This window comes from Azolla caroliniana, unplaced genomic scaffold, assembly GCF_043228905.1.
Source record: "Azolla caroliniana isolate FFs.n. ecotype wild unplaced genomic scaffold, voAzoCaro1.0.p SCAF_9, whole genome shotgun sequence".
Lineage (NCBI taxonomy): Eukaryota > Viridiplantae > Streptophyta > Polypodiopsida > Salviniales > Salviniaceae > Azolla > Azolla caroliniana.
In genome coordinates, this window is record NW_028230444.1 from 8855233 (window position 1) to 8927321 (window position 72089).

Below are 72089 nucleotides of genomic sequence, written 5' to 3' on the forward strand. Positions count from 1 at the left end.
TCCCACGAATAATTTTTGTATTGATTAATTCTTAATCCAAATAATCAACAACCCTTTACATATTTCTCTCCTCCTTATATAAGGAAGGAAGAGCTAAGCATGGCTTCTTGCTTTTTTTTTTTTACAAAAAGTGTTCATGTCCACTAAATGTGCATGTGATGCTTTTCTAATCCTTGCTTTTATTTGCCAAATATAGTGCTCATGCACGCTAGATGTGCATGAGTCACTTTTTAGTTGCTTGCGGTTTTCTATAAAATATTTACGCACTCTAAAAATACATGATTTACCTTTTAATAAAGGTATGCATAAATAAAGGTCTTATACATATTAAATCTACATTTAAAACACTTAAGATAATTTAATGTAATGGTAAGGTTGGGGTTTGTCAACGTGGAGGTGCAGAGTTCGAATCACGCCCTGCGCAGTAGTGAGTATTTCCTTTTTTTACATTTATGTCTCTATGCCGTTTTTCCTCCTTGCCGGTATGCCGTTTTCTTCCTTGCCGGTATGCCGTTTTCCTCCTTGCCGGTATGCCGTTTTCCTCCTTGCCGGTATGCCGTTTTCTTCCGGTTCTCACCGAGCACTCCATTCTCTATCCGGAGGGACAAAAATATAATTTCCACATAGTGTGTAACCTACACTACGACAACGTGAGGTACCACAACAAATCCATAGATTGAAAGGAAAGTTGATTTTGCAAGCTCTGCAATTATGTTATATGGGAACATTGTCCCAAGAAGAGGTAGATTTATGTCATCTAGTATTACAACACCTAAGAGGGTTTACCTTGCCATATCATTACTAATGAAGTTATTGAGATAACAAGGTTTTGTATTGACATCTCATTTTAATACAAATATAGATGTACACAAAAATAATAAACAAGGGAAAGTGGAAGTGGGTAGGATATCATAAAGTAATTGCTATAGTTAATATACAAAGGTATTTTCTGTTACACTTATGACAATAGTGAACTTTAGTATACATTCTCCAATGAATTGTGTGGTTGAGGTTTATATCTCAACAAGAATGTAGACAATCATGTGCTCACAAGAAATCGGAATGTAGTTCAGTTATCGTTATGAAGGCATTATGAACTAATTATCTGGTCAATTATCATTATTCAAATGTTCAAGTTAAGATTGGGCAAGAGAGTTTACAATTTGTTTCTGAGGGTTCCTATACTCTAAGTGTGTTTCTCCCACTTGCATGCCAATTTGTTATCCTAGGAAATTAAATGGTGTAAGAAGTTGTAAGTAGCACTAACACCTTATTATTTAAGGATGTAAGCAACTTATACATAAATAGAAGTGGTAGTTATATTGTTGATGTTAAGGATCACAAGAAGGTTAGTGATTTCTTCACACGTTGTAACTTACTTACTAGTTGTGTTGTATGAAATCTCTATCGTTTATACATTTTATTGTTGGCATCCATTGTGTTTTGTGTATGGTTGTGTTTTACATTAATAAGTGACGCAATTAAGTGTACAATCAAGTATATGACAACATAATGGTATGTGACCCATTTATTTCAGATATACACATGAAATATGCATCATGATGAGATTAGTTAAATGTTTTAAATATAAACAAGAGGAAGTTCTTATTTCACATCTAAAATCAGAGGAAACTACATTTATAATGTACATTTTTTATGAACAAAGAATTATGGACACATGCATTGTGATAAATGATCCAAACAAGTTTATCAAAAAAGGGCAAATGTTATGAAATAATTCTAAGCTTTTTCCTTTTCTCTCCTAATGCACTTGAGATTTTGTTATTTGTTTGGTTATTGTAACCTAAAAGAAACCAATGGCCACGTTATTGCTCAAATAGCACCTATAATTGAGATAAAGGAATGCCTCAACCATATAATTTCTTGAATGATGTATATAATTGCTCTTTCATGGATTCACCAAGAGCATATAAGGAAATAACAATCCTTACTATTTAATGTCTCTCACTTTCAAGCTCAAAATTTTAGTCTTCATTTAGGGTGTATGTGGGTTAAAATTGTATATGCATTAGTATTGGAGACTTGCACACCATGAGATTCTTTGATTCAAAAAACTACATGCACTCACGTGATAAGGTTATTAGTTATGGTGAATGCTCTAAATAAAGATGAAGTAGGTAAATTTTAGGTTATTGAGGAGAATTAGTAAGAAATATGAGTTATATTACAAATAACTCTTTTATGTTCATATTTCATAATTGTTTCCAAGAACATCATCTTCATGTTCCAAGTGTCAAGCATGGTTACATATACATACATATATGAACCCATGTGTGCCCAATTAAGACTCAAGTCCAATCCCAATTGAATCTTTTGCAGATTTCAAGAATTGCATTTAAAGCTTATAAAGGCAATGAATTTTTAATATAAGAAAAGTATGAAACCTTTTTGTGCAACAAGATCCAACCATATAGGTGATAGATCATAGGAGTATTGTTGCATGGAAATCCTTGTTTTTTGCAAATGCATAAGCATTAGAATTAATCAACAATTGCTATACATATTCATGATAATACTAAATAGTGAGAGTTTTGTTCTTAGAATCTATAACCATAAAGAACGTTGTCACATCTCAATTTTGAAATCCTTTTCTCCCAACAATAATCATAAATTCCATGACTACATCTTTGTAGGCATTAATAAAGTTATAGATGTCTAGAACCTGGAACATTATTGTGAGTGCCTCACATAGAAAAGCATGTATTCCCAATCCTAATCACAATTCCATGATTATGCCTTCATGGTTGTAGAGAGCTTTCAATGGTTTTGTATTTCACTAATGCAATGTATAACTCTAAAGTTGAGTTTACATGAATCACAATAATGGCAAAATATAACTTGGACTTACTAATTTGTATTCTTTCATAAGTAGAGACAAGGCTTTTTGTACTCATTATGAATTTTGTACAACAAGATTACCTTATTAATCTAAGTGCTACTATGTAGCATCTACATACAAGAGGATGCATGAGTAATATATAGAGATATTATAACTAACATCCATAGTAGATCGAATTCATCAACCCCATTTCAAGGAGCAACATCAAATATGGCATGGTTTCCTTGACCCCGAAGATGGCATTGTCGAAACAATGTTTTTACATTCTAGATGTTATTCCATCTATGGGAAGAGGATCCACTGCCCACCCATATATCTAGCTTGTGGCTCATATTGGCTTCCTACATTAAACTTGTACCCTAGGGATGAATGGATTGGGATGTGAACATATACATCCTTGCGTAGAACATACTTACCATGATACTATTTTGCATTGGATTGCTTAATAACATGAGTTATCAATATCTTTCTTAACTTCTTGTGAAAAGAAAGTTAAAACATTTTGAACAATCTACAAGAATCTAATTTGCATATTATGTTCATCATAAGATTCTTAGTAACTCTATCTCTATTGAGGATAAAGCTTCTTGTTAGAGACATCATAATAAACACAAAAACTCAATTTGTCCATCCCTCCATTGGCTAAGACTTATCTTTAAAGATAATCATAAGCGTAAATGTTCCTCATATTATCAATGTCTCTAACAAATGCAAATTCCATATTGCATAATGTAGATGCTCCAACATGTGACGATCATGACAAAAGTTGTGATTAACAACCCCAACTTTCCAATTTGATTGCAATCATGTATTCCTTTTCACGGGACCCATGACGATCATGAATGTATAGGGGTAGCTTTATGTAGGCCCTTGCTAGATGTTTTTTTCTCTCTTTATGAGGGCAATTGAGGGCCAATATTGTGAAATTCAAAGGGCGTCTCACCCGAGGCTTATTGGTCAGACATCTAGGAGCTAGCATAATTGTTGCTCTCTTTGCTCAAGCTTAATCTACATCCATACTTACATGCATCATACAAATATGTATTGACATGCATTTATACTATCAATGAGAACTAAGACATATTAAATACGTAAATGTTTAGATGTATATTGATTAATTGATTAATTGCCGGATGTGCTAATGTGCATCCACAAAGTATGTATACACATGTGATATCCCAACATATATTGAGAGGAAATTGATGGCTTGATAGATGGCTTAATGCACATCTACAAAACAACATGTACACCATGCAAACATACTGCATGCCTATATGTGTGTGGGTGTAGGGTGTCGAGGTTATCTACTTGACAACGAAGAAATTCTATGCCGATTGATTGATCTTGATAGGCAGGCAAGTAAAGTAGTGAGTGTCTTTGGTTGGAGCATGTATATGATGTCCATTGCATGGAGTTGCTTTTATGTATATGCAAGTGCCTAGCCTATGCATGGACACACTTAGTAGCAGTGGTAGTTAGCAGCAGTTGTTAGTAGCAGTGGTAGTGGTAGTGGTCTATTTCATGAAGAAGAAGAAGAAGAAGAGGAAAGAGGAGGAGAAAGTGAAAGGATCAAAGAAACAAGAGTAGAGAGCTTTACTTTATATTTATATTTATATTTATTTGTTTGCAATTGATTCATTTATTGCATCTATTTTTAAATTACTCTCCAAACCAAAGAGTTGCACACAAAACAACAACAACAAAAACAAATTTAAAATGACCAAAAAAACACATAAACTAAATATTCCTTCATCTTAATAATCTTGTGAAAAACAGCAAATTATCATTTATTATTATTATTCCAAAAAGAATCATCATTTATTATTATGATATTCATAGTAAAGTTTGTAAATTGCTTTTAAAAAATGAATAAAAATAAAAAGTTATTCCATGTAAATATATATTATAATATACTTTGTACTATGTGTATATATTTAAATAAACATATTATATATTGTTTTATATTTGAAGTATATAATTATAATTAATTCACCATTTGTGGGTCCCGCTCTCCATACACCCACTTCTTTTGTAGCCTATATAACTTACTAATCACAGTCTTATGATTCCCAAAATGGAAATATTTACCTCCCTGTAATCATCAATCTATCCATCCAAGCAAATCGAGTCCATTTGCATTTTATAATTAGCACTAGAATTAATCCTTCAACGCTCTTGAGAATTAAGAAGTGTTATAATTGGAGGGGAACCTGCAAGGTAGCTAAGAATCAATACCTGCAGGCTGCAAGCATTCAATCCGGATGGCTGGGAATGAGTGGATCAACGGGTACTTAGAGGCAATACTTGATGCTGGCTCAGGGATCAATGCGCGTGATTCCAAATCCCCTGTTCCTCAACAAGACCAGCATTTAAGCTCCAATAATTTCAACCCAACAAAATATTTTGTGGACGAAGTTGTCTCTGCATATGATGAAACCGATCTCCACAAAACATGGATGAAGGTATAAACAATCCCTAGAATTGTTAGAATGACTAATTTCCCATGTTGTAGTGTTTTTTCGAAAGGAAAAACATTGTGATTCAATTTAATGACAAATTTTGAGTTAAAATATGGTAGTTCTATGCTAATTATAAAGAGAGTTTCCGTCAGAATAACCTTAATTACAAACTACTAATTAACAGAAAAAAATATGTCTTGTTACTGTATAGGTAACTGCAATGAGGAATTCTCAGGAACGGAATACACGAATGGAGAACCTGTGTTGGAGAATTTGGCACTTGACCAGACGAAAGAAACAAGTGAAATTTTCTTCTCCTTCTCCTCCTCCTATTCCCTATGTGTTTTCCATCACTTTCTTTAAATTATATAGAAAACTTAACCTCCTTATTCAAATTATTAAATGTACAGTTGTTAAATATAATAACCCATGTTAAATATAGGTACAAAACACGTGTGGATCAAGAAATAGATTGTTATGGGTAGATAGTATCTGAAAATTTAATCTTTGATTATATCAATGTTCTCCTTTATATGTTATTTGTAGGGGGGATTGTGTTTCTAGTATTCCCAATGTATTTTTTTTCATTTTAACCACTATTTGGTAGTCCAACTACTTGATTTTGTTTATGTCCTACTTATACAATTATCGGTTTATATTAAAGTGGCAGCTACTTAAACATGATTCAAGGATTATATCAAGCTAAAGTGTGCGTTCTGATGAATTTTATAAACTACTGTGAAATCTCAGGATATATTCCTGTCAATAGTTCCTCAATCCTAAAGCTAGTGTATCCAGAAAGCTTAGATTATATTTGTTTTCTAGTTACAGAATTTGATTGATCATATTGACGTTCTCTAAATGCTAACAAGTCCATATTGCTGCTATATACATAAATTCAAGCCCTAAAGTATGTGCTCTAATAATCAAGAATGTTCTAAAGTTTGTGCGGCATGGCAAAGAATGGTAAAGAGTTTGTTGAATTGGTTTTAAGAATGTATAAGATTTATTTGCAGTTGGAAAGCGAAGATGCAAATCGAATGGTGTGTCGCCGCATGGAAAGAGAACAGGGACACAAAGATGCAACCGAAGAACTGGCAGAAGAGTTGTCTGATGGAGAAAAAGTTGAATCGTATACACAAAAATTAACAAGGAACTTCTCAGATCTAGATCAAGCACCAAGTGAGACACATCAGAAAAAGAAGTCATTATATTTGGTATTGATAAGGTAGACTCAAGAATGTTCTTTTTTCTTTCCTCACTGATACTGTAATTTTGTTCCATTGATATCGTAATTTTGTTCTCTTTGTCGGGAGAAAATTCTCCTACATGAATTTTGATGTCATTCATTGTCTTCACACATTTGCTTTGCATCCAGTGTCCACGGTCTTGTTCGAGGAGAGAATATGGAGCTCGGAAGGGATTCAGACACTGGCGGTCAGGTAATAGTTTATGAACATGTCTATGGTGAGCTACAGCATTGAACTCAATTCTTAAAATGTGCTGTATTAATAGAGGCTTTTGATGAGACTTACCAAGTTTATCAATCCATCACTATGTTTAAAATACGTCCTTGAAGATGCACCAAAGCTCCATTCTAACAGGAGTCTATATTGATGATGAAAATATGTAGGTCAAGTATGTTGTAGAGCTTGCTCGAGCATTAGCATCAATGCCCGAAGTTTATCGAGTAGACTTGCTGACACGACAAATAACATCTCCCGATGTTGATTGGAGCTATGGTGAACCAACAGAGATGTTAACACCTGATCATTCTTATATTTGCGATACAGATGGTGCTGCTGGAGAAAGCAGTGGTGCTTACATAGTTAGAATCCCATGTGGTCCTCGAGATAAATACCTCCGTAAAGAGCTCTTGTGGCCTCACATACAAGAGTTTGTTGATGGTTCTCTCATTCACATTCTTAACATGGCTAGGGTCCTCGGAGAGCAAATCAACAATGGTGAACGTTACGTGTGGCCTTATGTAATTCATGGTCACTATGCCGATGCTGGAGATATTGCTGCCTTATTGTCGGGTGCTTTAAATGTGCCCATGGTCATGACAGGGCACTCTCTGGGTAGGAACAAATTAGAACAGTTGCTTAAGCAAGGCCGTCAGTCGAAAGAAGACATCAACACAACTTATAAAATCATGCGACGGATTGAGGGTGAAGAACTTGCCCTCGATGCTGCTGAGCTCGTGGTTACAAGCACACGGCAAGAGATTGATGAACAATGGGGTTTATATGATGGATTTGATGTGATGCTGGAGAGGATTTTTAGGCTTCGTGCGAAGAGAGGCGTGAGCTGCCATGGACGATACATGCCACGCATGGTGGTAAGTCTTTTGTATTTAAAACAGTTTTTACAAGCTGATAACGTTTGTCATGCTGAGCTATATTTTTAAGCTTTCAATGGGTTCTTTTTTAAAGGTAATTCCACCTGGATTGGATTTTAGTAGTGTGATTGTGCCAGATGCTGGTGAAACTTTGGATGGAGAACACGATCTAACCATGGCTGATCCAGGGTCACCTTTGGCCGAGCCTCCAATCTGGTCAGAAGTAAGTGTTTTATAGATTTAAGTGTATTGTGAAAAATGTCCATGGTACGGTAGGTAAAGGGAGAAATTTCAACATGATTATGCTCTTGATTCCCAGATAAAGCGGTTTTTCAACAACCCACATAAGCCCATCATTCTTGCACTGTCGCGTCCAGATCCAAAGAAGAATATAACCACACTAGTGAAAGCATTTGGACAATGCAAACCTTTGAGGGATTTGGCTAATTTGGTTAGTATATATCCATGGACATTCAATCCACTTCAAAGGTATTTCAGAAACAAAGATTTCTGACGTTTGATGTAAAACATTTGTGGGAAAATGGTCTATCTTTCAGACTTTGATTATGGGTAACAGAGATGATATCGATGAAATGTCCGGAAGCAGTGGTACAGTTCTTACTACTGTACTGAAGCTTATTGATAGGTACGATCTATATGGACAAGTAGCATATCCAAAGCATCATAAGCAATTGGATGTTCCTGATGTCTACCGGCTTGTGGCAAGAACAAAGGTTTCTTTTGCAGAAATTTAAAATATCATTTATGTCATCCTCCCATTCAAATCATGTATATAGGTATGCCATGTTTTTAAAAAACATTATGATAACCGGTTTCCACTTTTTCTTGTAAGCAGGGTGTCTTCATAAATCCTGCATTGGTTGAACCATTTGGTCTAACACTCATAGAGGTAATCGGAGAAAATACATCCTATTCTGTTAGTTTCTCATAATTTATTTTGTTAAAATGACCTAATATATTGGTAGACAATAGATATACACAAGTTCCTAGAGAGAACATCTCGTCTTCTTTTATTAAGTGACAACTCGAACATGTTTTCACAGGCTGCTGCCCATGGTGTACCAATAGTTGCGACTAAAAATGGAGGCCCTGTTGACATCCACAAGGTAAATTGTTAAGAAAAAACAATTTTCATTTGATAGTTTTCCTTCCTTGAGTCTTAAGCCTGTGGCATGTTGGTTTAAAGGAAATGGAAGGATGAGAAGTTTTTCAAAAATTACTAGAATACTCTTTTTGTGCAAATTTTGACTCTGCTATAAGGAGATTTAGATTGTTTGCCCTTATGCATGCAGGCTCTTAACAATGGGTTATTGGTTGATCCACATGATGAGAAAAGTATATCAGATGCATTACTGAAGCTTGTATCCGACAGGAACTTATGGACGGAATGCCGACGAAATGGGCTAAAAAATATACACCTGTATTCATGGCCACAACATTGTTTGAACTACCTTGCAAGAATCGCACTCTGTAGGATGAGACATCCTCAATGGCAAGATGATACACACATAAATGGCCAGTTAGATCAGGAGTTAAGGTGTGATTCTTTGATCGATGCTTCTGACATTTCATTGCGCCTGTCATTGGATGACAAACTTGGAGTAAATGGATCATTGGAGTTGATTCATAAGGAAGAACAGAATGGAGATTCCCCAAGTGACTTTAAAAATCTTAGAGGTTCAGACTTCAAACACAAGCTTGAAAAAGTAAGGAGAGAAGCTATGCCAGAGGATAACAATTCTCACAAGTTTTTATCTGCCTCTAGCAATGGGGGCATGGTAACAAAAATGCCTCTTCTAAGAAGGAAGAATGCATTCGTGGTAATAGCAGTTGATGCATATGAGACATGTGGAAATCCTGGCGAAAAACTAGCAAAAATAATTCAAAAAACCATTAATGCCACAAGAACAGGTCTCTTTTCACATTCACCGGGCTACATCTTGTCAACTGCCCTATCACTGAGAGAAACTGTGGATGTGCTACGATTAAGTGAAGCTGAAAATGAGTTTGATGCATTAATATGCCACAGTGGAAGTGAACTCTATTACCGAGCACACATGTATACAGGTACATCGCAGTTGTTTCCAGATAATGATTATGCCACACATATTGAGTATAGGTGGGGCGGAGAAGGTCTGAAGAGAACTCTGGCGAGATTGCTCAACATTGAAGAATCCGGTGTGAGCGGAAACAAGCAAGATTGTAGCTTTATCGAGGATAGAGAGAACTCGAATTCATATTGCCTTGCTTATCAAGTCAAAGATTCAACCAAAGTAAATTATAATCCTAGTCTTTGTTATGCTAGTTTTACCTCAATTCATTGCATAAGGACTCATTCCAAGTATGTGTTGTGTTGTGAACAGGCTCCAACAGTTGAAGAGCTTCGCAAAAAACTGAGAATGCGAGGATTACGATGCCATGTGATGTACTGCCAGAAGAGATCAAAGCTCCATGTTCTGCCATTACTAGCATCAAGAGCACAAGCACTCAGGTAGGACATATATGTAAATAGATATGCATATGCCATAAAATTATAACCAGCATATTTGATTCACATCTCTTTTTGTAACACTATCCCTTAATGGTAAAACATCAAATCTCCATGTTCTGCAATGCATCAAAAGTTTGGGTACTCAGCGGACCATTTATGATTGTTGTAGCAAAAGAAATAGTGTGGCAAACACCGAATTAGAACATAAATATAATAAGAAACATGAGTTGCATACCAAATGTTCCCTCGCACATACAAATGCATAACTAGCTACCATCATTTACATACGTGACTACTTATACATATACATACAAATATGTTGTGATATATATACATATTCATAGATTGCAACATGCATGTAGATGCCATCTACATACATGTATATTTTGTAGATGTTGTAACATATCCTGTTCTACCTTCATTATTGAAAATTCTAGGTTAACATAGAGATGACAAATGGTTCTTATTTCTTCCTCCTTCCCTATTTGAAGGTATTTATTTGTGCGCTGGGGAGCTGATCTGAGCAACATGTACGTGTTTGTGGGGGAGACAGGGGATACAGATTATGAAGAGCTATTGTCAGGTGTGCATAAGACAGTTATATTGGAAGGTTCGGTTGAAGACGGTTGTGACAATCTATTGCGGGGTGGCTACACTTACCACCGAGAGGATGTGGTACCACTAGAGAGCCCACACATTGTCAGAACAAGTAGTGAAGTCTCATTAGAAGGTGCTCTTCAGCACTTGGTGGTGGTTACATGAGACACCCAATAAGAAGAGGAAGGTATATGTATATATGTATGTATGTATGTATGCATGTATACTTGCCATTCATGAATGTGTATATAATATATGTATGTATACATATACATATGTATGCGTGTATATATGTATATGTTTGTGTGTGTGCGCGTGCTCTTTTTTCATCAAAACCCAAATTAGAGGGAGGGTACCCTAATTCACAATTTCACAATTTTGATGGGAGGGGTGCATAATAGTCAACCCCATTCATAGTGAAACAATAAAGATTCTTTCAATTTAAATTATATGCATTTAGCTATATATAAATCTAAGGAGGATTTGAGCTACAAAGAGGATAGCATCAAGCCACATATAGGATTCTAGCATAATAGGTTTGAATCTGGCAAATTATGGTGATTTTGTGACACCTCGTCGGCAAGTTATGCATCTTTGCTTGGTGCTCGTCTCCTTTTGACAAACCCCATATACATTTTCCCTTCTAATCTCTTCTCTTTTAGAATGATAATGAAAACTCTTGATTTTTACATTTTCCCTTGGTTTCATTGTGGACGATACTTTTTAGTTTTGTAATTTTTGTATATTCACAATGGACTCAAGTGAAAGCTCAATCTACTCATTTTGTAATTTAGTCAATTCTCTCTTGATACATACACTAACTAAGCACATGATAGATGGTAAAGAGCTACCATAAGGATGATGATCGTATTCACGGAATAAATATGTGGATATTCAAGAGTTAGCATAAAGTTGATGGTGTGAGGATGAGTGGTTTGTGTTTAGGAGGTAGACTACATAGGGGTGATGTGATGAGTATGTAACCCTAAACCCTCAACAAAAGCAAAAAAACAATAATATAGATTTTTTGCTTTTGTTTTTTCTTTTCATTTAGGAAATGATGTTTTGAGTTTGTTGTATGAAATCCCAATGTTATTTAGCCTCCACTTTAATGAAGAAGTGATTCATGTTTTGATGCATTGACATTCGAGTTTCTAACCTAAGACCAAACTTATCTACGATTCTTTTAACCTGTTGAGGGTTCGAATCCCATTTTCTCTTCTCTGAATAACAAGAGTGACACAAGTTGCTGTCTGCTGCTCTTGCCAACCAACCCATTTCGTGAAATTCCCCTCTAGCTCAAGAAACAAGGTCATAGCCAAGCGGCACTCAAGCAGAATAACATAATACTTCAGGATGAAACTCTTTTTTGAATTTCATGTATTTGCACATCATATGATCAAGTCACAATAATAGCATCATCAATTCACAAGTAAAAAACAAATTTCACACTTTCCTTTCATCCATTCTCTCACCCTAGCATTGAGCTATTTTTTGCAAAGCTTGCCTCCACCAGATCCCCCACAATATCTGTAGTAGATTTTGTCGACAAAGGTCCGAGTCTGTCAAATTATGGTGATTTTGCAACACCTCCGCCAGATCCCCCACAATATCTGTAGTAGATTTTGCAAGTTTAGTCTGGGTCAGAGTGGTTGGAAGAGATACGTAAAGAGTTGTAACAGTACTCTAGTGAATGTAGAGATTTCAGGGTTCCCCTACTCCTGATGGTGCCTAAGGAGGCCAGCATGACCAGCCAGTAGCTCAAAAGATAAGGCCATGTCCTTGATTATTGCATAGTCTGAGCCTACTTTGTAACCAAAGCATCGATTCCCTTATTGAGAAAGGTAACCTTGAGCCTGAGAGGTTTCTGGTTTCATGAACCATGAAATTTGCAAATTGCTTCATGGCTCAAGCTTCATAGCTCAATATAGAATCACAATTGTTCATGCTATTCACAAAAATTACATAACAAGCTGGCACAGTTCGATGCTACTTTCAATCACAATTTTTTTTTAAATTTACAGTAGTCAACAAATAAAAATGGGATTGGCGTTCTCTAGAAAAATCCATCCATGTAAACTAACCTAAACTAACTGGCAAATTGTCAGATGTCAAAAGTCAAAGAGCTTATGTCATCACTTTACACAATTCGATATTTGTCCATTTTAAGCAAAGCAAGAAAAACACACTCAGGGAACTCTTGCACAAGAAATAATTCCGTAGTAATATTGTCCTCTCCCATATTATATAAACACATCAGGGAGGGTGCCAGAGCAAAATAAAATATTGACTGTGCCCGTTGCTTTCCAATATTTTTTTGGCTTTTAAAATCCCATCGGATTATTTTCTCATGTTGCCATGATGATCACCATCACATGCCATTGGAAACTCCAAACCTGAACCAGTATGCCCAACAAAATTTGGGCACATCCATGTAATAGGGTTGGGCCCTAAAATCTGCAAAAAACATGCAAAATGTTTAGAAGTATGAATATACCACTTTGAGATCAAAATGCAATGAGCTTTAAGGAAATATATAAATCCAAGGTGAAAGAAAAAATATAAGTTCAAAAAATGGTGTATAAACAATTCAATTCATAATTAGAGTCTTTAACATTAGTCCATTTATGATTTTGTCGTCTTCCAAGTGATAAATTGGTGAATTTATTTCTTTATTTCTTTCTTTATTTATTTATTTACACACACACAGATACAAATATATCCATGTAGGAAAAAGTTGTATTACCGCTATGAGATTTGAAAAATATCCAATATCGTAAGGATGCTCATAGTCCTGCCCTGTTTTTCCTGTGAGAGAATGGGTCCTCACACCCTCATGGTACTGCACTGCCCAGAAAAACAGAAGCAAAATTTAAGACTCCTTTAAAAATCCTTGCTTAGATTGTGAAAGAATGAACCCTGCAATTCTGAAATCTGGTATATATACACTCGCAGACAGACACAGTCACAGACATGCACAAAGATTCCACTAACTTCTTTCCAGTGAAATTTTACCATACATCTTGAAAGCCTAAAGCAGCTTTAAGAAAAGATAAATCAAAAACACATAAAATTTGAGAAATTGCCATGAACGCAATAAAGGAAATCTGGATGATCAAAAGCATAGGAAACCCAAAAATAATAATGTTGACATTGTGGAGACTGAAATGTAGAGCATTGTAGAACCTCCAAACTACATATTCAATATTTTTCAACAAGCAGATATTTACAAACACATGGCATGCATAATCACGACAGAAAACAAACACCAATATTTTTAAATTCCTATTCCATTGGCAAACTTCAGAAATAAATTTGACATGATAGATGCAGTTTAATACCTCAATTGTTGTCTTGTTATTCAAGAGCAAATAGATGTGCCATCCTAGAAGAACAATAAGAGCAATTGAGAGTGGGGCAATAATAGTTGCAGACATGACCTGTCCAAAACAAAATAAAGGAATATATCAATCATCACCTGGAAGAAATTCCCACATAACTCTAACACAACAAGCAATTCATCTGGATTACTTTCAGAAGAGCTGATGTTGAAACAGACGTGTTGACAGGTGCCTGAGTTGAATCTCTTCTGTTTTCATCAGTATCTCTGAGAAAGTCTAGAGTATAACCTGCAATAAGTATCTGCAGTTCCAAAGAACAACTATGTATGGTGACATATACTTGTGTAGTTCTCATAGCATACCATACAGATTAACATCATCTTTCAACAAATGTTATTTAATTGATGAAAATTTATGCTTACCAGAGCATAACAACATGCCAAAACAACATAGAGGACAAAAAGAAAGAAATCCTTGTAGTTATTGTTGCCAACACAATTATTGATCCAAATACAATGATGATCCTGAAAAAAAGTCAAAAAGAGCAACCCCCCAGATTTGGTTATATAGTGTGTGAGTTAAGGCTGTAGAAATAGAAGCACATTTTCAGGAAGTCAGAAAATATTTGTAAAGATCAAGCACACTAATTGCAGGCTACATATACTTTGTTCATAAGGTTAAAGGCAAAAATATATATATATTGTTTAATGCATTTTCATAGAACTGAATCCAATAGTGTTTATAGATGTACCATCCTCAGCACACATCGCTTGCATACACGACAATGATGAGCCCGAGGAGGCTTGTAGACACCACATTTTTGGCAATATCTTAGATCTCCACCCTGAAACAAGTCAGAACAAATGTAATCATATGTTAAAGATGCTAAATAGAAATATTGTTTACCCTATATTCACGACAACATTCAGAAGAGTTGGATATAGGTACATCCCCAAGAGAAGATATGAAAACCTTAGAAACAATTATACTAATGAGAACTCACAGTTGCCCCTAAGACGCTGCCAAATTTTGCTGATTTGCTATTTATTACACTTTTGCTAATTGCTATGGTTGAATAGACTCTTGCTGAATATTTGTTTTTTCTTTCCAATCCACCATATTTGCTACAAAAACAATTAACATTGGGCTTCCATTCACCAAAGTAGTGAGGTGAATGGACGTTCTTTTTAATATTGGTTCATTGTGAACCATTAGGTCTGATTTAGGAAAATTCCTTGAATGATATAAGCAATTTTCTTATTGAGGAAACAGAATCATGGAATCATGTTTTTCAGTTCGAAGATTTAAGGAAACACTCATCTTTTCCAATAGTATAACTCAAACTCCTTTTAAAGAAATTACAAATAAACCTGCATTGAACAAGGCATTCTGATAAATAAGCTTGCTGCCATCGGTGGCTGATCCAAATACACATACCTATGAAGTCACAGATCAACTACCCCTGTATGATGAAATGAATTTTGATTACATGAGAAACAAACAGCTTTCCTTAAGTTCACACGAGCTTGAGGTAAATGGTAACCAAGAATGCAAAATATCTCAGGAACTCCTGCTTTGCCCATGTTGCAAGTAACCCCTGATTACGACAAGCAGCAATCCTTTTGTAGAATGATTGTAAGTCAAAAATTTAGGGGCCACCATAAGATCTCTATCATGCCTTTGCATAACTTGTCATAATGCCCACACAATTACTGGGGAAAATATTCAAAGACTATTGCAGCTACTGCAAAGGATCCTTTTAAGTGATTGACTAGGTTGAGGATACCAAGAAGGCTCTTACGTCTCATATTTGTCTGGGGTTCTGGCAAAGAGTGAATAATTTAAGTTAATCTATGAAAGAATGACATGATCTAGGAAACAAATCCATTTTTAACTGTTTACGCAAGTTGGAAACATCACGAAATATCTTAAAACATATTGATAAATCATCCCATAATCTATCATTCTAACCTATGGTTACATATGTTTGGTAATAGGTTGATAAATTATGCCAACTATGCCAAAAATTGATTCCACGTTTATCAATATATGTCATAACACATTGCGGACAAAACAAGAATTGGAAAAACATATCAGCATGCATACAAAATCCTTAAAATAATGCAAACACCATAAAAGAATGAAATTTCCTTGAAAAAATTAGAGAAGCTGAGTATATACCTTCCTTTTAACTTCATGAAGTGGAACGTGATTATCTTCGACATCAGGCATGTATGACTGTGGGACTTTCCCGGGGTCTCGGAATATACAAAATCCATAACATACGATTGCCATGAAAGTAATCCAAGTGAAGGACAGGGCATTAAATAAACCAGAGGCACTACTCATGCCAAGCCATTCTTCTATAACTAGGAACATAACTGTATAATATACCATGGAAATCAAAGCTGTTACAAGAAGAACTGGTAGTGAAGAAAGCTTCTCCATTCCTCTCTTCTCCATTTTCTCTGTTTTCCTTCCCACTTTCTGCCCTGATTTCTTCTTGTGTAATGATTCTGTTTCTTTGGGATCTGTGGATTCTGTGAAGAGATACAGGAACCCTAATCCCTCCATTGCAATGTATCGATGTCATCAGAAGGCCAAGCATCCAACTCTCGTCGATTGAACCGATGATCTCTCATGGATCTACCCATCGCTAGCTCTGAGTTTCTGTGTCTCTCTCCTTCTCCCTGCTCTTTCTTTCTTTATGATAAATACTCAGATTCTGGGAAATTTACATAACTATGCTCCATGTCCAATCACATACATCATTATGTATCTATGTATGTATGTATGTCCACTCACATACATACATCATTATGTACATATCTATGTATACAATGTATGTATGTATGTATGTCTTGTTGCATGTAGGATTTCTCTTTCAAGTTAACCATTTGTTAGTATAAACAAATATACATAGGGATGTGATTCTCGAGTGATCCACACTGACTGAAAATGCCAAAAAGGGCTACCATCTTTCGAGGACAAATGGGGAGTATCTTTTCGGAGAGTGATAAACTAGACAAGCTGAGTAAGTTTAACATCTAAATCCTCGATAAAACCATCTCGTTGTCCTTTAAAAATGTGGACCACGTCCAGCCAAATGTTATGCACCACTTCAACTAGTGAGACCCTTGATGAAAAATGGAAGAGCAACGAGCCTTCCAAATTTAATATATCGTGGTGCTACTCCTTAATAATTCTCATCATTGTTGCATATCCTTCCTTCTTCCTAAAAATTATACCGTTACAAAAGGAACTACAAATATTGTCCAAAACAAAGTATTGGAAACATGGTCCAAAGACTTGGCATAATAATGGAATGCAGAGCGGCCAAGTGATGTCCACACTACCATTCACCATGTGAATCACGACGGTGGGAATTAGTTGGCAAAGATCCTTAGCATATGTTTCAATACCAATTGAAGAGTCAAGGCAATCCCATGCACGATGTTTTGGTGATTCTTCTTAAAAATAGCAATGATCACAATAAGAAGATATACTCATCTTGTGCAACCACGGACAAACAAACGCGGCGCAAGGTACAAGCAACCATTGCACATGGACTATTAGATGTGATTGTTTCCTTTCCCATAGCTTACCCCAAATGAGACAAAGAAACTTTGGCCATAAGACCAGGTTGACTCCGTTGTTAAAATGTTGTTAGTTGCATGTAGGATTCATTGCTTGGTGCTCAAAACCTTCTAACGACGTTAAAATTTACATTGCGTGCATTATAATAAGAAGCAACAATGGAGGTGAGTGTGAATGACCTTCTGAGAGATTCAAGTGTGTATAACTATTAAGTCTCATCATTGAGTGAGTAGTGTTGTAAGTTTGCACTCGCAAGGCCCAATTCTAACTCTACCGTGATCGATTTGTTCATCTGACTCCACTCGACTAGCTTCTCATCCTTGAATCCGATGAACATAACTCCATGAAACTCTCGAGCACGATATTGTCCATCATAATTCTAGAGTGAATACATACATAAATGGCCCCATTTGGGAGACATTTGTAATGAGTAAATTGTGTGGTTGCATTACATAGTCCTTTCAAGGTCTCTACGTTTTGGATCACCATTTTAGTTTCTTCATTTCAAAGGAAACCGCATAGCTCCTGTTGGTGGTATCTTATACTCTTTCTTGGCTATGTCATGTATAAATGAAAGGTGTCTCCTCCTCCCACATTGATCTCGAGGAAGATTAACACCAATCATGGAACATTAATTGGTTTACTCAACAATGTTTGCGACATTAATCTGTCATTGTTCTCTTTGCCATAACCACAAAAGTAGAATATGTGATCTTTACAGTATGTAAATCACGTGCTTGGATGGCAATCATGGGATATTAATTCATCATCGCGCAATGCATTTCACAGATTATTGTGGCTATGAACTATCTATCTATGTTGTCCAGACCTAATTATGCTGCAGTACGCCACTAATCATTTGCCAATGACCTTATTGTGTACAAGCCAAAACCAGAATCTCTTCAACACAGACACACTGCTTCGTTTAAATTAACTCGATAATTAGCACGCCACTTACAGATTAATGACAATTACTTAGAGCTACACCCAATTAATTAAAGACCCTATAGTCTCCAAATTTAAACAGTTTTGGTATTTACCTAGCAGAATGTCCTTAAATTCACAAGTACCTGTCCTTTAAAGTTTTCATCATGGACACAGTCTAGAGCATGGGAACCATGGGATTTTCCGCTTAGTAGCATTCTGGAAATGTCTATTATTATTCTTATCATCATTGTCTGAATTTGTACGCATTTAACTATAGCAATGCATACAACAACATTCACGAGATAGAATAAGGAGCTTCATACTGCAAAATTAGGAGCTAATTCAATCATAATCCATTCTCCAACTAGCTAATTTCATATGCAGAGGATCGCAATCCTTCCTAGACAGTGCAGAGGGACATGAGAGTGCAATTATTTCAGTGCCGCATGCGCCACATACTACTTACTACTCATTTGAATGTGGTAAAGGCACGTTCAAGCGACCTAATGAATTCAACCTTGGGAAATTAAAAGACCTAACTAAATGCGTTCTATGACCCCATAACATACACAAATATATATATATATATATATGTCTCATTTACAACACAATCCTAGCCTAATTCTCATCAGAAACATGCAGATGTGAGAATATATATATATATATATACTTGACGCTTTATATATATATATAATTTGTTTCCATGTAAGGCATACATAAAATTGAATGACAATCAGAAAATCAAAGAGAAAGGAAAAATCTTATGACGGAACTGAAGCAATGTATAAGGAAGGCCTACAAAGCTAAAATATATGTGTGTGTGTATATATATATATATATATTTCTCGAATAGTAGAAAATTTTTAAATAAAGATTTATATATATATATATTATATATTTAATCGAATAATTCATTGTGAATGATGATTACACAACAATTAAAAATCTTCTGGGGCTATTTTTTTAAATGAATATATATATATATATATATATTCATATGCATTCCTTTTTTCACTGATGATGTTGGTTATGATGATGGTGGTTATAATGAGCAAGGGAAGAGTGAACTTGCATGAGGAGGTAGAAGCAATCGTCGATGGGCGGCCGCTGCTCGGGGTCGGGATCAGTGAAGCGGCGTTCGAGGTCCTTGAGATGGTCGGGGACATGCGGGAGGCCGCATGTGCGGATGAGATGCCCGAGCCCCCACACGTCGACCTTGAGGCCGTGGGGTCCACGGCACATCTCAGGCGCGTGGTCCGCAGGCGCCAAGCGGTGCGGGTAATAATAGTACTGCTGCTGCTGCTGCTGAGAAGACGTGGATGATGAAGCCGACGAACCCTCCTCGAACACCGCATCCTCGAAGTCTATGAGGAACCACTCGTCCTCAATGTCGCCCCTCTTCATCACATTCTCCCACCGGACATCTCGATGCATCAACGACATGCTGTGCACCGACACGAGCGCGGTGCACACGCACTTCAGAGCTTGAAGCAAGGCCTCGACCGTCCCAGGCCTCACAGGCTGCCCCCTCGGCTTGAATGCTAGCGAGAGTCCGGCCTCGTCGTGCTTCACGAGCCGCTCCACGCACGGGACCCGCTGCTCCGCCAGGAGCTCGTACACATGCTTCACGGCTGCCCACCGGCGGCGGCTCGGGTAGCTCTTCCTCACCTGGGACACCATCACCTCCACCACCTTGCTGCTTCCGCTGTGCGCGCGGCTGTAGTCGCTGTGCACGTTCCGCAGCCGGCCGCACGCATCAGCGAGGAGAGGTAGGAGCTGCGCCACCCGCCAGCATGGCACGAGGCAGCTGAAGCGCTCGGCCGGGTTGGAGAGGCTGATCGTGGCGAGATCCGTGCACAGCAGCTTCTCGTGCTGCTCACCTTCCCCTTTGCTCAGGGCGCAGAACGTAACCTTCATGCCGATGGCATAATAGCCGAGAATGTACGGCAGCTCGCCGTATGTCCAAAGAAGCTTGTTGACGAGGCGGATGGCCGGGTCGTCGCTCCCCACCGAATTGTTGCTGACGAAGCCCCGCTCCTCACCCCTCCATAAGCACAACTTCCGAACCAGCCCACACATGTTGGCCCGCTCCTCCTCGCACGATGAACTATTGTTCCGGTCGTTGTTCCGGATCAGCTCGATGTCCTCGGTGCAGAACACTTTGACGATCCGGTTGATGCAATCGTCCCACAGCCCGATCAGGAAATCCTTCTCCACCCCTAGCTTTACCGATCGGAGCAATGGTGCCACGACTTCGTATACGATGGATCGGCAGTCGGTATCGTTGGAAGCAACGAAAAACGCATCCCGACCATGCGGGAGATCCATAAACACATCGGTTCTCACTGGGAACCGGAGATCCCGTGGCGGAGGTTCACTGAAAAGGAATGGCAGCTCCGAGAGATCCGGCAGTTGAGTAGATGCCGAAATCTTCAGGCAACTGAGGTAGTAACTTGTTCGATCCCGAAGAATTGCCGCACCTGGAATCGTAGGATGGAACGGACGCAACAATTTAAGTATATATAAATCATGGAGAGAATTTGAACATCAACATATCATAAAACACCAACTATATTCTTTATGCTTGATCATAACCTACTCATTGGTGTTGGTTGTATTATTACACACATCGAGTCTCTAAAACTAACAGGATATATCGAGTCCATGACATTCATTAAGGAGTTTAAAATCACAACAACGTTGGGGGGACGGATGTTTTGCTAATTATATTAACTTATAATAATGGCATGATAAACGTGGAGTGAACATCTTTAAATTGATTAGATCTAAGTACTAACCATCGGTATGGCTGAATTATGGTACTTCATCCTTTGGTAAGCCATAAACATTTTAGAATGAATATAACTAAAAATATTGGTAATTGCTAGTATGTCGTGACCCAACTAATGAAGTATCAAGTTAAATTGGCACTCAATGCAACGTTAATAAACATTAAAACCATCCTACTTACACTACCTACAAATGTTTGATGGTTGGAAACGCTAGTCCCAATTTCTAGAAAAGTGTGTGAAAGCACATGCAGGTTGTTCTAGAATGAATCAATCAATTATCCATATGGATAGGCTAGGTCATTCTATATTAAGTGAAGAAAAATTTACAATAAGGTTAATTCAGTTTCAAATAGCAAAACATTTTAGCATGCATGAAAACATTGACATGCATATATTTTCTACAATACACATGAATTCTTTCAATGCTCCTATGTGTAAGTTTAATAAAAAAAACCAATCATATATCAACCACCACCAGTAAGTAGGTCAATTCTAATAAATGACACCTTTATCTCTCTCTCTCGCTCTCTCCCATGGTTTGAGATACTTTCCACTGTTATCATCATCTCATTGTTTATATTTTTGTTTTCCCCTTTAGATTTTGCCAAACCAGCTCATGCAGTGCAAAAACCATGTAAGTCTTGCAAACATGACAGACTCCACATCAAATTAATCATTACATACATTTACCTTCGTTGTCTTATCCATATAAGGTTTGATACAAATAATAGTGCGACTCTGGTATCATGCATTTCTTAACGAAATGCCATTAGAGTTTCTAAAAACACTTAGACGGTCAAGTTATGTAAATAACGATAGTGCAACTAATCCAGGAAGAGTATATGTAACCAACTACACATACTTTCACTCTCTCGTTTATATGACTTATATCATTTTGGCATTGTTTAGATAGTGCTCCCAAGCTTCTGGTTCCTTTTGGTCTCTTAATATTGCTTGCCAGCCTTATGAAGTGAATGTTGTTTAACTACAAGTCATATTTATAGACATCTGTCGTCTGAATTCAGTCTTCAATCCACCGAGACCTCCCGAATTCGGTTTTCATTCCAGTACTTATTGCACCCGAATGACATTGATAAACATGATATCCAGGTATTCAAAGCTTAGCCTTGCCCGTGGTGAATCAGTAAGATAATCTTATATTGTTGCATATACTACACCAGATATACTTTCTAAGACTCCTGTAGAATGAATGGACTATTTGGCTATATAATATACACATGTGCGTAGATTTTGCCTACCTACATACTCGAGTGTTTGTTTACACAAAAATGACATGGGGTGTGTGTATGTGAATGTCTGTGTGGAAGAAATAGAGAGCGATGGAAAGACAGGCAAGGAAACTGGAGAGGGAGTTCATAACGCCCAATGGCATGGATACTGAAAATTAAGCTTTATTTCTCAAGTGCTTAGCTACATGTACTAACGTTAGGTCATCCTCTAAACCTAAGGCTACATACATGTACTAAAGTTAGGTCATGCTCTAAAGTCTAAACACTAATCAGTGAGGGTAGGGTCAATAATCCGACGATGTAAAGCACTCTTTTCTTGCGTAAATGTACCGGGGGTTTATCAATGGCCTGAAAGATTTTCCTCCTTTTTGTTTTAAAAAGTTTGAGCACTAAATTTATCCATGCTTTCAATATTTAGCCATCTCCAATATCCACCGTACGTCCCACATATATGTACGTATGTACATGATGTACGTGTGAGAGCGAGCTGGTTAGAAGAAGGCAGAGGGAAGTACGATGAATGTAATATGTATACGCATGTACATGTAGTAGATACGTACGGGAACACATACATACATACATCGCCTTCCTATACCTAGTATAGGAAGGCGTATGATAAAAGATAAAAGTGACGGAAGCAGAAGGAGAGAGAGAGGTATAGTTGATTAAGTATGTACATGGATACACACCAGAGAAGGATACGTAGGATATGCGTGTGTCATGAATGTAAAAGAATGATGGGTCACAAATAGATAGTAGCATGTCATGAAATGGGTGGGGGGGTGTAGTGCCAGAATATGATGACGATGACAGAAATACGATGAAGATAATAATAATAATAATAATAAACAGCAGTAAATGAAATCATTCGAGGAGCAGAGAGTTTTTAAATGTATGCATGAAATGAAATGATTAAGAGAGAGAGAGAGAGAGAGAGAGAAGGAATTGATATGTACATACATACATATGTACATACCTGAATTGATGGGCGGTGGTGCTGTGGTGGATGATAGCAGGTGGTGCTGATTGAGATGAGTGTTTGATGGTGGTGGTGAGGATATACTGCTGAACAGATTTGAAGGCGGAGGTGGTGGTGGTGGCGGCGGAGTTGTGGTTAGTGGCGGAGTTGTGTTCATACGGCGGCCGAAGACCTTGATGACTTGGCCGGGCGTGAAGGTGTGGGTGGAGAACCCCCTCAGCCTCCCCGCCTCGAACACCTCGATCGCATTCCCTGTCAAGCTCTCATCCAGGAACACCAGCTCGTCTGCATTCAGGAAGCTCACGCTCTCCACCTTCAATCTCCCTGCAACCGCCGCCAGAGATGGCGGCGGCGGAGATGACGAGGACGATGCTGCTATGTTCCTCACCAATGTGCTGCTGCTGGTGTTGTGCCCGCCCTGCTCTTGATTCAGCTTGTGGCTCACATTACTGATGCTGTTGCTGTATAAATCCTGTGTGCTCATGCCATGGCTGCTGCTATGGTGATTGGATGATATGAGGAGGTGGTTCATCGCAGGATGATCTTGTGGTGGTTGTGGTGGCGGCGGCGTGATTGTAGTTGGTGTGGCGGCGGTTATAGCAGTTGTAGTAGGGTGGTTTACGTTCATGTAGTAATTGTCTGTCTCTTCTGCCCACAGCTGAACGCTCTCCTCCCACACCATCTTTACTCTTCCCACTCGCTTCATTCTTGATGATGACATGAATCCTCCGCTTCCGCCTCCGCCTGCCATCACACGATTCACAATACTGTTATTGTTGGCTTCTTGCGCCGCTGGTGACTGCTCCAAACTCCCGCCACTGCCGCCGCCGCCGCCGCCTTCCCCTGCTTCTATTAGTAGAGCTGCAATTTCAAAAACACGCCACATACACAGACACAGTCCATCAACCAAAGTTTCTCGTCCCATCGATCATACACACACACATCCAATCCAATCGGCAGACAGTCTCAGTCAGTCAGTATGAACAACAATAATAATGCACAACCAACCAATTATGTTAAGATAATTAATTTATTACATATTCGCAACAAGACAAGACAACAAGAATCACAACCCAAAATATTAGTTAATTACATAAGAATGTTAAAAATTCAGAACAAGATCTCAGTTCATTAATTTTAGTGCTCCCAAAACCCAAAATAAACCTAGTTGATTAGTCTTCCCAAAACAGTAATTAAGTTATTTAATTAGGGCTCCCCATAACAAGCAATTAAAATTGATGCCGCAAGGTAAGTACCACGCGCAATGATCACAAAGAAGAAAAAAAATCAGGAGGAAGGAAGATACACACGACTATATCAGGTCTTGCATAAGATATTAGAAACCGTCGTAATCAAATAAAATAGAAAATTTAATCAAATTCAAGGAGGACAATGTATAAATGTGTAATGCATTACCTAATATTTAATTAAACCTTGCATGTATGCATTAGTTTATACATGGGAAGTACACCAAGTAATGATAGACAGATAGATAAAGAGCATGGAAAATGTTCCATAGAGGGAAAAAAAAAACAATTGCTGCAGACAGCAAAAACAATACATATATATATATATATATATACATCCATGAAATGCATACAGAATTATTATTATATTCGATTCTACAATCAATCACGCTGTGTACTATTACTACTAATCCTACTGCCACAGCTTTGGCTTTAATTCATGGTTTAAGCAAAGTACTGATTCTGCTCCTTTTATATTATTGTCTATTATATATAACAATTGCATATATATTCATTCATGTGAAAAGTAATTCAATTCCTGTCTCCTAGAGGAGCCATTTTTACCCCATGGCTTTCTTTTCAGAATCCAAATTTATTACTATTACTTTTTACTTTTAGAGTTGAGGAGGGAGGAGCTGGTCTATGATGATGGGTTTAGGGTGAGATTATATAATAAATGAATGGCTTCCTGTCACGACATTCTTCTACAATCTCACCTCCCAATCACATCCTCTGCATACAGGCTAGGCCTATACATACATAGTTTGTTCTCCTTCCCTCTTCCCTTCTTGGTAAGATATAATGCGAAGCAAATTATTTAAGATCAACGTCAGATCCAATCAAAAGACCTATCTGGTGCCCTGTCATTTGTCTAGGGTTTAGTGTTATGTATACTGTTCCTGACTGTTAATTACGGTCATTAGCGTTAGTAATGTTTCCTCCTGATGATGGATTATGGGAAGGGTCGTCTCTCTCTCACACAGACAAGAAGCGCATGCATTGGGCTTGCATCTCCTTTTAACCCTTTTTCTTCTGCCAAAACACCACAACTTTAATCAGACAAAGAAGCTCTAAAAACTCAGTCAATTCACCATGAATCTTCCTTCCAAATGCACCCTCATCAAATTAACTCATCTCCCTGCTTCTCTGCTCTTCTGATCCAATCCGACATGAGGTTAGCAGAGAGCACTTTAATTACATTACCCGTGGTTATGACATTCCTAACGCAAATTTCGACTCAGACATCGATCACTCACCCCGATGAGCGGCGCCACCACTGCCGAATAATAAGCCTTCCGTTAGGTTCTGTTTCGGACGGCAATGCAGATTAGAGCCGCCGCTATTATAAACTGCCACCATGGCGCCGCTGCTGCTGCTGCTGCCGCCCATATGGTGATAATCCGACAACGTTATAACACCTGAATTCGCTCCCACATTATGACCCATAACTAATGCCCGGCCGTGACCGCCTCCTCGATGACCGCCGCCTCCGATGGATCGTGGCCTGTGGCCCACATATTGGATCATCTCTTCGTACACGTCCTCGTCAAAGGACGCAGGCAACCTGTGCTGCTTGCGCTCCGCGGAGGAGAGGCAGAAATAGCTCTTCCCCCCCGCCGCCTCCTCTCTCTCCGGCCCTTTCTCCCACTCGTGAACACGCCTGAAATCCCCCAGCATATTGTCCCACTTCGTCGCCGCCGTCTTCATGTCCCGCTGGACGCCCTGCTGCTTCAGGTACTCCGCCACCTCCCAGTCCTTCTCCGCCCGCGTCTTGGCCTTGTGGGCGGCGGAGCTTTGATCCGCGCCGGCCTCGGCCTTGGAAAAGGAAAGCGCCGCCGGGCCTCCGCTGTACTGGATTCGCCACGCTTTGGCCAGGGCAAGCATCTCCATCGGCTTCCACACAGGTGACACGAACTTCCCCTTCCTCACGCTGCTCCGCCCACCTCCCTCCGCTGTCGTCGACGACGGCTGATCCGCCACCGAAGCCTGCAGCGCTCCTCCAGCGTCGCTACCCATTGCGTGAGACGGCGGTGGATTATTAGGGTTGCTATTGCTCGTGTATGGCAGCCTGATCGTCGACTGAGATGCAGATTGGGAAACAGAAGGTGAGCCTACAGCACTGGTTTGCGCTCCCCTGCCTCCTCCTCCGCCGCTGCTTGCCGACATCCCCTGCATCGTGGCCGTCTTAACTGCAGAGCTTGATGGCGAGGAAGACTGAGAGAAGGAATGAGCGCTAGCTGAGCTGATCGGCCCGGAGGGTGGCGAAACAGCTAAGTGTGGCGCATTAGGGTTATATCCTCCGCCAGCTGAAGCTGAGGAGAGGTTAGGGTTAATTATGATATTGGATTGAGGTCCAGCGACCAATTGAGCTGCGGCGCCGGAGGCGGAGATGGGGAGGGAAGGGATGAGGGGCCACGTAGCTTGCAGAATGTTGACGTACTTGCCTCGCTTTGCAGAAGGAGAGGGATGATCAGCCAGGTCGGAGGCGATGGCGGCGGCGGCGGCGGCGGCATTGAGCGGAGGAGCAGGGGCAGAATTAGTGGGCTGCGGAGCTGGAGGTGGTGGTGGTGGTGGAGGAGGAGGGTTGAGGCTGTAGGTAGAGATTTGGCGGGAGGAGAAGGAAGAAAGCGGGAGGAAAGGATTAGGGTTGGAGATGGTAGAGGTGGTAGCATGGAGGTGATGAGGATGGGGATGGTGGGTAAGGAATGACGAGATGAGCGTGGGTTGGGCGGAGGAGGAGGAGGAGGAGGAAGGAGGCGGAGGAGGAGGAGGAGCCGTTGCAGCGCCGCCGGCGGGAGGAGGAGGAGGAGGAGAAGCGGGGCGGTTGATGATGAGTTGAGGAGGAGGATGGTCTATTATGATGTGGGCGGTGTTGGAAGAAGACGAATTGTCGACGTTGATTTGCTGGACGTCTTCTTCCATGGAGAGCAGCGATGGCGATGGCGATGGCGATGGCGATGGCGAGAATGATGATGATTACCAACCAAACCAAGGAAGGAAGGAAGGCAGTGGGTAGGAAGTAATAAAGTGGCAGCTGCTCGACGATGGGAGGAGAGGAGGGAAGGAAAAGGTATGGAGCGGATGGAGGAGGGTTGGATGAATCGAACAAACAATGAATGAATGAATTAGAGAGAGAGAGAGAGAGAGAGATGGGGTTGGAGAGAACTTGTTTAATTGAATAGTCGGAGAGCGATTAGAAAAGGAAGACGAGATGATGAGAGAGAGAGAGAGAGAGAGAGAGAGAGAGAGAAAGAGTGAGTTTATGTTTGAGTGTGTGTGTGTGTGTGTGAGAGAGAGAGAGAGAGAGAGATCATGGCGGCGGCGATGGTGGTGGTGGTGATGATGGACATGATGATGATGATGATGGTACGTGAAAAAGGAAATTTTGAAGCAACGCCAATGAGTTGAGTGACAGAGCTCCTTCTCTCAGCATTTCGATCGATCGATCGATGAACCCGGGGGGGGGGGGGAGTGTGTGTGTGTGTGTGTAAGACAGACAGACAGACAGACAGACAGACAGACAGACAGACAGAGAGAGAGTGTGTGTGTGTGTGTATGTAGATAGATAGATAGATAGATAGATAGATAGATATGTATAATGTATGTATGTGTACATGCATAGATATGTGCGTATGTATATATATTTTATTTTTGGGAGGGGGAAGGGGGTTTGCTTGGTTTGAGGTGAGAGGGAGGGAGAGGCAAGAAGGCGAGGAGGAGGCGGCGGCGGCGGCGGCGGTGTCGACGTCGTCTCTGTCGTCGCGTCTCCCCACACCCCCCTAAAGTTTCAGAATATTACCAATTCGAGCCTCAAACCACCCATAACACCCCCGAGTCCTACCCACCACCACCCCAATGGCCCAACCCAAAACATGTGTCTCAAGAACGGAATATCACTCATACAATACATTCATGTCTCGGTTAGTCTCACGCGACCTTCGTTCCCATTTTATACCGTGAACGGTGATTGCCCCCCTTGTTGTCTCATGGGCCAATTTTTGGCCTTAGAAGACGTTAATCTCTCTTTGGTTTGCATGAAAGAAGACCTTACCATTGTTGGCCATTTAGATCATCTATCCATTTAAGTGCCAAAAACGCTCATAAACTTGTCCATCTCGAGGAAATAAGCATTCCTTCTTAAGCCACTTGAAATCCATTGAACCAACCAAAAGTAGACACTTGCCCACCAAATCTAGGTAAAAGTAATGAACATGTTGTTGGGACAAATACTTTCATGAGTGAGCACATCCATAACAATGTGTAAGATTTTTTTCGGTTCTCCACGAAAAATGCAATCATTCTATCTCTCTCCTTTGAAGATTCGACACATTAGGGAACACACCTGAATACGCATCTCCATAGGAATACATTTTGCTTACGTGGATGACCCGGCCTCCGTATACTTGTAAGATTGTTTTCCCACCAAGATCGTAGTGTGAGTAAATAATGTCAAAGAACATTTGCATGTTCTCAAAACCACGATGAGCGCTTTAGCAACCTTTGTTAATTAGGTTCCTCATTAATGCATGATACAATAGGAACAATATAAATTGTAGCTTACCATAATGCAACTCTAACACACAACCAACTAGCTTCCACATATTCATACTTGTCTTCATCATAAGCAGAATTTGGCTAAAATGTTCGAAATCCATGTTTTTGTGTGGCAAAATTAATGATTTCGAACATGCTAAAGAGAACCTAAAACAAATGTGAGACATACAAACATTGACCGATCCATGTAACAATAAGAATGTGGACTTCATTTGTCCATATACTCAACCTCATCAACTTTTAAACATGGTTTGGTTACATTTGTTCACCAACCTATAACCAAAATCCAGTTGTTGCTCATGGATTCATGCATTGAACCATCATTTTAATTACTTACGTCGATATGTCTACTCATCTACACTAGTTATAAATGGTCATACGCCCTACATGTCATCCATTATCATTTCGTACTTTGTCGGGTCACCAACCAACATCCTGACATCCATCCCTTGTGCCTTTCCAAGTGATGAGCACATAAGAATACCAACCTAAACCATTCCATCGACTTTTTTCTTTCTTTCAAAACAAATTATCCTTCCATTAGTTATAAAGAAAGGTCATAACGGTTACATCATACAAAGTATTTTTTCCCAAGCCCGTCTTCTGTAGACAACATCAAGTTCCTGCTTTAAAGTAAAACTTTAGAACATTTTCCTCATGCTTAAATGCCTACAATGTAGTATATTATTGCATGTTAATATGTGTGCAACTTACCACAATGATAGTTTGACATATTGGAAATTGTATGTACATGCACGCATCATGTGGATATGTAAGCATATCATTGTCTTCCCCAATAGGAAAAATGAACCTAAAAAGTGGTATGGGGTCACAATTTTCAAGCACGTTTTGGCCTTCTCTTGGCCATTCCCTAGCTGGTCTACTCACTTTCTCATTTGAGCCATACAACATCAATTGTAAGTGTGGATTGACTTGCAAGTAAAAGATAGAACTACAATATGTGTTATAAGCAATCCAAATATTTAGTGATACCTAGTATCAACATAATTTCAATGTTGAACACCTTGGGTAACCTTCCAGATTAAAGGACGATTAATTGTACAAATTATAGGAAGTTTAACCCAATGTCGCTAAGTGTTCTCCTTGTGTACAATGATGTGTCACAACAAAGACGAAATGCTACTAATATTTGCCTTATTTTGTTAATTTCTAAGGCGTAATGAAACATTACACAAACTAATTGCGCGAAAGCCATAGAAAGGTAATTTCCTCGCAATAAAACTCCTATAAATTTTGCAACGTGTAAGAATCCTCGATATGCACATCGAAGGTTGTTGATACAAACAACATTGAACCCTTAGAGAAATAAAAACAAGAAACCTCAACTATTGGTAAGTTAGCGATTTTGTATCTTGTGAAATCCTAAAGGTATAGAAATATCATGTCAATCTTTCATCTTTCTATTTCATTTAGTGTACTTTGCCCAATATTGTTGTTAGTAGTAACATCATAAATTTCTTTGGGTGATGTCTCTTGTAGAAAGTTAAAAATAGTTGGAATTCCTAAAAGCCATCAAAATAGACCAAAAGCATTGTTTAGAAGACCAAATCCAAATTTCTTCTATTGCTATTCGTGAAACCAAAATACAATATTGTTTCATGACTTTGTTAATACATATGAAGCCCAAAGTGTTTCCCAACCTAGGGAACTAGTATATTGCTGGTTACAATTCCTTGTTTATCATTGTGCAAGTGACTCGCACATGAAGGGTAATGTTTCTTGCACGTAATCCTAACCTACTTTTTTATCGTTGACCATGCATATTTTATGGGGTAATTGTCTCAGAGTCAAAGGACAAGGCTCTTACAAAAATCCTCGAGAACCACTTCAGTGGGCATAGTCGAGACTGGAGATTTTGACTTTTGATTTATCGAGTTTTTGTTTCAACTTTCAACATATGTGAAGAATACATGTTACCCCTCCTATTCAGGATTCTATTATTTGTATTTGTAAAACTCTAACTTTATGGCCTTTGCCAAAAAGTAGACATGCCCCCCACATGCTTAAACTCAAGTTTAAATACATATTTTGGCCAACCGTTATTTCTCGAAACAAACAAATCGTTCGATTGGTACAATTAGAGAGTTTGTTATACTTCATTGTGAGTAATTACACCATAACCGATAACAATATCATGTAATAAAATAACAATGGTGCAATAGGATGCACTATAACTAGCACCAATCATAAATCTAACTAGGTTTCATGCATCGTTGTATATAGCAAATGAAGTCTTTGATTGATTTAGTAGGATGTGGTCTCTCGATGGGGTTTGGACCGCCCTTCAAAAATTTGGGGGATAATTTCAGTTGTGACGTTGTAATCCTTTTAATTTGAACTCTATATTTCTTTCCGAAAATGTAATGTGCTGTAAATTTAGATGAGTCTTGTATGTTTCACTTTCACCAAATATCTAGTGTCATTTTAAAAGATGGTTATATGAGTACCACTTAGAGATGTTGTAGCACATCTCAAGATTTAACACACTTTGGGCGTATAAATAACTTCACGAAAACCATCACAAAAGCCCATATCCATGAATTCTAGTTACACTTGTCAAGGGCCAAAATCGTGTGATAATTGGGAGATCATTCCCACAATCAAGGCTTTAATGTTGTTGGGGGGCACACAAAATGTTAGCGTGGACAGTACAATAGTTGCATTGTATGTTATGCACCAAGTATATGATGAGAACTTACAAGGAGACTAGTTGATTTTGCTTGAATGTGAAATGGGTTACAAGTTACAAGTGACATAGCATGATTGAAAGTTCACTCAAACTCCACCATTCATTTGGTTGGTGAATTATCGTTGTGATCATATGTACCTAGGTGGCTGTGTTTCATGACTACTTTCAAGAAGGTGGAAGTGCTCCACTTGTGAAGCTCTTGCTTGGTCTTGTGCATATTAGAGTTCACTTGGAACATTTGATTCATTCTTGATGCTCATGGAATATGGTAGGGCTAAAGGCAAACACGATTGTAGAACAAAACTCACTCATGAAGGAGGTCTCTTCTTCATGTGTGGTGGCACTACCAATGGTACTACAAAGACATAGCCCTAATACTATTGTATCATGCATGTATATGTATATGTATGTTACATGTATATGTGTGATAGCGCCCTTGCCATTATATTTCATATTAAACAAAAGAAAAAGCTATTAAATAAGAAACTATTATAGTTTATAATAATATTATTGAAAATCTAGGGCTGACCATAGAAGCTAGAGGCGGCGCAAGAATTGGTAAGGAAATACACCAAATATTAATATAAATATTTTATATTAAGAAACATATAAAATACACGAGTTGATTTCTTAAGTTAATCATCGAATTTAATATAATAATAAAATAATAAATTGTTTAATGGGCGCACACCGGAAGCCGTCACTCGCGAGAATTAAATAAATAATAAATAAATAAAGCAGCAAATAGAAAAGGCCTTTTCGTGGCTCCGTACGTTAACAAAGATAAAGATCCAAATATATACATACATACCTACATACATACATACATACATACATATATAGCATAGCCACACACATACACACATACATGGATGCAACACACGCACACAATAAAGATGTATTCATACATTCAAAAATGGCCCACTCTTGGCTATGCTAGAATATCCATCCTTTCTTTCCTTCATGATTATTAAATGCCATTTTGCTACTCGAACATGCCATCCATTGACCACGATACATATGTACACACACACACACACACACACACATATATCTCTCGTCACCAATTTGTAGGGAATGAGTTGTAGGCTAAGATGGAGTTGTACAAAATATCAATTCGTTCTGTGCAAGGAATGAATTATAGGCTAAGATGAAGTTGTGCAAATAAAAAATAATTCTGGAGGCATGTTTTTCCACCCTGATAATTTGGTCGAAGCTCAATGATGTTATAATGATTCTCTAGTTAGCATATATGCCACCAACGTAGTTGTTGTCAACTCAAGCGAAATGGGAAATGTCTAGAATGTCACCACAAAGCATGGTAACATAGGTAGGGTCAATCACATCCCTTTGCACTTTTTCATCCTACTTGTTAAAAGCTCAATGTATTTTTTCCTTCATTTGCTGTAATTTGTTATGGATCATTCATCAAAACTTGAGGGAACATACAACGTGTACAATTTCTTTAATGTTCACTTGTTTTCATTTACCTTGGTAATATAGACAAAAGGTTTGTATTTCTTTGTACCTAATCAAGTACCAAGTCGTGTAAAACATTTCCTCAAACATTTGGAATTCCATAACACTTCTTTGAAGCATGTACCCTACTAATCAATTGTCTTCTTTTTGAATATTCGGGAGCATTAAGCTATTTAATTAGTCCATGTGGTCATGTCCCTTGGACCAACCAAACCTATGTTATAGTCTTATGGACATGACTTTTTGTTGTAGACAACTAATCTTCACAAAGTGCATCCCTTGGCTCTTGAAATAACTATGACACAGGTACATGTTCTCCCTAGTAAATGATGATAAAGAGGTTGATGGGTTTCATTTCATGCAGCAATGTGGTTTCGAATCCATTTCGTAATAATTCAATTTCTTCTTACGGGATGAACTTCAAAATTAACAAATCGGATATTAGCATTCTTGTAGGATGTAATGTTGGATTGAATAGTTTTTTGCAATTAAAGGAGTTGTGGGATTTATTAGATCAAATTGTTGTATGGTCTCTATGGAAAGCGAAGTTTGTGCAGATGTTTCAAGGTAAAATAGTTCATGTTACGAAACTATTGTTGCTGCTTGGTTAGAATTTGTAAGTTCTTTAAGAGTTGAATATGATAGTATTCCTATACATATAGATTTCGGAATAATATTACAAATAACTTTGGCATTGTAATCCAATTTTTCAGAAGGACGATTGTAGGATGATCTAGCAATTCTCTCCCCCTTTTTTGGTTGTTTTCCGCTACTTTGGATGCACATAGAGTCAATCATCTCCTTAGCTCACTTAAGGGAAAGATATATGGCCCATCATTGACTTTCACATGATGGTTTTGGAAGTCTTTTGGTTTTCTTTTCCATCTAATTTGTATGTGTATCGGATTTGGTTTTTTTTAACTAATGGAAGGCTATTCTTTTTTGGAAAAATCAAAGATTAAGAATCATTTTGAAGACTTGAATCCAGGTTGTCCAAATGAGCACTGCTAGAAATTTGTTGATGGTTTTAAGTTGACGAAATCCCCTACAACTAAACTTTTGTGATCTTATCTTATTTTTGAAGTAGTTTTTTTCTCCTAGAAAAGTTTTGAAATATTGAATTACCATACATGGTGAGAGCCACAAGGGCACAATCTTGGTACAATGTTTTGATCAAAATTTGAATGCTTTTTATTAACAATAAATGATGAATAGTAAGAGAGTGAAGAGACAGAACCTTATAAAGCATGTCTCCGTTGCTCCAATGATTGGTGAGGTCAACTTGTTGTAAGTAATAAAAAAGAACTTTTATCTTGGACATGAACGTTCATTCAACAATTTCATTGACGCAATAATCCCTCAAGGTATTTTTTTCACATACTTTTATTATTTTGGCATACCTAAATATTTATGTAACAAAGTGATTATAGGTTTTCCATTACATTTTTCTGGTTAAAGCTGCCTTGCAAATGGTAATTATGTTTGGGGAATGTTGTACAAACATGACTCTTGGAAAAAACTCGCAAGGCAATGCTGTCTACGAAGTATTTGGCACTATTGCAAAAAATCATTTATGTGAACAAACTCATAGTGTTCATGGTCACAATTTAAAAACTATGAAGGTCTTTTGCAATAAATCCAACATCAAACCATTTGTTTGATCCATGACCCTAATGAATAGAAGGGCAACAAAATGTACCACCACAACATTGTGTTTAATCTAAATAGGTACGTAAAATTCGTGTTCGTCTAGCATAACATTCGTTTTCCTACGTTGGAAAACGAATGTGAATGTTCTTCAAACATTCTTGTGTTTTTTTTTTGTTTTCCCCCCACTTTCTTAATGTTTTTTTCCATTTTTTAGGCTTATTTACCTCATAATAAACTATAAATATTTAATCCAAAAGTATGCTATTTATCATTCTTTGAGGGTGTTTTTCTTACGCAAATGATTGAAACATTCATGAATGCGAATGCGAATGCACGTATGGTACGCATGGTTCATACTATGCTAGATACTATGTACCAACTTAATAATTTGTGGGGGCACCTAATGTATAATGAGCCAATGCTTCCACGTTGTGCCTTCATACATAAATTTGGGTTAGACTATTATCTTCACGCATTGTCATATTTTCAGTTGTTGCTCCTCTTTGTTCCAATGTTTGTCAAACTCATTGAGCTCCGAAAACATTGAACTACAAAAAGGAAACACTGGTGTCAAAGCATTCTTTGGGAACCACATCCTGTTCTTCCTAGATGGATGATTTGCCCCGTTTGATGCCGTCGTGTGAAAGTTGTTTTTATGATTGAGGAATTCAATTGATTTTAAGTAATCCATCTTTACGTGGCACAACATGAAAGGTGCTATGAAAAACACGTAACCAACCAAATTACGTGAAATGGATAAATCAATATGGTTAGGGCATTCTTTAGAACTTACTCCAGGAAGATTCTTCCTGAGCTGCGATTGCAGTTTCTTCTTTCTATTGCTTTTTTGGTGAAAAGACAAGCAAGTTTTTCCCGGCTTAACTGAAAAGCCATATTCCTCTCTGCAAACTCTAGGAGAGAGTGGACTTCAAGAACATCACAAAGTGGGTCAACAAGGAGGAATGGAGGTGGAAAATTGTTTTAATTTGTTATCGAACCACCTTCAAACTCATCTTCCAATTACAACTCCATTGACTAATGCCATTATCATTTCATCCTTTCCTATCATGCCCATGTAATTGCTATTGTCCTTTGTAATGTGATATGTTGTAAAAAAATAGCTCTAAATCTACGGTCATATGACGTTAGGTAATAGATAACATATACAAATCTATGATATGATGTTAACTTCTAAAATAGAACTTGATCTCATATTTTATTGTAGTATATGTTCAATTACTTGTGTACACAGATGCAAACATGTGGGTATATATATTATGATAAAATATGTATGTAGATATCTATCTAGTTTCATATCCAATATTGATGAGAGAGGGAGAGACACACCCACACACATTGCATGTGACAAAATAATGTACCATATGAAGTCAAATATATTATCATAGTAATAAGAGAAGTTTTTAATGTGTAATTTACTACTTTCCCTCATATAGGGAGTCTAGTATATACAAGGAGTTGGTACATTCTGAAATAAACTTTGGCATGATTAGTAAGCATATAAAAGCTAACTATGAGGCTACCAACAATGGGGAGCATACTTGGACCTAAACGTGACAAGAAAGGGTGTAGATGTACTAATATTTCGGATATCGTGCATACTTGCAAAGTTGCTTTTGTCTTGAGAACAAAATTCTGATATGTGGACAGCGAAAGTCGGGCCCAAGGAGTCTTAGCCTATAGACCCTTTTTACTCTATCTAAATGACATTCTCTAGGGAGAGTTAAGGTCATAGGAATCCTTGGGGCCAAGTATATGTAGAATCTAGATCAAGCAATTGCATGTGTGCTCTTTTTGGGGTATCACAAACTCTCATAAATGTATTTTGTCAACCACTGCTCATGCAAGCACAAACCAAATGGGTTGGTACTATGTAGAGGGTGTAACTGGCATGGTATGTCCATGAGCTAGGGAATGAGTTGGAAATGGAATCCACTTTTAAGGCTCGATACAGTTGTTGCATACATATGGATATATGCATGTTGTATTAACGTACACATAGATACATTTCTAGTCAACACACGACTTGAAAATACTTCAATTTTAGAAGCATAATGTGTTGTATTTGGGATGGCATAATGCATTGTGTTTGAGATGGCATAACCCATCTCCCCCATGTACACACATAAACATGTGATTAGGTGGGGCAACTCACTTTTCAAGGGGGTAACCTATATTGCCACATTTCTAGTGCACAACATTTGAATGCTTATATATTTGATGCAAATTTCAAGGAACCAATGAGCTTATGGTACATTTCACAAAGCTTATTGACAATATAATGATACATTCCACGTTATTATGTTAATAGGTGAAAATAGAATTGCCAATAATGGTCTAATTGTCAAGTTTGTGATTAATAATGAATCCCATGCCTCTCCCAATTAATGTCCACATCTCCTTTGTCCATAGATTATCCTTGTTGTTCATGAGTAGTATGTTCATATCCTTGGGTTTGGTCATTAGTGGTGCATGGCTTGTTGGGAGGCATCATTTTCTATTAGGAGCATTCAAAAGTGTACGACGAATGTTTGATTGCTATAGAGGCTTTGCATGATTCACAACCACAACGATCTCTCGCAATGGCCACTCGCCCCTCATTAAAACACTATATTCAAATATACAAAGGGAGGAACACCCACATAGGCGCATGCACCAAATACACAACATAAATACACGCGTACACATATGACATACAGCCATACAATACACCGCATATTACATAGATACATACATAGATACATGCATACATGCATACATACATGCATACATACATGCATACATACATGCATACATACATGCATACATACATACATACATGCATACATACATGCATACATACATGCATACATACATACATACATTCATACATACATACATACATGCATACATACATAGATACATGCATACATACATAGATACATGCATACATTCCATTACACACATATTACTTGAGGGGTCTTATCAATACATTTATGATGGGGTGGGGGGAGGTAGAGTGTGTGAAACCACAGACAACGTCATGTGTGTGAGGACATGGATGACCATCTTGGGAATGAGGCTGCTGATTTCATGCTCTCTCTCTCTCTCTCTCTCTCTCTCTCTCGTGGAAATAAATATGTACCACCATAAGCTTCTTCTAGGTCGTCTTTTGTTTTGTTTTTTTTTCCTTCCTTACCCGTTTTTTTCTCACTTCTTTTAAATCCCCCCCCCGCCCCCCCCCCTCCCTTTCCACATACATACATACTAATCAGTGGACAAATGGGAAATCAATTCAATGCCCAAAATGTGATCTACTCCCCCATAGTTATGATGATGAACCCTACAAACACACATTAAAACGAGTTCTCATCACATTTTCAAAGATTACCCATATCAATGATGGCATAATTGTAATAATATCCATCTGAGTCATTTGTTGTCATCCCAAGTGTATGTCTAATCGTCTCGCATCTACCTATAATGCGTAAAGCTCGAGCCCATGTCCCATGTCCCTTGGGCTTGTTGTTGCTGAATATGGTTGATGTATATGATACACCTTTTGATTACATCCCCCCACCCTCCTAAGACACTAGCGAGGTTGAACATCATTTCGTACAAAAAAAGCACGTATCATTAGATTTTATGCATCATCTAACGCACATACAACAATGTTCCTGAGAAAGGTATTGTGGTGATACATTGAGTGCCATTCCCATCCATAAAAGTAACATAGCTTTACGGGATTTCATATCTCAAATAAAGATGTTTTGTCATGCCAAATTTACAATCAATGTAGCACCCTAGATACCAAAAATATATCCATGACAAAGTGCTAATTATGACAAATAAGTTAGGGTTGTCAGAGAGTGGCCAATCTCTAGCTTGGATGAGATCATGATAAATGGTGAAATATGAAAGACATGTTGTGGATCATTTGTGCAATTTGGTATAATTTGGCAACGACAAACGATGGACTTTCAATGATGTAAATCCTCATTAGGGTTTGGACTACGATCATTTGTGTTGAATGGACATAACAAGCCACAAGGGGAAATGATTTGACAAGGCATGCGAATGTATATGTTTCATCATTACAAATTATATGAAATCCCCTTGATGCAATATAGTGGCACAAATAAAGTTTCATTTATAGGCCTCTAACTTGAAATAATTCAATCAATGTTGGGTAAGTTAATATTAAAGACTAAGAAACATATATGTATATATGTATGTGTGTGTGTGTGTGTGTGAGAGAGAGAGAGAGAGAGAGAGAGAGAGAGAGAGAGAGAGAGAGAGAGCCCAGATGGATGTAGCTTAGTTGGTAAGGTTGTCAATGGAGACGAGATGGTCATGGGTTAAACCTCTACATTCCACAATGGCATCTAGTGAAATAAGAGATATCTATAGAGTAATAGAGGTGAGAAAATTAGGTTTCGAACCCAAGAAAATTAAACCCAACTTACCACTAGGGCAAGCTAATTACAATAAAAAAACAAAGAGAGAGAGAGAGAGAGTGCTGACTTTTGAAACCAAAGCATAGATTCTTAGTCTAAGAATTCACCACTAAGGTAAGTTAATTAATAAGAGAGAAAAGAGAGAGATTTACCAACAATACCTTTGTTTGAACTACACATGTTTTGTTGTGCCAATTTAATAGGCAACAAGATTGGTTAGATATAGCTAGACACCTTCAAACACAATGGCCTTGCGCTAAATTCACACATTCTATTATTATGTATTTATCAGCACTATTTTATATGACAAATGGATTTCGAAAGACACTTTTTGAGGAGCAAACCAAGTCTTATAATGATTTCAAACACATCAAAACCATTGTTTAGGACTTATATTAAGGTTGAAAATCATAATATTTAAAATTTCACCATTTAATTTATGTTTATACTCATCTAAATTTATTTAATTGCTTTGGCAAGGGAGTAAGACACTATGATATACGATGTACAAAGACAATGTCTTCATCGATGTGTTTTAGCATGTAATAACTTGCTATTTATGCTCTAGGAAAATTAACACCATAATAATTTAGCTTGATATACATATACATACATATACATATATGTACATAGACACACACACACACACACACACACACACACACACACACACACACACACACACACACACACAAAAGAGAATGTTGTGCAAAATATGTTAGATTGTTACAAGTGATTATGTGCAACGTATTGGCAATTTATCATGTATAAGTCTTGTAGAGATCGACAAAGTCCGTCAATGTCACCATCAATTACATAACTACTACTAGGTTATGGAGTGGTGGAGTGCTGACACTATTTATCCTTTAGGGATGGGGACCCAAGGAAGAGTGCAACATAACAACGGTAGCTCGATGGTAGGTCAACATTCTTGTAATAATTGATTATAACTAATGAAAGGATAATTTCCAGGAAAAAAAAGGTTCGTCAATGTCATCTTACCTGGTTGCAACAACCTAGCTAGCCTCGAACCCCATCATTGTTAGTGACCCCTACTGAATAAATACCTCATGATCTGATAGAGTTGGATTGAGTACATTTCAAACCCTTGAACACCATGGAGAGGAAACACTATCAAGTGAATAACCTTTGCCTCTATGTTGGTGCTTTTGGACACATGGTCCATTTTTGCCATGTCACTATAATTTGGAAATTGTAGTAAGAGCCATGCATCTAGACATATGCATAACAATCATTGTAGGGGTTCCACTCCAACATTTGGGCCTACTTCAAGCGATCATCAACTATATATAGGTGGATAAAAGCTTTGGGGTCCTTCAGATGAGGGCTTAGTTCACTCAAGGTTGACATTGTGTTTCACTAGCATTAACTGGTCTCCCCACAATTGTATTCCACTTGTAAAGAAATATGTCGATTGAAGAATGTTCACCCTCCTTAAGCACCATCACTCTCCTTTAGAAACTCTCTAAGCATGAGGCCCTTCAAACTTACATCGACAAGAATCTGGGAAAATATTTTATCCACCATTCTAAGTGTTTTGTTGGGGGCACCTATCTTATTTTTCATGAAGAAAGATGGTTCATCATAAACCTTATGGTCTTCTACAACCTTTCCCAATTCCAAAGTGACATTGGGATGGATTCTCAAATGCTTCATCACATGACTTACATTACTTCGTTAAGGGGTACGACTTCGTGTTGGCCATAATAAATCAATTTATCCCTTTTCATAAAGCCATCTCAAGGGATGAAACATAAGATCTTATCCTAGTGAGTTTTCCTACAACACTATACACTATTCTAAAAATGGAATGCCATTGTTTCCTCATTATGTCCCTCACGTTGCACCTTTTGGATGAGAATGCTTGTTCTTCCATCCTTTTTCTCTTCTCTCAACCATAATCTCATAGTTCTTGCATGCAACTTTCATTAGATCTGTCTTCACATTGTTATTCCAAAAGCCTCATGAAGTGTAAACTTAACGTGGTTATCAAGTATTCTTCTTCTAGCACTTGCCTCACATCCTTGGTTTTGTAATGTTTTTAGGGCAATTTGTAGGCCAAAACTCCCATTTTCTTCCCTTTTCGTTTACCAATTTGCCATCTCTTATTCGTTTCTCTTAATCTCCCTTATGTCATGCCTTTTGGTCAAGCTTGCTTGTTCTTCCATCCATTTTTCTTTTCTTTTATAGAAACCTCGTAGTTTTTGTAGGCAAAATTTACTACACTAGTCTTCTCTTCTACAAGGTCCTCCAATCTAGTTTCTGTTTGGACCCTTTTTTTCAACCTCCGTAGCCTCATACCTTTGAAGCTTCCTTTTTTAGGAAGAAAAAGGTAGGCTAGAGCCTAGAATTATGCTTCTTGGGTATCCTTACTTTTTACTCTATTTCTGACTCTAATATTGATTGAGGTAAAGTAATAAATGCCTTGCACATTTAACTTCCTTCATGAGTTTCATTAGAATTCATCAACCATATTTATTATGGATAGGTTCACTAGTTCCCAATGCAAGTATTTTGTTGCCAACACAATAGACAACATTCTACTAGTCAAAATGCTCCTTGGAAGTCACTATCATCTCTTCTTTTGCAATTTGGGGCATCCCACTATATACATTTTTCAATGAACATGATTTTTGGTATGGTGAAAGATGTCCATTTTCTTTTTTTGTAATGTATATTATTAAAGCAAGATGATAATACAACCCTTGCTATCTCCGTTACTCATGGCAAGGTAAACCCTCTCAGGTTTTGTAATACTAGATGACATAAATCTATCTTATATTGGGCATCGTCTTCGTACAACATAGTTGCAAAAATTGCCAAGTCAACTTCCCTTTCATCCTATGTAGTTGATGTGTTACCCCATGAAGTCCATTAAAGGAGAACCCATTTCTCATGGTCCTGTTAAACCACATCCCCCAATACCCAATGTAGTCAAACACAACTTGATATGATAGCGTGGTTAGAGCTTTAGCACCATCAATGAAAACCTACTTAAAAGGAGACAAAAAACTTCTTGTTACTAATGTCCAAATTTGTCATATACCAGCCAAATGACTATAGCAACCGAGCATGTAATTTACTCCTATTACTTGGGAGATTTGAAGGTATTTTATCATTCTCTTTAGATCATCAACGATTGTGCCTCTGACGGGTACTTCCACTATTAATTTCCTTCTTGAAATTGGCCTTAAACCCTAATCCCTAAACCCTAAACCCTTCTCTCACGCAGTGTTGGGGCTATAGCAAGTTGAACTCTTCTCTCTATCAATATCTTAATAGTCTAATGGGACTTGACTTCCCATTGACGTTTTCGCGCCATGATGAGAAAATAACCTCTACCAAATTATACGAACTAATTCAAATCTTTGTAAGAACCGGTGTCCATAGGATGATAATATTATGTGTAAATAGCTAGTTGAATCTACGAAAAAACATAATACTGAGTAAAATATTTTAAAGCTAAATACCTATTATCAACACATTTTGCTATGATCACTATAAGATATTTTAGCTATTAAAGTTATTACCCATTTTTAAAGCTAAAAGCCTATTATCAACACATTTTGCAATTATCACTATGAGGTGTTTTAGCTATTAAAGCTATTACCTACTTTTAAAGCTAAATACCTATTCAAAGCACATTTTTGTTATTATCACTATCATGTATTTTAGCTATTAAAATTATTACCCACTAATGTAGGTGCCTCTTATGCATGGGTGACACTTTGCACTCATGTGTCTCAGATAGATAATATGCATAAGACACTAGAAGAAAATCGAATGGATGTGTTGATGAATTGAAAGACTCTATAACTAGTGTTGTTCACCTTGATCGTAATCTAGGTGAACACATATATTTATACAAGTTACGAGATTGAATATCTCTAATATACCCGTCTAGAATATACTATAAAATATTTCTAGAATAAAGACTAGAATATTCTGGAATGTAGTATATGCTCGACTAAACAATACTAAACTATTATATACAAATACATGCTTATATCAAAATGGTTGTGTATGACATTTTGTTGACGTGAGGTTGCAGGTTCAATACGCACTAACTATATATTTTATATCACTATGTTGTGACATTATCCTCCCTTTTACGACCGCATTTTCAAAAGCGTGGTGTAGGGGTGAGTTGAAAAAGAAAACCGAAGTAGATTGATGAGTGAGCGACCATGAATAGTCCTCACCAGAAATAGGAACACGAGTGAATGTGGGTGATCATGTGTGGTCCTCACCGAGAAGTGGAGCACCAACAGGCGTGAGAAACCATGTGCTGTCTGCACCCGAGATTGGAACACCAACATGCGTGAGTGACCATGTGTGGTCCTCACCAAGAACACAAACACCAATGGGTGTGAGGGACCATGTGTGATCCTCACCGTGAACAGGAACACCAACGGGCATGAGTGACCATGTGTGGCCCTCACTAGGAATTGGAACACGAACGGATGTGAGCGACCATGTGAGGTCCTCATTGGAGACTGGAACATCATCGGGTGTGAGAGACCATGTGCGATCATCACGGGGAACTGGAACACAAACGAGCGTGAGTGACCATGTGCAACCCTCAACGGGAATTGGAGCACGAATGGATGTGAGTGACCATGTGCGGTACTCGCCGGGAATTGGAACACCAACGGGCGTGAGCAACCATGTGCGGTCCTCACTGAGAACTAGAACACCAACGGGTGTGGGTGACCATGTGTGGTCCTCATTGGGAACTAGAACACCAAAGGGCGAAGGAGTGCAGGCGAAGCGGTCAAATCGACTTCTTCTATCATGAGAGGGTAAATAGTCAAGGTTGACTCAAAACACGACACAAACGGTAGTGCTAGCGAGAAACCGGCGCGATCCCCACTGGAACAAAAGGTGAGCGAGTGAAATCGATCCTTGTCAAAGGGAAGTGGAGCGAAAATTGAACCAAAATGAAAATGGAGTGCAAGAGAGCAATGATTCGATTCCCACCAAGAAAGTGAGCGGTTGTGACCCCCACCGAAACTGGGAAGGTGAGCAATCGAAATCAATCCTTGCCAAATCGTGATGCAAAATGATACCTATAGATGATGACAATGACAATGAAGGGAAAAATAATGATGATAATGAAGATCATGAAAAGTAGTGTTGATGATGATGAAGGTTGGGCGAAGTAGCATTTGATGAAGACAACAAGCGGTGATGAAAATGATGATGTTGAAGAAAAGGCAACAAAAATGATGATGATGAGGAAGCGTCTCTGGAAAAAATGATTGTGACTATGGTGATGATGGTGTCTCTAGAAGTAATGACAACTATGATGGTGATGTCTCTAAAACCAAGGATGTTGATGACTGTAATTCTAGACACAACGACGGTGATGATGGTGTCTCTGGAAGAAAAGATGGAGGCAATGAAGAAGACGAACGATATTTCCAATTGGAAGGTGAACAAACTGTCACAGATAGATAATATGCACAAGAGACAAGAAGAAATCGAATGGATGAGTTGATGAATTGAAAGACTCCGTAACTGGTATTGTTCACCTTGATTGTAATCTAGGTGAACACATATATTTATACAAGTTCCGAGATTGAATATCTCTAGAATATACCCATTTAAAATATACCATAGAATATTTCTAGATTATACTAAAAACTAGAATATTCTGGAATGTAGTATATGCTAGAATATACAATATTAAATTATTATAAATACATGCTTATATCAAAATTGTTGACCATGACATTTTGTTGACATGAGGTTGCAGGTTCAATACTCACCAACTATGCATTTTATGTCACTATGTCATGACATCATGCACCCACCTTCCTCATGTATAAAATTTTATCAAGGGGGAAAATATAGATGTTGTCGTGAAGATTTCCGACTATGGTGCGAAATCCAGATTGAATGGGCATGTCGGCGATGTGCAACATCGGCACATGTATAGTAGGAAAATGTGTATAAAATAAAGGGGAGTATTTATCTCACACTGTAATATCCCTCCCTCCTTGGGCTATAAAAGGAAGGGAGGGGTCTCTTGTGAAGGGGTTGCCTATTTTCTGTTAGAAGGGTATACCACTTAGATCTAGGGTTTGGTAGTCTCTCTCTTCTTGGTTAGGGTTTCGGTCGTTCTAGGGTTCTTCTTCACCCTATTCGGTTTAGGGTTTTGTCTAGGGTTTCATTCTTCTTCTTTCCCTATCCGGTTAGGGTTTGATTTCGCGGTTTTTGCATATAGCCTATATGGCCATGGTTGTAAATCGTTTGATGGCTTCTTAATGTAACTTCTTGGTGTATCTCGTCTCGGTCTACTACTCTTCCTTGTTAATCTATTCTTCTTTCTCCTAACCCCTTCCTAGTCCAAGACCCCTGTGGTCCCGCCTAAGATCCTAGACGTACCCGCGGAATACTATGACAACGTGAAATACTATCGTAATCAAATAGGCAAAAAATACTATTCTACTCATCTTGAAATTATGAATACAAGCTATTTCGTTTTTCCCCTTTCTTTGACAAGAAGCCTGATGCTTATTTCCCGAATTCATAACTTTTTTTTCCTTGGCATGCGTATGCTGAGATGAACATCACAACGTGAACCGCACACCCTCTTCATAATGAACTGATTGAATACTTGATCATGGTCATCTTCTAGGAGGGCCTTACATTATGTTTATCTTTTACATCCACCGCCTTGTCAAGACATTCCCCATTGTCTCTTTTATTGAACATTTGCTCCATCATCACATCCATAATTAAGGTGAGATCTCTGGGTTGATACAACATTGATGCCAAATCCCCTTGCCTCTCTTTCATGTTGCATTCGCTAAAGATATCACGAAAATATTTGAGAAGGGTGTCCAAATGTAAGTAGAGCCATAGGGGTGCTCAAATAGAAAAGATGTTTTTGAAGCAGATTTTTTATAGTTTTCTTGGAAGCGATACATGTTAGTTACCATGAGCAGATGCTCTTGATTCATGTGCTCTTAGAGTGCATGTGTGTGTATTTAATTCCTATATGTGCGAACATGCTCATGGATATAACAAAATAAATATTTTACAGTTAAGTGTGAATTTGAAGGTTTATATTGAGTGCTAGTGTTTAATGTGTAAAATTTGTGTGCATGTATGAATATGCATGTATGAGTGTAAATTTGTATGTGATTGTGTATAAATGTGTAAACTTGAATGTGTTCATATATGTAAATGTGTGTGTGTGTGTGTATGTTAGCTGGTCGACTACCCAGAGTCGAATGGTCGTAGTCGGAATCGACAATGTGAACAATAGTCGGAAGGTCGAAAGGACAATGACAGAATTGGAATATGAAAAGGACGGAAATTAATATAATGAAAAATGTATTTTGCCCAAGTATAAAATATAGTAAGTTAGTTAGGACAGTTTTGTTGTAGTTCTTGCCGAATAAGGTAAGTGTAATCTCAGATCACCTATAAAAAGGGACCGAGAGCACTGTAATTGTATCAGTCTATTTTGAGTAATATAAGTTGAGTAGTTAGAGTATCTGATATGTTGACTACACTGTGTTGTAAGTTTTCTAATTGTCTCTATGTCGAATGTTCGAATACGGTCTCTGCTGCACAAGCTATATTACATCTAATAGTTGATCATAAGTATATGATAGTAACTAGTTTTGTATATCGAGTTTGGGCGTAAGACTAGCGTCAATCTATCCATCTCTCCACCACAATCATATTGACCGAATGTTCGACCTATTGTGTCTGTCGGTTACAATGGTCGGCTATTGGCTGTCTGTAGATCAACAATGTGTGTAGTTTTGCATGTGTATATGTAGTTATGTATGTGGATGTGTAAGTGCAAATATTTGTGCAGAAAGGGGACTTTTTTAGGGGGCAAGGGCGAGGGGGGTCGGGCTTTACAACTTTAGGCATAGAGAGAATCAAAAGGGTGTGTGAAGAGGATAGGTGACGGAGAAAGCTTAAACAAAAAGGGGAGATGTGAATGTGAGTGAAAAAAGTTGTGGAAGCTTGTAGACAGACATAGTTGTTTGAGCTGAACTATTGAGAATCAAACTCACTTCCCTAGTGTGGGAACACACCTTAGTATACTCAAGTGTGTGAACACCCCACCTCCTAGTATAGTAACGAGTGTGTCATAAAACTTTAAGGTTCTATGACACATATTTAGTAGATAGTTAAGTCTCCACCTCTTTTGCAAGTGGTGGTTGTAGTGAGAGAACATAGAGAGAAGGTGACTACATAAACACCTTCTTCTCCCTTTTGTAACTGTTGGTTGTCTTATTCTCTTGGGAATATAGTTTTCTGTTTTTTTTGTATAACTCTATGTTCTATCTCGCTCTCTCTCTCGATGGCATGTTTGATTAACAAGGAAATAGAGAAATATGTGTCAATCATAAAAAATGATGAACATAAATGCTACATATGGCTCAAAATAGAAACACCTAATGATTTGCCCACTTTTGTAGTTGGATGTTACATTCCTCATCAAGATTCTAACGTTTATGCTTGTTTGGATAAAGATCAACCGTTTGCCAATCTAGAAGATGATATTGCTTATTTCAAATCCAAAGGGGAAGTTATTGTCCTTGGTGACATGAATGCTCGTACAAGAAGTTTCCAACTTGATTCACAAGAATCTTTCATGCTACATATCTCAAGGATGCAAGAGGATATGCAAATGTATAGCCGCTCTTCTAGCGATGAAAAGATCCAGACCAATTTGTGAAGTTACTCCTACAAATGTGCAATAATACCAGATTGCTTATTGCAAATGGTATTTCCTTATGGCCCAACACTAATGGTTTTACATGTAGAAAACACAATGGAAATAGTGTGATTGACTATGTGCTACTTTCCAAAGGTATTTTGGATCGTATACATAAATTCTCATTTGGTGAATGGACACCGGAATCCGATCATAGGCCTTTATGTATTAATCTCAAATGTATGCATAGGTTTAATTGTGAGAAGGCTATTGAAGATAATAAACAACTGCGCTTGAGCATGAACCTTAAGCGAGCACCCATGTATTCCAAGATGGTTGAGGATATGTTACAAATGACAAAGATACAACATGGTGCCACACTAGAATGCAAATGGGAAGCTTTAAAGCAAGTCATTCTCTCATGTACAAACAAATGTTTTTCGACCAACCGCACATCTTGGAAATGCACCAAGAAACTTAGGAAAAAATGGTTTGATAAAGAATGTCGTGAAGCTCGAAAGTGCCTTACAGTTTTGGATGTAGTTAAGGATAAAGAGAATTACCAAAAGCATTTGCATGAGTATAAAAGGCTTATTCAAAGAAAGAGAAGAATATGGGAAGTTACTCAACAATTTATCCAAACGCAAGAGAAAGCACATGCATGTGCTAAATTTTGGGGAAATCTAAAGGGGAAACGTGTTGAGAGTTATGGTGACTTAACTCTTCACGACTTGTCTATGCATTGTAAGAATTTATATGAGTTATCTCTTGCCGGAAAGATGATGTGTTATGGTTCTCTTTCACATTTGCCTCCCTTCTTTACAATTGAAGATATATGCATAGGACTTAAGAAATTGGCCTCTCGAAAGGCAAATGATCTTCAATGTATAAATGTATAAATGCTCAAATGGACGGGAAAGGAAGCACATATATGGATAAGCGATATGTTTAATGATGCATTGCAACATGGTATGCCATACGATTGGACTACAAATTGGATCAAACCTTTACATAAAGGTGGAATATAAATAATTTAAACAACTATCGAACCATCATGGTTGGCTCATTAATGGCAAAACTATTTGGATGTATAATGGAATCAAAGATAAGTGTATGGGCTGAAAAAAGTGGTAAGAGAGCTTATGGACAAGCTGGCTTTCGGAAACACCATAACACCATTGATAACCTTATCACCCTTCGAGTATTAATGGAGGAAAGTCGTCTTAGAGGGAAAGGTTTATATTGTTGCTTTGTAGACTTCAAGAAAGCTTTTGATATGGTACCTCGTGAGCATCTTTGGAGGCGAATGGAAGAACTTGAGGTGCCAAGTGAATATATGCTTGCAGTTTCATGAATTTATGAGAAGGTTATATGTTGTGTGCGCATGAGAGATAAACTTTCATATTTTTTCAAAAGCACTATTGGTGTTAAGCAAGGATGCCCACTCTCACCAACACTATTTGGTCTATGCATTGATGAATTAGAAGAAATGGTTACCAAGTTTGCAAAGGAAGAATGTGTTGTCATTGGGAATGTTGTGATTATGCTTTGCTATATGCAAATGATGTAGTGCTTTTTGCAAATACTTTAGGAGATGCACAAAAGCTTATGAAGGCATTGGAAAAAATTTGCATGCATACTAAATTAAGCGTCAGTAGCTCTAAAACAAAGATTATGCTTGTGAAGAGACAAAAAAGAGATAAACCATGCATTATGTACAACAATGAGCCACTTGAATGTGTGCAAAGCTTCAAATATCTTGGCCTTGAAGTTCCTTCAAATCATAGATGGAATGAATGTGCTACACGCCGCTTAGAGGCGGGTAAGCGAGCATACTATGCATTTGAGAACACATGCAATCTTGGAGATATTAAGTGTTGGGTTCTCAAGAAATATCTTTTCAACACTTTGGTGACACCGGTTCTTCTCTATGGGGTGGATGTATGGGGTGGTAGCATCCCTGAATCTATGTGGAAAGAGTTTGAAAATGTCCAAAAACATTTTCTTACAAAGTTTCTACAAGTTAAGAAACAAATGCCCTACACCCTCCTCAACTTTGAGACGGGATTGCTTCCCATTGAGATCATGGCCATGGAAAGGGTTGTTGAATACATGCTTAAGGTTCAAAAAAGTCCCTCACATCGACTTCCTAGAAATGCGTGGGAAGCAAGCAAAAAGATCCAAAAGACACATAAAAGCATCATTAAATGACAGGAACTACGTGCTCCCGATGAACAGCACTCGGCCACAACCGAGCCTAGAATCAAACACAGAAAACAGGGAATGAAAGCACAACACAATAGAGAGAAGAGTACACAGGATGTTTACGTGGAAAACCCAAACTTGGGAAAAACCACGACAGCCCACAGACCGCAAACTATCACTATATCAGACTGTACAATAGAAAAGCACCGAGGCCACGACCTCGAGCTTGCTAACTTCGCCGCAGGCGGCGGTTACAACAAAGGCAACAACCTCTTCCTCTCTCTCACTCTCTTTGTACATTGTTACGCGCTCTAATCTTACACCAACAAGAATGACAACAACCACTTTCTAAGTTTGCCCTAAGTCATATTTATACTAATATGACTTTTCGGCTATTTACAAATATAGCCCCGATGGACTCTTAGAAAACATATTTGCGAATATGTCCCTTCATCCAGTGAGCACTTCTCACCGGGCCTTCATCATCCAGCTCTTGCCGGGTACTCCTCATCCGGTTCTCACCGGGTCTTCCGTAGCCAGATACTCCTCATCCGGTTCACACCGGGTCTTCCGTAGCCGGGTACTCGACATCCGGTTTCGGCCTTGGCCGAGTTTGCTCATCGGTACTGATCTTCTCACCTCCCATCCGGAGGGACCTGTTTCCTAACAAACTCCTCCTTCACTCCGGCATGGGATGTCTTACAAGTCCGATTCGCTTCCGGCATGCATCCAGCTTGTCGGGTATCAGTACTTTGGTCAGCATATTTGACCCGTTCTCGACCGTGTGGATCTTCGTCAATGCGAACTCCCAATCATCTACTCTTTCCCAGATCCAGTGATACCTTCGCCGGATATGCTTTGTCCGGGAATGGTAGGCCGCATTCTTAGCAAGGTGGATGGCACTTTGACTGTCGCAATAGAGCCGATATTCATCTTGCCGGATACCGAGCTCTCCGATGAAGTCCTTCATCCATAATATTTCCTTGCCGGCTTCCACAGCCGCCATGTACTCCACCTCTGTGGTTGACAATGCAACCGTCTTCTGCAGCCTCGACTGCCACGAGATAGCTCCCCCTGCATATGTCATTACATACCCGGATGTAGACCGGCTGGTATCCACATCAGCCGACATGTCTGAATCGGTAAAACCATCAAGTTGAGGTTTACCGGAGCCGAATCGAAGACACATGTTCGAAGTGCCCTTTAAGTACCGGAGTATCCATTTGACTGCGTTCCAGTGCTCCTTGCCGGGATTGCTCATAAACCGGCTCACCACTCTGACTGCGTATCCTATATCCGGTCGGGTACACACCATTGTGTACATTAAGCTCCCGGTGGTAGAGGCATATGGAACCTTCATCATATTCGCCTTCTCTGCTTTCGTCTTTGGGCTTTGCTTACCAGATAACCTGGAGTTTGCCGGAAGTGTCGATCCGACCGGTTTCGCATCTGACATGTTGAACCGCTGAAGCATCTTTGTCACGTACTTCTCTTGTGACAGCCATAATTGCTTCATTGACTGGTCCCGGATAATATGCATCCCCAGCATCTGTCTTGCCGGACCCAAGTCTTTCATTGAGAAGGTCCGGTTGAGAGCCTTCTTCAGCATCCGTATTTTGGCTTGGTCCCGTCCGATGATCAACATGTCGTCCACATATAGAAGGAGTATCAGGAAGTCGCCTCCTTCGAACTTCTTCACAAACACACAGTGATCGCCTTGCGTCTTGTGGTACCCTTGATCGGTCATGAAGGAGTCGAACTTCCGGTACCATTGCCGGGGGGCCTGCTTCAACCCGTAGAGGCTCTTCTTCAACCGGCAAACCAGGTGCTCATTCCCTTTCTCCACGAATCCTTCCGGTTGCTGCATGTAGATCTCCTCTTCGAGGTCATCGTGAATGAATGCCGTCTTCACGTCCAGCTGCTCTACCTCGAGGTCCATGCTTGCCGCTATACTCAGCACCATCCGGATGGAGGTCATCTTTACTACCGGGGCAAATATCTCGTCGAAGTCCATGCCCTTCTTCTGCTGGAACCCCTTCACCACGATCCTAGCTTTGTATCTCGGGGGGTTGCCAGCATCTCCCGGTTTCAACTTGTACACCCACTTATTTCGGAGTGCCCGCTTTCCTTTCAGCAACTCCACCAATTCGTACGTATGGTTCTCATGCAGGGAATCCATCTCATCCTGCATTGCACTTAACCATTTTCGGCTGTGGGTGTCATCCTTCGCTTCTTCGAAGCTTTCTGGCTCCCCCTCATCGGTTAGCAGCACATGCTCTACATCCGGAAATCTCCGGGGGGCCCTTCTCTCTCTGAGAGGATATCTCCGTCTCTGGGCTTCGGTAACCAGCTCCTCCATTTGCTCTTCATCCGAATCCGATTCAAGGTCTTGGCCGGTTCCGGTTTCAGCTTCCTCTACTTCTTCTTCTGCCGGTTCGGTATCCTCACCGTAACCGGCTGGTTCCTCGAGTGCTAACCGGTCTCTTGCCGGTTGGGTCTGCTCATCATAGAATCGATCCTTACCGGTCGACTCAGAGTTCATTATCTTCTTCTCTGACTCCCAGTCGACGAGCGTCTTGTCCTCCATGAAGATAATATCTCAACTCCGGAATACCTTCTTGTCGACCAGGTCCCACACTCGGTAGCCAAACTCATCGTTGCCGTAACCAAGGAATATGCATGGCCGGGTCTTCGGATCTAGTTTTCCTCTCCGGTCCTTAGCTACATGCACATACACAAGACACCCGAATACCTTCATATGCTGGTAGGACACTTCCTTACCGGTCCAGACTCTCTGTGGCGTGTCTTCGCCCAAGGGTACTGAGGGTGATCTGTTTATCACGTACGTCGCTGTCGACAACGCCTCAACCCAAAACGCCTTGGGTAGTTTTGCATGCGCTAGCATACTCCGGACCCTCTCCATTATGGTTCGGTTCATCCTCTCGGCCAGCCCGTTTAGTTCCGGCGTCTTCGGCACGGTAAATTCGAGCCGGATTCCCTTCGAGCGACAGTACTCCTCGAACTGCCCCCGGTATTCACCTCCGTTATCTGCTCGAACCGCCTTCAGCTTCCGACTAGTTTCTCTTTCCACTCTTGCGTGGAGCTCTTTGAAGATGGACAACACCTGATCCTTCGTCTTCAACAGTGTGGCCCACAACTTTCGGCTGTGGTCATCTATGAATGTCATGAAGTACTGTGATCCTGCATGTGACTTCGTGTCCACTTGACACACATCAGTATGCACCAACTCCAGTAGTGCATTACGTCTCATCGGTGGCCTTGGTCGGAAGGAGGTCCGGTTTTGCTTACCGGCCAGACAATTAGTGCACTTCTCTAAGTGCACGTTCTTCACTGGAATGAGGTTGTCTTCTGCAAGCCTCTTCATCCCCTTCTCGCTCATGTGACACAGTCTCTTGTGCCACAACTCACCGGTAGTGTCGGATGCCACGTTCACTTCTTCCGGGCATAACCGGGCATTCATTAGGTACAATGTGTTGACCTTCTGGGCCCGAGCCACAATTAGGCTTCCTTTGCTGAACTTCATAACACCGTTCTGTAGCCTTCATCATCTAGCCGATCGACTGATATCAAGTTCAGACGAACCTTCGGAATGTGTCGGACATCCTTTAGCAGCAACTTGCATCCGGTTGGTGTTGTCAACCACACGTCTCCTATGCCGACAATTCGGCATGTACCTTCATTCCCCATCCGGACACAGCCGTGATCACTAGTTGAGTAGGATGAGAAACATTTCCGGTCCGGGGTAAGGTGGAACAACACTCCGGAGTCGACCACCCAGGTCATCTCGTCGCCGGCAAGGTTTAGCTCACTCTCCTCGGTGATGAGCATCAACTCTTCTTCACTTGCCGCGATTGCCGTCGTTCCCTTCCGGTCCGTTCCCCTCCGGCCTTTACCGTTCCGGTCCGGTGTCCGCTTCGAATCGGTACAGTCAGTTTCCTTGTCTTTTTGGAAATGCCGACAGTTCTTCTGGAAGTGTCCCGGCTTGCCGCAATAGAAGCAAGTAGGCCTCCCCCTTGACTTTGACCGTGTCCCCGACTTTTCCCGGTTCTAGGGGCTATGGTTCCTTTGTCTTCCGCATTCCGATTCGGTAAGGAGCGCTTTGGAGTCGGAGCTCGTATCCTTATCTTTCCGACGCGCCTCCTCATCTAGCAAGCTCGACTTCACTCTTGCTAGGGATAAATGTTTCCCTTCCGGCCCGGCGTTGCCCAAGGTGACAACCAACGTCTCCTAGCTATCTGGGAGGGAACTGAGCAGGAGTAGTGCTAGTACCTCATCGGCGAGAGGTACTTCCAATGATGTTGCATGGTGTATCAGCCCCCGGAAGGCATTCATGTGCTCCGCCATGCTAGAGCCATCTTGGTATCGGAGTCTTACTAGCTTCTGGAATACCGAAACCTGGTTAACAACATTTTTGTTTTGAAACATAATGCCGATTTTCTCCCAGAGCTCATGAGCCTTGCTCTCTTCATTGAAGTTGTTGTATAGACTCATGTCGATGAAGCACCGTATGTAAGCCGTCGTCTTCATGTGCATCACCTCCCATATCGCGGCGTCGATTTTGTCCGGTATCTTGTCCCCGAACTGAACCGGCAACCAAAGATCTTTCACCACAAGCATGTCCCTCATCTTCGACTTCCACACCGAATAGTTGGAGCCGGTGAGCTTGAACATGCCTCCCAACGAATCGTCCATTTTCTGTGTCGTTTTGCTTTGATACCACTTTGATAGGAACTACGTGCTCCCGATGAACAACGCTCGGCCACAACCGAGCCTAGAATCAAACACAGAAAATAGGGAATGAAAACACAACACAATAGAGAGAAGAGTACACAGGATGTTTATGTGGAAAACCCAAACTCGGGAAAAACCACGGCAGCCCACAGACCGCAAACTATCACTATATCAGAATGTACAATAGAAAAGCACCGAGACCACGACCTCGAGCTTGCAATCTTCGCCACAGGCGTGTTGGGAACTCGACGTTCCTTATGTTCGACGCTCGGCCACAACCGAGATTCTTTACATACACAGAAAAACAAGTAATGAAAACGCGACACAAAAGAGGAGAAATGGTACACAGGAGGTATATGTGGAAAACCCCAAAATAGGGCCTACACCATCCGACTCTCCGCAGTTGGGTACTCCTCATCCGGTTCATACCGGGTCTACACCATCCGACTCTCCGCAGTCGGGTACTCCTCATCCGGTTCATACCATTTCGGCCTCGGCACTGGTCTTCTAACTTCCCATCCGGAGGGACCTGTCTACCAACAAACTCCCCCTTCACTCCGGCATGGGGTATCTTTCCAGCCCGATCCTCTTCCGGCATGCATCCAGCTTGTCGGATGTCAGCACTTTGGTCAGCATATCTGACCCGTTCTCGGCCGTGTGAATCTTCGCTAGTGCGAACTCCTGGTCATCTACCCTTTCCCGGATCCAGTGATACCTCCGCTGGATATGCTTCGTCCGAGAATGGTAGGCCGCATTCTTAGCAAGGTGGATGGCACTTTGACTGTCGCAGTAGAGTCGGTATTCCTCTTGCCGGATACCGAGCTCTTCGATGAAGTCCTTCATCCATAATATTTCCTTGCCGGCTTCTACAGCCGCCATGTACTCCGCCTCTGTGGTTGACAATGCAACCGTCTTCTGCAGCCTCGACTACCACGAAACAGCTCCCCCTGCATATGTCATCACATACCCAGATGTAGACTGGTTGGTATCCACATCAGCCGACATGTCCGAATCGGTGAAACCGTCCAGTTGAGGTTTTCCGGTGCCGAATCGGAGACACATATTTGAAGTGCCCTTCAGATACCGGAGTATCCATTTGACCGCGTTCCAATGCTCCTTGCCGGGATTGCTCATAAACCGGCTCACCACTCCGACTGCGTATCCAATGTCCGGTCGGGTACAAACCATTGCGTACATCAAGCTCCCGACGGCAGAGGCATATGGAATCTTCATCATATCTGCCTTCTCTCCTTTTGTCTTCGGGCTTTGCTTGCCGGACAACTTGCAGTTTGCCGGAAGTGTCGATCCGACCGGTTTTGCATCTGACATGTTGAACCGGTGAAGCACCTTTGTCACATACTTCTCCTGTGACAGCCATAATTGCTTCACTGACCGGTCCCGAATGATGTGCATCCCCAACATCTGTCTTGCCGGACCCAAGTCCTTCATTGAGAAGGTCCGGTTGAGAGCCTTCTTCAGCATCCGAATTTTTCCTTGGTCTCGTCCGACGATCAACATGTCCTCCACGTACAGGAGAAGTATCAGGAAGTCCCCTCCTTCGAACTTCTTCACGAACACGCAGTGATCGGCCTGCGTCTTGTGGTAACCTTGATCGGTCATGAAGGAGTCGAACTTCCGATACCATTGCCGGGGAGCCTGCTTCAGTTCGTACAGGCTCTTCTTCAACCGGCATACCAGGTGCTCCTTCCCTTTCTCCACAAATCCTTCCGGTTGCTGCATGTAGATTTCCTCTTCGAGGTCGCCGTGGAGGAATGCCGTCTTCACGTCCAGCTGTTCTACCTCGAGATCCATGCTTGCTGCTATACTCAGCACCGTCCGGATGGAGGTCATCTTTACTACCGGGGCGAATATTTCGTCGAAGTCCACGCCCTTCTTCTGCTGGAACCCCTTCACCACGATCCTGGCTTTGTATCTCGGGGGGTTGCCGGCATCTCCCGGTTTCAACTTGAACACCCCCTTGTTTCGGAGTGCCCGCTTTCCTTTCGGCAGTTCCACCAATTCGTACGTATGGTTCTCATGCAGGGAATCCATCTCATCCTGCATGGCACTTAACCATTTTCGGCTGTGGGTGTCATCCTTCGCTTCTTCGAAGCTTTTCGGCTCCCCCTCATCGGTCAGCAGGACATGCTCTGCATCCGGAAATCTCCGGGGCGCCCTTCTCTCTCTGAGAGGATATCTACGTCTTCGGGCTTCGGTAATCGGTTCCTCCATTTGCTCTTCATCCGAATCCGATTCGGGGTCTTGACCGGTTCCGGTCTCAGCTTCCTGCACTTCTTCTTCTGCCGGTTCGGTATCCTCACCGTAATCGGCTGGTTCTTCGAGTGCTAACCGGTCTCTTGCCGGTTGGGTCTGCTCATTGTAGAGTCTATCCTTACCGGTCGACTCGGAGTTCATTATCTTCTTCTCCGACTCCCAGTCGGCGAGCGTCTTGTCCTCCATGAAGATAATATCTCGACTCCGGAATACCTTTTTGTCGACCGGGTCCCACACTCGGTAGCCGAACTCATCGTCACCGTAACCGAGGAATATGCATGGCCGGGTCTTTGGGTCTAACTTTCCTCTCCGGTCCTTTGCTACATGCACGTACGCGAGACACCCGAACACCCTCAGATGCCGGTAGGACACTTCCTTACCGGTCCATACTCTCTGTGGCGTGTCTCCGTCCAAGGGTACTGAGGGTGATCTGTTTATCACATATGTCGCCGTCGACAGTGCCTCAGCCCAAAACTTCTTGGGTAGTTTTGCATGCGCTAGGATACTCCGGACCCTCTCCATTATGGTCCGGTTCATCCTCTCGGCCAGTCCGTTTAGTTCCGGCGTCTTCGGCACGGTAAATTCGAGCCGGATTCCCTTCGAGCGGCAGCGCTCCTCGAACTGCCCCCGGTACTCTCCTCCGTTATCTGCTCGAACCGCCTTCAGCTTCCGGCCGGTTTCTCTTTCCACTCTCGCGTGGAGCTCTTTGAAGACGGATAACACCTGATCCTTCGTCTTCAGCGGTGTGGCCCACAGCTTCCGGCTGTGGTCATCTATGAACGTCACGAAGTATTGCGTTCCGGCATGTGATTTCGTGTCTACTTGACAAACATCCGTATGCACCAACTCCAGTAGTGCATTACGTCTCATCGGTGGCCTTGGTCGGAAGGAGGTCCGGTTCTGCTTACCGGCCAGACAATCGGTGCACTTCTCTAAGTGCACGTTCTTCACTGGAATGAGGTTGTCGTCTGCAAGCATCTTCATCCCCTTCTCACTCATGTGACATAGCCTCTTGTGCCACAGCTCACCGGCAGTGTCGGAAGCCACGTTCACTTCTTCCGGACATAGCCGGGTATTCATCAGGTACAGAATGTTTACCTTCCGGGCCCGAGCCACAATCAGGCTCCCTTTGCTGAACTTCATGACACCGTTCCGGATGCTACCCGTGTAGCCCTCATCATTTAGCCGACCGGCTGATATCAGGTTCAGACGAACTTCCGGAACGTGTCGGACATCCTTCAACAGCAACTTGCATCCGGTTGGTGTTGTCAGCCACACGTCTCCTATGCCGACAATTCGGCATGTTCCTTCATTCCCCATCCGGACACAGCCGTGATCACCAGCTGAGTAGGATGAGAAGCATTTCCGGTCCGGGGTAAGGTGGAACGACGCTCCGGAGTCTACCACCCAGGTCATCTCGTCGCCGGCGTGGTTTATCTCACTCTCCTCGGTGATGAGCATCAACTCCTCTTCACTTGCCGCAATTGCCGTCGTTCCCTTCCGGTCCGGCCCCCTCCGGTCTTTACCGTTCCGGTCTGTACCGTTCCGGTTTGGGGTTTGTTTCGAATCGGTACCGTCGGTTTCCTTGTCTTTTCGGAAATGCCGACAGTTCTTTTGGAAATGTCCCGGCTTGCCGCAATAGAAGCAAGTAGGCCTCCCCCTTGACTTTGATCGTGTCCCCGACTTTTCCCGGTTCTGGGGACTACGGTTTCTATGTCTTCCGCGTTCCGATTCGGTAAGGAGCGCTTTGGGGTCGGAGCTCGTATCTTTGTCTTTCCGACGAGCCTCCTCATCTAGCAAGCTCGACTTTACTCTTGCTAGGGATAACCGTTTTCCTTCCGGCCCGGCGTTGCCCAAAGTGACAACCAACGTCTCCCAGCTATCCGGGAGGGAACCGAGCAGGAGTAGCGCTAGGACCTCATCGGCAAGAGGTACTTCCAATGACGTTGCCTGGTGAATCAGCCCCTGGAAGGCATTCATATGCTCCGCCATGCTGGAGCCATCTTGGTACCGGAGTCTTACTAGCTTCCGGAATACCGACACCTGATTGACGGCATTTTTGTTCTGGAACATTATGCCGATCTTCTCCCAGAGCTCATGAGCCTTGCTCTCTTCATTGAAGTTGTTGTACAGGCTCATGTCGATGAAGCACCGTATGTACGCCGTTGTCTTCATGTGCATCACCTCCCATATCGCGGCGTCGATTTTGTCCGGTCTTTTGTCCCCGAACTGAACCGACAGCCAGAGGTCTTTAACCACGAGCATGTGCCTCATCTTCGACTTCCACACTGAATAGTTGGAGCCGGTGAGCTTGAACATGCCGCCAAACGATTCGTCCATTTTCTGTGTCGATTTTGCTCTGATACCACTTGTTGGGAACTCGACGTTCCTTATGTTCGACGCTCGGCCACAACCGAGATTCTTTACATACACAGAAAAACAGGTAATGAAAACGCGACACAAAAGAGGAGAAATGGTACACAGGAGGTATACGTGGAAAACCCCAAAATAGGGGAAAAACCACGGCAGCCCACAAGCTGCAAACTGTCACTATGTAGAAAATATACAACAGTGAGATCACTGAGGCAACGACCTCGTGCTCATAGATCTTCGCCACAGGCGGCGGTTACAACAGAGGCTACGACCTCGTCTCTCTCTCTCTCTCTCTCTCTGTACAGTTACGCGCTCTGATTTCTTCTTGCACCAACAACGAAGAATGACAATAACAACAACACTAAAAGTTTGCCCTAAGTCATATTTATACTAATATGACTTTTCGGCTATTTACAAATGTAGCCTCGATGGGCTCCATCCGGCTTTCCGCAGTCGGGTACTCTCCATCCGGCTCTTCGCAGTCGGGTACTCCTCATCCGGTTCATACCGGGCCTACACCATCCGACTCTCCGCAGTCGGGTACTCCTCATCCGGTTCATACCGGGTCTACACCATCCGACTCTCCGCAGTCGGGTACTCCTCATCTGGTTCATACCGGGTCTACACCATCCGACTCTCCGCAGTCGGGTACTCCTCATCCGGTTCATACCGTTTCGGCCTCGGCACTGGTCTTCTAACTTCCCATCCGGAGGGACCTGTCTACCAACAAGGCGGTGGTTACAACAGAGGCAATGACCTCTTCCTCTCTCTCACTCTCTCAGTACACTGTTACGTGCTCTAATCTTACACCAACAAGAATGACAACAACCACTTTCTAAGTTTGCCCTAAGTCATATTTATACTAATATGAATTTTTGGCTATTTACAAATATAGCCCCGATGGACTCTTAGAAAGCATATTTGCGAATATGTCCCTTCATCCGGTGAGCACTTCTCACCGGGCCTTCATCATCCGGCTCTTGTCGGGTACTCCTCATCTGGTTCTCACCGGGTCTTCCGTAGCCGGGTACTCCTCATCCGGTTCACACCGGGTCTTCCGTAGCCGGGTGCTTGTCATCTGGTTCTCACCGGGTCTTCTCCATCTGACTAAGCCGAGTACTCGTCATCTGGTTCTCACCGGGTCTTCCATAGCCGGGTACTCCTCATCCGGTTCACACCGGGTCTTCCGTAGCCGGGTGCTTGTCATCCGGTTCTCACCGGGTCTTCTCCATCCGACTAAGCCGAGTACTCGTCATCTGGTTCTCACCGGGTCTTCCATAGCTGGGTACTCCACATCCGGTTTTGGCCTCGGCCTATCGGCCTTGGCCGAATTTGCTCATCAATACTGATCTTCTCACCTCCCATCCGGAGGGACCTGTTTCCTAACATTAAATTCCTTTGTAAATGAGGCTCTGTGACTCCCTCTGGTCGATCAATGTCAACATTGAAGACGATGAATTAGTGCAAATATGCCTCGACAACCTAGCATCTTGGTTCGGCAGTCCTCGCGAGGGAGAACCCTCCCTCATTCTTCAATCTCGAGTCGATGCTACTGGTTGATGAAAATCATGTTGGGAAAACAGGTTCCTCCAGATGGGAAGATTATGAGCCAAAGGAGTTGAGTCGATAGATGAACTTGGTTGAGGCCGAAAATCGATTTCCAAAAAATCAACTGGCTGAAAATCGAATGATAATTAATTTGGCAAATAGCTGAGGTCGAAGCCGAATTAGAGGCTATATTTGTAAATAGCCATAAATGTTGTAGATTTGTATATATACATCTAGGGCAATCATTATGCGTGTGTAGATAATCGTTATAATTGTAACAAGTTACAACGAGCAGTTGTCTTTGTAACTAGTAAGAGTAACAGAGAGATAGAGAGAGTGAGAGTAGTAACTCTATCGCCGTTTGTTAGACGAAGACGAGCTCGAGGTGGTTGCCTCTCAGTCTCCTTGTACTCCTCGCCACACACTTAGTGATTTGTTTCTTCCGTGGTTTTTTCCCTTTCGGGTTTTCCACGTAAAACATTTTGTGTCTCTGTTCTCTGGTTTCTGTTTTTGTTAGTGTACTTTCAACTTGTTCTTTGCACCTGAATACGTATATGAGAAATTACTTGTGGCTGGTAACGATCCTAACAAACTGTTATCAAAGCGATGGACAAACATTTTGGTGGGATGTTCAAGTTAACCGGCTCCAACTACTCAGTGTGGAAGTCGAAGATGCGGGATATTCTCGTGTGCAAAGACTTGTGGTTGCCGATGCAATACGATAAGACCAAGCCAGGCAAGATTGATGTATTGACTTGGGAAGTCATGCATTTGAAGTTGGATGCGTACATAAGGTGTTTTATAGACATGAGTCTTTACAACAACTTTGATGAAGAGATGAGTGTTGACGTCCTCTGAAAGAAGATTGGCACAATGTTCGAGAACAAGAACGTCGTGAACCAAGTCTCAATATTGGGAAAGATCGTGAGACTCTGGTATTAGGCTGGGTCCAGCATGGCAGAGCACCTTAATGCCTTCTAGGGATTGATCAATCAAACCACCTCTCTAGAAGTACCTCTTGTAGACAAGGTATTAACACTGTTGCTGTTGGGATCCCTTCCGGATAGTTGGGAAACACTCGTTGTCACATTGGGCAACACTGGACCGGAAGGGAAGCATCTATCCCTAGAGCAGGTGAAGTTGAGCTTACTAAACGAGGAAGCTCGTTGGAAGGACAGGGAGTCCATTGCCGACCCAAAGGCCTTAGTCACAAAAAGTGACATGAATCGAGGAAAAGGCTGAAATAGAAGTCCCTAGAATCGAGATAGCTCGGGGACAAGGTCAAAGTTGAGGGGGAGGCCCACATGCTTCTATTGTGGAAAGCCGGGGCACTTCCAGAAAAATTGCCGACACTTCTGAAAAGAGAAAGGGGGAGCCGACGGTGTTCAACCAAAGAAGATACCGGACAACAAGAACACCTCGGCGATCGCGACAAATGAGGAGGAGTTGTTGCTCATTAGTGAGAAAAACAAAGTGAACCTTGTTGGCAATGAATAAACATGGGTGGTTGATTTAGGTGCATCATTCCACCTAACCCCTAATCGGAAATGCTTCTCATATTATAGAACCAGAGATCTCGTCGAATTGTCTGTAAAGATGGGAAATGAAGGAGCATGCCGAATCTTCTGTATAGGAGATGTGTGTGTGACGACATCGACCCAGTGCAGACTAGTGTTGAGAGATGTTCGACACGTTCCGGAAGTCATATTGAATCTGATATTAGCCGATCAACTGGATGACAAAGGCTACACAGGTAGCATCCGGAATGACGTCATGAAGTTCTGCAAGGGGACCCTGATTGTGGCTCGAGCCCAGAAAAATAGCACACTATATTTGATGCATGCTCGATTATGCTAAAACGAGGTAAACGTGGCAACCGACACAACCGGTGAGTTGTGGCATAATAGGCTATGCCACATGAACCAAAAGGGAATGTAGATGCCAACCAAGAGTGATCTCCTGCCGGAGATGAATAAAGTGCAGTTGTACAAATGTGCCGATTGCCTGGCCGGTAAACAAAACAAAGCAACTTTCCAACTGAGGCCTCCGATTTGGAAGAAATATGTCTTGGAACTCGTACACACTGATGTATGTTATGTAGATGCAAAATCTTGTTCTGGTGGAAATTACTTTGTTGCCTTCATTGATCCTTCATCTTTAGCACGTAAGCCCAAAACTTCAACACCTTCATTTTGGGCTTACATGCTGAAGACGAAGGATAAAGTATTGAGTGTCTTTAAGGAGTTCTAGGCGAGAGCTGAGAGAGAAACCGGACGTAAGCTGAAAGCGGTTCGAATGGACAACAACGGGGAATACCGAGGGAAATTCGAAGAGTACTGCTGAATGCAAGGTATTCGGCTAGAGTACATAGTGCCGAAGACGCTAGAGTTAAACGGTATGGCCGAGAGAATGAACCGGACCATCATGGAGAGAGTCCGATGCATGTTGGCACATGCGAAATTGCCGAAGATTTACTGGGCCGAGGCGTTGATGACAACCGTTTATGTGATAGTTAGGCCCCCTTCGGTTCCACTGGAAGGTGATATACCACAAAGGGTATGGTCCGGAAAAGAGGTGTCATATCGGCATCTAAGAGTGTTCGGCTGCCAAGCCTATGTGCATATAGCTAAGGACTAGATGTGGAAACTCAATCCCAAGAGCCGACCGTGCCTATTTCTCGGCTACGACAAAGATGAATTCGGCTACTGGCTATGGGAACTAATCAACAAGAAGGTGACTAGGAGCCGAGATATCGTCTTCATGGAAGAGAAGATGATAGCCGATTGGGAGATCGAAAATAGATCTTCAAGTACCGATTCGAGCCGAGTTGGGAAAACAAGTCCCTCTGGATGGGAAGATTATGAGCCAAAGGAGTAGAGTCGATAACTGAACTCGGTTGAGGCCGAAAATCTATTTCTGAAAAATCAACTAACTGAAAATCAAATGATAATCGATTCGGCAACTAGCCGAATCGGTCGAAGCCGAATAAGAGGATATATTTGTTAATAGCCATAAATGTTGTATTTATATATATACATCTAGGGCAATCATTATGTGTGTGTAGATAATCATTATAGTTGTAACAAGTTACAACGAGCAATTGTCTCTATAACTAGTAAGAGTAAGAGAGATAGACAAGGAGAGTCAGCGTAGTAACTCTGTCGTTGTTTGTTAGACGAAAACGAGCTTGAGGTGGTTGGCTTCGAGTCTCCTTGTACTCCTCGCTGCACACTTAGTGATTTGTTTCTTGGGGTTTGTGGACCCCCGTGGTTTTTTCCCTTTCGGGGTTTCCACGTAAAACATTATATGTCTCTGTTCTCTGCTTTCTATTTTGTCTGTGTACTATCGACTTGTTCTTTGCACCCGAATACGTATACGAAGCTGGTTGTGGACGGTCACGATCCTAAAAAATCATGTTTGAACGAGGAGAAATCTACAAGGACACATTCTCTATTTGAACTTGGATGGAGGAAGAGAACAAAATCGTGGAAGAAGAGGCCAATTTGTTCAAGGCCGTCACAATCGAGAACAACCCCGCAAACAAAACTTCTACTATTGACAAGACGTAGCAAACACGTTGTTGGGAAAACTAGTCCCTCCGGATGGGAAGGGCACGAGTTGGATCAGATGGAGTCGATAGGGAACTCGGTCGAGGCCAACAAATCGACTGACCAAAAATCGAATTATAATCGAATTGGTTAATAGCCGAGTCGGTCGAAGCCGAATTAGGGCTATATTTGTAAATAGCCTAGACATGTCCATTATGACTATGTTTGTAAATAGCCCATATTGTATATGGAGTATAAATATAGTTAGGGCAAGTAGTTAGGGGTGTGGTTCATCATTATTGTAAGTTACTGTGTGTTATAGCTCTTCATCCTCTTCGTCCCCTTCGTCCCCTTCGTGTCCATACGACCACCACCACCCGGAAAACACCCTAGCCTTGTTGCCTCATATAATTCTCCTCGATCGAACCCGACATCGTAGGCTTTAAAAGTTTTGGGACTACGTCCCCGTTTAACTAGTCAACTTCTTCGACCATGCTCTCAACGGCCTCCGAGCCGTTTCGCGTCGTCCCTTATCCGCGTATGTCCATCATCTCCTTCGACTTTGCCTTCACCACAAAGTCTTCTTCGTCCACCTCCATCCTCCCTTTCACGTTGGGTTCACCAAAGATGTCGCGGATATCCGCGTGTATGTGTCAGCTTGGACGGGACCACAGGGGTCTCAGAATAGGGAGTGAAAAGGGGAGAAGGTCTCGTGCTTTACGGGCTTCGGCCTGTTGGCTTCCAGCCGCTTTGATTTTCGACCAAGATCAGTTTCCGATCGACGATGAATCCGGTTTCAACAAGACGATTAGCCACGATTGAGGACTCAACTCAAATAGATTAAAATAGAAGAGGGATATACACAAGCACATATATATTACAAATCCTTTACAATAAGATGGCTTACATGCCATGAATCTGGTGGCTTTTACAATACAATCAACTATATACAAGTTAACGAATGAGAACCGGCAAAGGCGAGTCAAGTGGGCGACCGGGACCACGACGTACACCGTTTGTCATGCCCCAAAGACAGTGGAGTGTTCCTGTGCCACGTCGCCCTCCCTTCTCGAACTGGCTGCCCCGTGAAACACTCACCATCGAGGAGAGGAAGCCAAACAACCATGTGCCGCCACCAGAATGCCGAAGAGCCGAAATTGTAGAAACCCCTAACCAAAACCCTAACTCAACCAAGAAGAAGGTGAGACGCAAAACCCCAAACTCATGAAACCTAGATCACACAAAGAAAACCGAAACCCTAAATCTCCCACGAACTCTCACAAGATGAAGAACCAAAAGGGAACACTAAACCTCCACTCAAGAAGAAGGAACCAAACCCCACAAGACGACGACAACGAAGACCTAAATGAAATACTAAAACGAAATAGGGTGAAGAAGACCAAAGTAGAAAACCTAAGGAAAATAATAATAAGAAGAGAAACTAGCAAATCCTAGATCTAGCAGTACACCCTCCTAACTAAAAATGAGCGACTCCTTAATAAGAACCCTCTCACCGCCTTTTATAGTTCAAGGAGAGGGGGACGTTACAATGTCGGAGGCCCAATATTCGTCTCCCCATTCTTATTTCTATACACATTTTCTCATGTGCATGTGCAAGTTGTTGCACATCCCCGTTTTATTCGCCGTACCCGATTTTCTCACAGTTGCCGGAAATCTTCATGACATCGTTGTATTCCTCTTACCTTAATCATTCTGTTCGGAGTTTGTGGACTCCCGTTGTCGTGATGTTTTTGACACATAGTGTGAAACCACCCTCAAAGGAGAATAAAATAGTGGTCCAAATAAACTAATTTTCTTAAATCAACTATAGTAATAAATGAAAGGACAAAAAGTTAGAAGAGGTTTTCAAAAGTAGACAAAAATAGAGAAAAAGATGGGAAAAGAAAAGCTAGTCGTGGATATGAGGAGCAAGGTCGAGTAAAAAGCTCATAATTTCCTCATCAAATGTCCAAATTAGAAAAGAAAAGATGCATAAGAAAGCTAACCTAAAGAGCTTTCCAAGAATATCTTGCATGTGAAATTTGAGGCTAGAAAACAGAAATAGTGAGGAAAAGAAAAGTTGACTCATATGCTCTACTTATACTGAAGTCAATCTTTATAGAGTCCATTCGGGTGATCCCTAGGTTGTGCGTCTGGTAGTCGACTCGCCGTTTCGTACTGCGTACACAGAACCTGCTTATTACAGTTATTCTCGGAGGGTTGGTCGCACATGAATAATAGTGTTCGGACTCAAGTGCCTCCCGGAACATTCTACAAATTGGGGGAGTTACCTTGCTCCTCTTGCGTACGACTAGCCCTGCGACGAGCGGATAGTCCCCATGCTATGGTTTTTGGCAGCAGTATGATCCCTGCCAGTTAGGGAGTCCATCCGAGCGATGGCTTTCAACCCCCGCATCCCAGAACGTGCCTTCCTAGGCACATAACACTAGGTAAACCAAGCCAACCCACGTTACATACTAGTAGTAGATAATCATATTATTTGAAAGTACTAAACAAAACTCCATGAATGGGCAAAATAATAGTTGCGTTAACAGGAAAGATCCAAGCTTTTTTTTAGGGGAAAAGGCAAGCAATCCTAAACCTATAAATAAGAGCCTATTTTAGGGAAGAAGGGGGGGAGGGAGAAGGAACACAAAAGCTCTACTCAATTGGAAAGCAGAAGAAGAAGGATCAACAACATTGAGAGGCATCATCAACAAAGAAACTCCTTCTATACTCCACTCTCTTCTTTCCTCCACCTCTCTTCCCCCATTCCTTTATAAACAATCCTTCATATTCGCATCCAACCCATTGTAACATTATTATTATATTATAGAAGAATCTATTATATTGATATAAACTAATGTTTTCTTTCATCTACTTGTCTTATGTATAAATCTTGATTGTGCTTATTCGTTATCATCATTTGTGCTTATTTGTTTGTGTGTCTTCCGACAAGGGAGTGTTTCAGGCTTGCCCATGCACCTCTCCTTTCACAAAGGCGTTCAAACTTATGTGTCTTGCGTGTTAGTGTAAACCTTGATTGTGTGTTCGTGCGACTTGTGGCAAGGGAGCGTTCGGGCTTGCCCATGCAACTCTCTTTTCACAAAGGCATTCAAAATTGTGTCTCCCGTGTGTTAACCTTGCTTGTGTGTTCGTGCGACTTGTGGCAAGGGAGCGTTTGGGCTTGCCCATGCACCTCTCCTTTCACAAAGGCGTTCGAAATTGTGTCTCCCGTGTGTAAACCTTGCTTGTGTGTTCGTGCGACTTGTGGCAAGGGAGCGTTTGGGCTTGCCCATGCACCTCTCCTTTCACAAAGGCGTTCGAAATTGTGTCTTCAATGTGTAAACCTTGCTTGTGTGTTCGCGTGTCTTGTAACAAGGGAGCGTTTGGGCTTGCCCATGCACCTCTCTTTTCACAAAGACATTCGAAACTTTGTCTCTTGCATGTATAAGTAAGCCTTTTCCTTGTGTGTTCGCGTTGTCGTGCCTTTCGGCTTTGGATTGTTGCGTGAGTCGGGTGGGAACCACTAAGGTTTTGGACTAGGAGAAAGAAGAATATGAGATAAGGCTAGTAATGAATAGGTAGAAAGATAGGCTTGTTATGAATCTCGTGAATCCCCACGAGTTTAGTATATTTAATCAATATTTAGATAGTAAGAGACAATTTAGATCACAAATTCGTGAATCCCACGAATATATTATATTGGTCAATCCTTACAAAATAATCAACAACCATATACATCTTTCTCTCCTTATATAAGGATGGGAGAGACTAAGCATAACTTCCTCCTTTTTCGAAAGTATTCATGCACACTAAATGTGCATGAGTTGCTTTTTCCACTATACTTTTATTTCCTAAATCTAGTGCTCATGCACGCTAGATGTGCACGAGTATTTTTTTATTGGTTTATATTTTTCTTGTAAATAAAGTATTCACACACTCAAAAAATGTATGATTTATTTTTTAATAAAGGTAAGCATAAATAAAAGTCTTATACCCATTAAATCTATATTTATAATACTTATGATAAGTCAATACAATGGTAAAGTTTTGGTTTATTTACATGGAGGTACAGGGTTCGAATACTGCCCTATGCATGTAATAAATATTTCAATATTTTCTTTTATTTATATATATGTACTTAAATCGGATATATTATTTTTACATTTTCATGTAGTGTGCGAACTACACTACGACAACGTGTCTTGTAACAAGGGAGCATTTGGGCTTGCCCATGCACCTCTCTTTTCACAAAGGCATTCAAAACTCTGTCTCTCGTGTGTGTAAGTAAGCTTTTTCCTTGTGTGTCTGTGTGTAAGTCTTCCTCACGTGCATTCGTTCTCCTTGTGACTAGGGGTTGATTTGGGCTTGCCCATGCACCTCTCCTTTTCACAAACACGTTCGAATACTCAAGCCTTGTTTGTGTAAGCCTTGCTTATGTTGTGGGTGTGAACCCTATTTCCTTCCTGTCCATAACCCTGGAGGTTCCGCCTCACGATCCGCACATAGTGACGGATTTTCACGACACCGTGGTTTTTCCCTTTTGGGTTTTCCATGTTTAAATCTTGTGTCTGTGTACTTGAGTTGTCTGTTTTATGTTTTCTTGTCATCTCGATCTTTGCACCCACATACGTATATGTGTTAACCGGTTGTGGCTGAGTCGAATCTATAACAAACTGGTATAAGAGGGATGGAACTCATTTTGTGGCATGTTCAAACCTACCAACTCCAACTATTTTGTGTGGAAGTCGAAGATGAGAGATATGCTCGTGTGCAAGGATCTAAGACTGCTAGTACAGTTCGGCAAAAACAAAGTCAATAAGATTGAGGCATCAACTACTATTGTGACAAGTGAGGAGGAACTACTATTAATCAGTGACTAGAGGGAAGTAAATCTTGTCGGCGATGAATCAACATGGGTGGTCGACTCCGGAGCGTCGTTTCATCTAACCCTTGACCGGAAGTACTTCTCATCGTGCAAAGCTGGAGACCATGGTTTTGTGAAAATGGGGAATGAAGGAGCATGCCGAATCGTCGGCATCAGAGATGTGTGTTTGGAAACATCTACCGGGTGCATACTGGTATTGAAGGATGTCTGACATGTTCCAGAAGTAAGATTGAAACAAATATTAGCCGGTTGGCTGGATGATGAAGGCTACACGGGTACATCAAGAATGACATGATGAAGTTTTGCAAGGGAAGCCTGATTGTGGCCCGATCCCGGAAAACCAACACATTATATCTAATGCATGCTCGAATATGTTGGGAGAAAGTGAATGTGGTAGCCAACACTGCCGGTGAGCTGTGGGACAAGAGGTTGTGTCACATGAGCGAGAAGGGGATGCAGAGACTTGCCGATGATAACCTCATTCTGGAGGTGAGAACGTGTGACTTGAGAAGTGCACTGATTGCTTGGCTGGCAAGCAGAACAGAAACTCCTTTCGAACTAAGCCCCCAACAAGAAAGAGAATGTCGCTGAAACTTGTGCATACCGACGTATGCTACATAGATACTAAGTCACATGCCGTCTCACAATATTTTGTGACCTTCATTGAGGACTGTACTCAGAATTTGTGGGCTTCCGTATTGAAGACCAAGGATTAGGTGTTTTCGGTCTTCAAGGAGTTCCAAGCGAGGGTAGAGAGAGAAACCGGCCGAAAATTAAAAGCAATTCAGGCAGACAACAAAGGAGAGTACCGAGGGCAGTTTGAGGAGTACTACCAGTCGAAGGGAATCCGACTCGAATATACCGCACTGAAGACGCCAGAACTGAATGGGCTGGCCGAGAGCATGAACTAGACTATCATGGAGAGGGTCCGAAGTATGTTAACACATGCCAAGTTGTCGAAGATGTTTCTGGGCTGAGGCGTTGATGATGGTAGTGTATGTGGTAAACATGTCACACTCAACACCCTTGGATGGAGACATTCCACAAAGGGTGTGGACTGGCAAAGAAGTCTCATACCGACACGTTGTCATGAAGATTTTCGGCAACAGTGTGAAAATCGCGTGAAACGAGGGAAAATCAAGAAGGTGTAATGTGCACACGTATGAAAGGAGTGATGGTTACACATGTATGTTAGCACGTTAATGTGCACGTGTGATGTGTGTTTAGGTGTTCATTACACAAGATATAAAAATAAGCCTCGGGCCTAATGGCATACAATGAGGTGCAAGTAAGGTTTTAAACCTTACACCTCAAGGATAAGAGGCAATTGACATACCATTAGGCTAAGTTGTTTTCTTTAAAGTTTATTTCTTCATTTTACTTTTCACATGTAACAGCTCATACATGAGAGCTTGAATGAGAGACATGGTCATCATGCATCAGATGTGATGCATGAGCGCCAAATGGCAATCATGCATCACATGCATTTCATGCATTGTATGCATGTCTAACACCCTCCATGCATCATATGCATGATGGCATCTATATAAGAAGGAAAGGAAGGGAAAGGAAATCAAGGAATGTATACAATCAATAACAATAATAATAAATCTTAGTTATCTCATTGGTAATGTGTCTTGTCTCTCAATTTTGAAGTCAAAGGTTCAAACTAGGAATTGGAATTCTCGTCCGTATCTATCTTTAATATTTTCTTGCTTGCGCTAGTCCTTCCGGTCCAGAACACTGACGGTTCCACTTCATTGTCTTGAACGATCCTTTAGATCCTCCATCACCACTTGCGGATAGAGGCCGGTGCTTGTTTGCGCACGTGTAACACACAATCTCAACGTTTTGCACATGCGTCACGTGCTTCACAACATCTTTGTGGTGCGGTAAATATTTTCTCAATATCACTCACACACACACACACACACACACACACACTCTCTCTCTCTCTCTCTCTCTCTCTCTCTCTTTCTCTCAGTCAACCCACACAAGCATCTTCGACAACAAGAATGACTCGATTATAAACCTAAACG

The 72089-nt window shown here is 40.9% G+C and overlaps 3 protein-coding genes across 4 annotated transcripts; 1 reads left to right on the plus strand and 2 right to left on the minus strand.

Moving 5' to 3' along the window:
- Positions 1-5047: 5047 nt before the first annotated feature.
- On the plus strand, positions 5048-11458 carry LOC147860111 (putative sucrose-phosphate synthase 2). Its single transcript, XM_087324362.1, has 13 exons — positions 5048-5322; positions 5531-5620; positions 6336-6547; positions 6698-6761; positions 6953-7660; positions 7755-7883; positions 7980-8111; positions 8218-8394; positions 8517-8570; positions 8725-8787; positions 8974-9954; positions 10045-10172; positions 10664-11458. The coding sequence occupies exons 1-13, from the start codon at positions 5122-5124 to the stop codon at positions 10932-10934; spliced, it is 3210 nt and encodes a 1069-aa protein (XP_087180488.1). The 5' UTR covers positions 5048-5121; the 3' UTR covers positions 10935-11458.
- Positions 11459-12748: 1290 nt separating this feature from the next.
- Positions 12749-16817, minus strand: LOC147860112 (putative protein S-acyltransferase 16). Of its 2 annotated transcripts, none has more exons than XM_087325006.1 (7): positions 16292-16816; positions 14862-14954; positions 14533-14634; positions 14301-14411; positions 14111-14209; positions 13516-13611; positions 12749-13226 (listed from the first exon to the last, which is right to left on the minus strand). In XM_087325006.1, exons 1-7 carry the CDS (start codon positions 16682-16684, stop codon positions 13110-13112), a joined length of 1011 nt encoding a protein of 336 aa, XP_087181132.1. In that variant the 5' UTR covers positions 16685-16816; the 3' UTR covers positions 12749-13109. The 2 variants fall into 2 exon arrangements, 1 of the variants encoding a protein (XP_087181132.1); XR_015530270.1 differs by having other exon boundaries at positions 13100-13226; positions 13516-13616; positions 16292-16817.
- A 2734-nt stretch (positions 16818-19551) lies between these two features.
- Positions 19552-40944, minus strand: LOC147860113 (Protein kinase superfamily protein). Its single transcript, XM_087324078.1, has 5 exons — positions 40817-40944; positions 26159-27492; positions 24288-24516; positions 23653-23984; positions 19552-21114 (listed from the first exon to the last, which is right to left on the minus strand). The coding sequence occupies exons 1-5, from the start codon at positions 40942-40944 to the stop codon at positions 19646-19648; spliced, it is 3492 nt and encodes a 1163-aa protein (XP_087180204.1). The 3' UTR covers positions 19552-19645.
- Positions 40945-72089: the final 31145 nt, after the last annotated feature.

Coding starts and splice junctions, on each gene's coding strand:
- LOC147860112 (XM_087325006.1), bottom strand. CDS start 16,684: ATGGAGGGATTAGGGTTCCTGTATCTCTTCACAGAATCCACAGATCCC. Junction 14,412..14,532: donor TGGCATGTTGTTATGCTCTG/GTAAGCATAAAT, acceptor TTGGAACTGCAG/ATACTTATTGCAGGTTATAC. Junction 13,227..13,515: donor ATTTTTCAAATCTCATAGCG/GTAATACAACTT, acceptor TGTTTTTTGCAG/ATTTTAGGGCCCAACCCTAT.
- LOC147860111 (XM_087324362.1), top strand. CDS start 5,122: ATGGCTGGGAATGAGTGGATCAACGGGTACTTAGAGGCAATACTTGAT. Junction 6,762..6,952: donor ATTCAGACACTGGCGGTCAG/GTAATAGTTTAT, acceptor GAAAATATGTAG/GTCAAGTATGTTGTAGAGCT. Junction 8,571..8,724: donor TTGGTCTAACACTCATAGAG/GTAATCGGAGAA, acceptor ATGTTTTCACAG/GCTGCTGCCCATGGTGTACC.
- LOC147860113 (XM_087324078.1), bottom strand. CDS start 40,944: ATGGCAAAAATGGACCATGTGTCCAAAAGCACCAACATAGAGGCAAAG. Junction 27,493..40,816: donor CAACTCTATCAGATCATGAG/GTATTTATTCAG, acceptor CTCTACCTACAG/CCTCAACCCTCCTCCTCCAC. Junction 24,517..26,158: donor TGGTGGCGCCGCTCATCGGG/GTGAGTGATCGA, acceptor TTGAAATTGCAG/CTCTACTAATAGAAGCAGGG.